Below are 60,948 nucleotides of genomic sequence, written 5' to 3'. Positions count from 1 at the left end.
TTAAAAGCTTGCCTAACTGAAATCATTGAGGAAACAAAACACAAACAATCCTTCCAGAAATATGTGCAGATGCAAAGCAAGAAGAGGACTACACAGGGATCTGTTTTTTGCCTGGCCTCTGCCACTGATTCACTTCAATAATTTCTCCAAGTCATTTACTGTGCATCAATGTACTTATTGATGGAGGAAACCCAGTGTTTATTTCCTTTCACAGACTTGTCCTGAGTCTGACTAACCACCACTTGTGCAAATCTTTGGATGAAAGGAATCATTGGAGTTCTAAGCTCTTAATATATATTACTTATTGTACTTTAAAACAGTCATCACACTAGGTAGAAATTAACATTCCAAAGCCCGTAGGGTGGATACCTTTTCCTACATATATATATAAAAGTCATCAAGTGACCTGCCTCAGAGGAAGGACACTGAATACAGGTGAGTCTGAATTCACTCACAGAATATTTATTTAGAACCAGAAGCCTTGATTTGTTTTGATTTAGCATTTCACCAATATTGTGATTGCTATGCTGTTTCTACCTAATGCCTGTGAGGTTTTTGTGATGGGAGTGAAAAAAATTCCTGCATGTGGAAAGAGCTACATCCTGTAGCTTTCAGTAGGGACCCAGATGGATTTGCCATTGAATTCATAGGTGTTGGGTCAAGCTGTATTAATCTGGGCTTGTGAATACTTAGTGTTAGTGTTAGAGCTCAAACGGAGCTACCGAGTGTACCCTGACCTGACCGTGGGCATTGCCAGCCTGAATAAGCTCAGTCGGGACAAGGGAGTCTTTCCAATGGTACTGGTGGATTATTTGTGTTTCTGTAACCACACAATCTGGTTTGTAGTAGAAAGGCAGGCTAGAGAAAAGGTCACATGCTATTAAAACTGATAAAGCATTTTCAAGTGTTAGCAGGACTAGTGTTAATTGCCTACAAGACTAATGGTGTGTTTTGTGTTTGAAATCTTCCTGGGAAAAAAAAAATTGTAAACCATACAAGCTGCTCAGTTTAAATGTGTTCATCAGCAAGGTAAATACAGCCAAATTTTTCCATTTGATAGCTATCATCTGACAACATTTTGGAATTTTATTAACAGGCACAACATATGCATTTATTAGTAAAGTGGTTATCTGCCAATACCACACAGAGAAGTATTATTTCATCAAATAAATCTTGGAGTTGCCTTGCATGCTCTTAGCATGGAATTAAGGGTCATAGTTCTTGATTTTTGAAAACAAGTTTTTCCAAAAGCCAAGGAAAAATCCTTTTTGAACAGAGGCAAGGATTGTGTGCACTTTGTAGCACGTTAGACTTCAAACACCTATAAAATTTAAGCAAAGGTAGACACACTATGGGCCTTTGGGAGGGACCCTGTGAGCAAGCAGTGAGAACCGACAGAGGCTGAAAAGGTCCCTGCTGGCCCAAGCTGCCATCAGGGACCTCCCTGATCCCAATCTCCCCAAGGGGAGAAAGTACCTCTGCTGCCCAACCCCTCTTTGGCTAATGCCATCCCTGTCAGGATGGAAGCTTTTGGCATACCGACTTGACTTTGCTACAGTACTGTTGAAAATCAGCAGTAATTTCTTCATGTTTTGCAAACCACTGTGTTTCCAGGTCTCCTGGGACAGCTGAGGAGAGCCATCACCATGATCCCTGCACTGCTGTTGCTGGGTCTTTCAGCCCTTGTTGGTGAGATGGGTTTGGGTTGCTGTCAAAAGCACACTGGAAATTCTTTGCAGAAGGACCATGGAGAGGAGGTTTGCAGCCAGGCCTGAGGCTCCCTTCCTGCATGGCTCTGTAAGATCCCGTGTGGCTGAAGGTCCTCAGCTGCTGTATGAGGCTGCTTGCTGCCCACACAGGTCTTTTAAACCAGCACATCTGGAGGATGGGACTGAAACCAAGAGAGTCACAGACATGTCTCCTCTTGATTTTCCCAGCTAACCTTATCTGATTTCCCTGCCTGCTCAGAAATGGTCTCACAAGTGGCAAGCAGTTTGATGGAGGCTGTTTGTTCCTCAGTTTCTGAGGAAAGAGGGTAATTTTTCCAGACTGAGGCAAGCATTCTCCTGAATTAATTCCTCACCAAATTAAGGAGGGACACAGGAGACAATCCCTGCCAGGGCGCTCAGACACCGCCAGCCATCATCTGAGTGGCTTCGAACACCGCAGGGCATTGAATGGGAAGAGCCCTCTGAAATAAATGCAGAGGCTGTGGTTCTCCTTTCCCACACCAGCCTTTAGACCTAACAGGGCAGGTGCACATTCATCTAAATGGTCATTAGATTCATTTGCTTCAATATTCAATTAGAAAAGAACAAATTTTTGTTCTCTACCTTTCTTTGATAACATTACTGATGGAGAGCAGCAGCAACCGTACAAGCAGGGGCAACACAAGGGGATGTGGATTGCAGGTCTGGACAAATCTCTCATGCTTGACTTGTATGCACTTGCAGCACTTGTATAGCACTGCTCTGAGATCTTACGTGTTCAAACACCTCCCTTTAATATTTCAGCTCCATCCGTGAGTTACAGTTGCTATGGTGATATAAGTGCTCTTCAACTCCCCACGATGTCCTGCACACCTGTAAGAGCCTCTGATTGTGGTATGTATCATTCATTACTCGATTTGTCATCCTGTTTGTACCTGACAGAGAGATGCCTAACCTTCTATTATTGCCAAATTAAATGTGGTGCAGCTATGCAGTTAGGCAAAAGGGAGAAAGCGACAATTCCTCTCCCAAAATAGCATGTTCTGTGAAGCCTCCAGACCTGGTGGGAAGTGAAAGGATGAACTTCATGTCCCATAAGCAGGATCCTCAGCCTCAAAGAAAAGGGAAATAGTACTACCCGTTTTCAGTCAAAAGAGCTTCTCCATCAGCCAGGACTTTAGCATCAGCCTCCTCACAAAGCCCCAGGGCTTGTCTGCTCCAAGGGTAAGATGTACAGAGCCAGGTCCTGAGTGCTGGCATGTTGGCTGAGCTGGCCAGTGCTGACATGCCAGAGACACACTTTACAGGGGGAAAGTCCCAGGTGTGTAGCCATCCTACCTCTGGTTGACTCATTTTTGGTAAATCCTTCACATTTCTCTCTTTCTTGCTTGGTGTTATTGCCCTGTGTCACCACACAGCTGACTGTGTCACATTCATACTGCTGATATCTCCAGGGATTTTGCCATGTTCCTCGGATGTAGGCTCTTCCAGGGCAGACATCTGACTGCGGGTGTTCAAGCACAGATCTGAACCTGCTTGCTTGTTTCCAAAGTGTTCCAAATTTGCTTTAAAAAAGCCCCCACTCCATAAATAGAACACAGCTGTTACTGCTGTGTGGCCAGTCAGTAGCAACATATGGCTCAATTTTTTCAAATCCATTTTGAAACTTCACTTTTCTGACTCGGGAGGTGCAGCAGAAGAAGAGGACCACGCATGTGTGGCCACAATAGGGCTGTGCTTGTTCCTCAAACCCCGCTGCCCAACTGGATGTAGATGCAATTTCTTAAAAACTTAAGTTACTCCTTTGTCACACTTGCTCAAGGGGGAAGCAAGGGGTCTGGACAGGGGTGTGTGTAAATCTGCCTTTTCCTACGCCGCAGGATATGCCATGATACGGAGGACTGCTGAGGCAGACCTTGTACGCCTGAGGAGATACGAGATGCCAATTAGGAGAGTAGCCAGAAACCTGTGCTTGGACCCAGCGCTCATCGGTGCCATCATGTCCCAGGAGAGCCGTGTGGGCCTGCTCCTGGACAACGGCTGGGACCGGGGACAGCAGAAGTACGGCCTGATGCAGGTACAGCAGGGTGATAAGCAGGAGTAACAGCACAGTAATGCAGTGCACACCCCAGGGCTTTACCTTAGCAAATGGCTGCTCTGTGTTTGAAAGAGCTCTTTATTGCAATCCCTCTACATCAAAGGCTGTGCTTAAGTGCTGTCCTGAGTAAGGTCACTTCAATGTGAAGCCTGGGAGTGCAATGAAGAGGGGGTGGCATTCAGAGGGAAACCCATTTTCTTGCTTGTCTTTCCTAGATCAGCAGGCAGCAACTGCAACCTTTTGCGGTGTGGGATAGTGAAGAGCACATAAATCAGTGCTCAAATATCCTGGTTCTTTCCATTAATGAAGTACGGGCAAGACATCCTACCTGGACCTGGGACCAGCAGCTGAGAGGTAAGGGATGGGCTTTGTACTAGGAAGGGACAGACTGACTGATGGGAATGTTGTGTGCTTGTTAATGTTGCTTTTAAGGGGAAAAGGAGCATCAGCCTGGCAGATTTTACAGCATCTCTTACCAAAAAACCCCAAACAAACAAAAGAAACCCCCGAAGCCCCAAAATAACAACCAGAACCAGAGCTTTCTAGTTTAACAGAAGCAGTAACAGACCAGCAGACAGGCAATGAGAAATGGCTGTTAGGTGGATAAACAAGATGAAGCAACTAAACAAAAGTCACTGAGGAAATGGAGGCACGACAACACAACAGGGTTATTGTGGCAACCTGTTATGTCCAGGAAGCTTGCAGTTCAGGTTTCCTTGTAGTCTGTGCTATCTGTGGTGATGGTTTGTTCACCCGATGCTATTTCTTACTCTCCCTTCCTTTCTCTGATACTGCCCTTCCTTTGCTCTGCTTACACCCTTTTCTGGTAACAGTGTTCCATTTCCACCTGCATTTGGAGAGAGTTATGGGCTCCTTCATTGCAGCAGTAAAGATTTTACAAAATCAGTCACTTTTCAACAATAATGCACAATTGGCACTTCATCAAGCAGCTGTGTGTATTTGGTGAGGTGCATGGCCCTTTTTGCTACAAATTTTTGCTCTTAAATCTCTATTTCTTACTTAAAGCCGATAACAACTCCTTCTTAACTCTTTTCAGGGGGACTCTGCACCTACCGTGCAAAAATGGGCAACCTCCAGGTCTACGAGGCAGACCCATGCAACAGAGACTACAACTACGCCAACAGTGTGATTAGACGAGCCCAGTACTTTAAGAGAAATGGGTTCTAGGTCATAAACCTGCCCCGCCACTGAGCCCCCCTCTGCAGACTGGCCCAGCAGTGATTGTAGTACCCAGAGCAGCTCCCCAGGTCTCCTGGCAGGACTGATGCTGGTGGCATTGCCAATGACACCTTGCTTGCTCCAGCAAATCCCACCCCCTCACTCACTGATGGGCAAGCTCAGCACTGCCTTCCACGAGACTCCCAGGGATGAGATACCCCAAGCTCAGGGCCCTTGAAAGGCAGATGGGGACACACCAGCAATGTTTAAATTTTGAATGAGGAAGGTGATTCTTCCAGTTCAAAGCTGAATCCCGGGGCTGTTTGTGCATCCCCCAGACATGCACACAAGCAGCTCCCCCTGGGCATCAGCTGTGCTCTTCCCACCTGCATCCACCTCCTTCCCTCTCCATGGCCAATGAGGGGGATGAATACCCTAAGTTTTCCTTCCCTTGGTGCTGCTGACTAAGGAGCAATGAAGAGACTTCTCAGCAAGCCTTTGGTCTCTGCAGTAGCTGAGTGTTCCTGTAGCCAGCCTTGAGGCGGACACTACTAAAACGTGCTTTGCTTGGTCCCCTGAGTCCATGGCCATGGTGCAACTGGGGACCTCTTCAGGGCCTCTATACTGAAAGTCCTGCAAGTGCCACAGCAAAATGCCTTTCCATCAGAGACCAGCCCCTGGAGCAGGAGTCAGCCCCATATGTACCCACCCCAGCAGCTGTATCACAGCAATAGTTTTGGTAAAAAACCCCACAACCTTTCCTGCTTTAGCTTTGGCACATTTATGCTGAGTTTCCTCCAAATTTAAAAGCATTTCAGCATCTGTCCCTCTGCCAGGAATCCCAGTTTCTAATAGAAGTGAATGAGCTCTGGGCCTAAAAGGTTTGTTTGAAAGTGGAGGAGTGCCAATTTATTAATTAGAGAATAATAATCTCTCAGTGCCAATTTATTAATTAGAGAATAATAATCAGAATAAGATAGAAATAAAGATAAATGTTAAATCTCGATGTTTATTTTTTTCAATTTCATGGGGCTCAGTGGGTAGCAATCTACAACTTGAGTAAATAACCCCATTCAGTACTCTTGGAATGGGTCTAAAGCTCAATTTGAGAACAGGGAGAGGATAATGGTGCTACAGACTGAATAGGTCAGAAGAGCTGGGCCTGAGCACAGCTGCTGACCCAAACTTGTGAACATGGGAATAGGGATGTTCACATTTAGCCTTTCAAATTACCTTTTTGGAGGTGTCAGGGCACTTTTCTTCCAGCTGCCACCATTGCTGATGCAGAAGTGGTGTGCCTGGCAGTCCATGCCTGGCAGCAAGGGGCAGTGCTGTGCGTGTGCCTGAGCTGCCAGGCAGGGTCAACACAGGCAGAATGAGAGCTGGTTTGGAGACAGCTTTTGCAAGCAGAGCAATTTTAATGCTGTGCCCCTTGTCTTGCCAGTCACTCATCTGCTTGCCCTCATAGCAAGGACTCTGCATGATTAACATACATTACAAGCAAACTAATTTTATCACCTCTGGAGACCAGAGGGAACTCTAGCTTGTCTCAAATCTCACTGATTTTTTGGGTTTTTTTTTTAAGACTACTATAAACAGTTCATTGTTAAGTAACCACAGATATTGAACTATATTTTATTTAGTCATTAGAGAATTCTGCACTATATTAACATAATTTTACTAAAATCATTACTTTGTAATACAAACTTATGAAATGTATCACATGACTGTCTACTTGACAACATGTAAAATTCATAGGATGAAGTCTTTGGTGCACTACGTTATGTAAACCTCTGTGTTACATAAACCTCTTATGTAAAGCCTATGAATGAATTTTTGGTAGATCAGTATAAACTTCAAATGGGGCAGGGAATCTCATTGCTGCCTATGTGTGCAAAGCTGGGGTTTGAGTTCTGAGGGTGAACAAGAGTGGAGCCCTCTTTAGCTGCCTTCATGTCAGCCTCAGTCGCTGCCAGTGAGCTCCTTGTCACCACTACTGATGCTGCCAACCCTGCAGATCTCTGAGCTCCTCAGGAGTCCAATTTGTGCAAGTGCTACCTATGAAGCTGCTGTTTCATGTTGTGGTAGCAATACCCAAGGGCCTGCAGACCTGTCTGCTGAGTTGTGCAGCATCACCACAAAGGATTATTTGTATTTTTAAGTCTATTTAAAATTTAAAGTTATGGAATTTGTATATTTTGTTCCAAATATTGTTTTAGGGTATCAGCACTTTGCAGTGAATACATAAAATCCCTGCAGAGAGTGAGTTAAAGCATGATAAATTGGTAGGAAGGAGTAACTAATTAAGGAAAGTTTAACAGTAGCATGCTGCCTTAAGATTTGAGCAAAAGGTTTCCTGAAAAATAATGAGTTCAGATTGTTGTTCCCCTCTGATCTTTTTCTGGTCACCTTTGTCCATGTTACTGGAAGTTCCTGTTCTTCCTGATGTAGACAAGGAAGCTGCAGTCACGCTCTTGGTCACCCTTTTGACCCATGACCTATTAAAAAAAACCCAAAACCAACAGACACCTTGCAAAGCAAATGATCTAATACCAAATAACATATCAGAAAAAGCAGAAGCAAGGGCAAGGAAAGAGGAAAACCAAATCAGACGGAAAAGAAAGGTCCAGGGAGCCAAAGATCAAGACACCTGCCCAAAACATTGAGGAAGATGCTAGAGTAAAGGATTGAATTTTTTCATCAAGAGATCCCGTGGGACAACAAAACAGCAAGAAACAGTCAGGAGGGTTCTGGCAGCCTGGCTTGGCAGGGAAAAACCACCTCAGACCAATTAAAATCTTTATCTAACTGGGTAAGTCGCCAAGAGAGAAGCCATGGTTGTGCTACATCATGAGGTCAATAAGGCTTTCAGCAGAAATATGAAGTGCCCTTTTACATGAAGGGCCTTAAAGTAAGTAGAAAAAGCTCTGCTTATCAGAAGCTTCTGGCCAAACTGCTGAGACTTTTCAAGTGGAGCTACACAAGTCTGTCTTATACCAGTTTCTCTGAAATTTGCAGTCAGGAAACGAATGGAGCATGTGAGCTATCAAACTGTGGGCTACATGGAAAGGGAACATGAGCACTTCCAGTGTGGTTAGAAACTGTGAAAACCAGCTAGGAACCACAGCACTGAAATCAATTTAACACAGGTGCAAAACACTTGATGAGGTCAAGCAGGGGTGTAGTGGGTGGGCAACTATCCCACAGAAAGGGCTGGGGATTCTAGTGGGAAGCAAAGAAGTTGGTACCAGTAGAGGAGAGAGGAGAAATCAAAAAGAAGGAATATCCCATTTGGGGGTTATCTTTGTTATAGCACTGTGTGTGAAGCACCTGGGGTAACTCTTCTCTCAGCTGTTCAGCTGTCAGTGAGGCTTGGCAACAGTGTTTGGCCTGTCACACAAACAAAAATGTGCTCAGGACAATCACAATCCTGATGGAAAGTACAGCCTGTAGAAATAAGGAATTAGATATTTTTCCCCCCGAAAAGAGAAAAAGCATACATTTATGATTTCTAATATGCAAAAGAAGTGAAGGGCAATGACCTGCCAAAGGCATCCTTCCCTTCCCCTTGAGGGTAAGACAAATAGCGGTGAGTTTGGCAGCAGATTTGTGTTGGATACTTCAAAAAACTTTCAGGCTAATGAAGCAATACAACAATTCCTCGGTGTTTTAAACAACATCCAAGACCAACATGTAAAAGTAGCTGTACATCATATATAATGACAAAATTGTTTGAGTTTGAAAGGACCTTAAAGACCACCAAGTTCCAACTCCCCTGCCTTAGTTAGGGACACTTTCCACTAGACCAGGCTACTCAGGGCTCCATCCAACCTGACCTTGAACACTTCCAAAGATGGGGCTTCCACAACTTCTCTGGACAACTTATTCCAGTGCCTCACCACACTCATAGTAAAGAATTTCTTCCTAATATCTAATCTAAACCTGCTCTCTTTGCAGTCATGCTTTGTAGAGAGGGGAAATGCAGTAAGTGTTGTTTAAGGATCTTTCCAGGCTAACACTGCTGAATCAGAATCAGCAGTTGGGAAAAGGAAAACAAATTACAGACAGAGAAGAAAACTTTCTCTGTTGGGGTCCTGTGATTTGGTTTTACAACTGATGTCAGTACTGGGAAATCTATTTAAATGTGCTTCCTACAATAAAGAGCGAGAGGTGGAGGCTTTCTCTCGCATCAACTTGTTAAGCTGCAGGTGGCATGGGCTGATCCCTCCATGGCTCAGGCGGGGATCTGCCTGGAGTTTGGAGCTGCAATGACTGGCATTCATAGAAACCAGGCAGAAGGACTAATTAAACTACCTCTTCCAGCAGTAACTGAAGCAGTGGGAAAACACTGTCCAAACCAAGTCCCTGTTGGGTCAGAGCCCTAAGCCACGTGGGAGAACAGATTGTTCCAATGGCTGATTCCAAATGCTGCAGCTGAGTCTGTCTGAGCCACATGTCCATGTCTCTCTCTTTGAGATATGCAGAAAACAAAGGGAAACACCAGCACATCAATGCAGAGCTGAATAACTGTGTTTGTTCTGCTTTGTTACTCATTGCAAAACTGGGCTGGGATTTCCTAGCCAGCAACCTGTACCCAGGACAGGGCCTCTTATATTGCCCAGGATGGGCACCAGCCTGTGGACCCAGGGACCCCTATGGAGCCAGTGTTGCAGCTGGGGATAACTGTTTCTAATGCTTGCCTCAGTCTATTTAATTGCCTGCCTTGAAATGGAATACTCCCATATTGGATGCACATGGCATGCTTTTTCCCATTTCAGGGTTAAAAGAGATCACGCTGTAGGATTGCAACCTCAAAGCAGTTTCCCACTAACATCCCTCAAACAAAACCCTTGTGCCTCTCTCTAGCATTTGTTTCTGTGGGTTCCTCAACCAGCTCGCCCTAGAGGCAGGGATTTATTGCAACTACAAAATTCTGCTTCTGATCCAGCTGGTATGCAGGCTCCCACTCAAGCCACCATCCTGCATTTACTGCTCCTCTGGCCTCACTGACCAATCTCACGGAACTCAAGAAGGACAGTACAGTCCTACTACAGCATTTTTATCAGTAGCGGCTGGGATTTCCACCCACAGGGTTTTAGCATGCTCCTCTTTTCCTGTCATATTTTTACGCTGTAACATTTTTATTCTTCACATACAGCATCACTCCTCCACCTCTACATCCTACTCAGTCGTTCCTGTGAGGCTGGCAGTGCTGCATCTCATTGGTTTTCTAGCCTCCACCAAGCCTCTGAGACACCTTCTGCCTCAGGGTTATCATTTGGTCCAGGCATTTGGGTTCTGCCTTGATTTTGAAGTCTGTAGCAACTGTACAAAAACCCTTCTAAGTTTGCCTTTGCTTCATTGCTTAATGCTGCACATGCCAAATCCTTGCCACTGCATTTTGTCTTTCTCATATATTGTGATTGTGCTGTTTATTTCCCTCATGTTTTTTTCAGAGGTAAACCGAACATCAGCCTTGTCCACCATGCAGATCACATGAGTTGAAACTGGATATTCCTCTGTATTTTTCAGCTTTCCCCTTCTTCTAGTGGAAATGCTCATCTAAAAGCTCTTCAATTTCCAGTGATACAGGTTGTCTATGCTACAGCCCAGGTGCAGCCTGCCCCTTCTATGCTGCACCTCTCATCCATGTTTTGCCAGTTCCTCACATGTCTCAACCATCTACAAGTCCCTGCATTTCCCCATGAGGCCATCTTGCAGCCTCAGGACAAGGGACCTTCTCCCTGCATCCAGAGCACTGTGCCCTCCTGCCATGGGCTGGGCAACCTCCCACAGCTTAAACGGGCTTGATTGCTTTGGGAAGCTTGGATCAGCCTAGTTTCTCCCCTGAAAGCATAACTAGGATCACTCATTTCTTACCAACCCCTTATTAAGCTAATTAGCAATTAGGAGAAACGTTCAAGAGCATGAAAAAACCCCCACAGTGAGGATCTGGCTGACCTGAGACCCTACTGCTGCAGCCCTCAGCCTTCCACAAACACCCAATTTCCAAGAACTGGAAAGGTTTTTTGCTCCAAATCAGGCAAGGAGAAATTTGACTAATTGCTGTCATTTAAATCAGGTTTTATTTTATGAACTCCCTGCTTATTCAGCCACCCCTTAGCTGATTCAGATCAAGAAACAAAGGGGCTTGAGTGAGTGCATGATTACAGAAATCAGGATTATAGATTCCTGCCATAATAATAAAAATCCTGGGAGCATATTTTTTGTACCTTTCCTCTAGAAATGAAGACAAACTCTGAAAAGACACAGCTGCATGCCTGAGACATAAAGGCCATATAGAGGACCAAATTATCCCACAGATGTTTTCCCTGAACCATTTAATTGCCAGAGGCAATTCTTCCTTCCTGCCAGACACAGGACAGAAGAGTGAAGAGTAGCTGGTACTACATCTGGTCCAGTGGCCTGCAGCCTGGCTTCTGGGTAAACCAAATTGTTCCTCCCCTGTGACCCTTGTGATCAATGAAGAGCTGCTTGCTAATCAGTCGTGGATACTGATATTGAATGGATCATTGTGGCCCTTGCTGTATGTACTATAGGTGGATGTCCTACACTTACACATGCACAAAATATTTCAGTAGCAGGGCTGTCAGTTTGCCCTGTATGGAGGCTGAAGAGCTAGCTGAGTTTTATAAAGCAAGTCCCAGGGAATTCAGGTGAAACGGTGCAGGTGTGGCAAAGGAGGTTTGTATAGAGAATATGTGCAGGGAATAAAAGTGTTCAAGGTGGGGGTGCCTCAATTACTGTGATGCAGAAGAAGCAAACTAGTATATCCTTTACGTTTCTGCCTCAGCAATGAGGGAATAGTAGCACAGACCATTTGGAGATTACTGGCTTGTGAATCACCTTTGGTAGTACTTTGAATTTTTTTAATGTCACTTATTTTGAGCCACATCTGCTCCTTCCTTCCTTCCAGATGCGCTTTCCTCTGTTCCAACCTTCTTTACACTCAGTCATAATTGTGAACTTGAAGAGCCCTATGCACGAGCTGCTGTGACTTTTTGCAGCTGGTTCTCATGGGTGGTATCAACAGTACAGGAAAAACTTACAGAACCGAATCTCTCAGTGCAATGACAAGGGACGAATTCTCCAGCTAAAAATGTGAAAGAGCTGCTGAAAGTGCAAAACAGCGCTTCACACCCACAAAATCTACCGTGGGGGAGAAGCGGGTCAGGATAGATTCTGCCGCGGGGAGTTCTGCCATCCAGCGGCTGTTTTCCTTACTGCTGCACAGCTACAGTAGCTTTGAAATAAATCCACACCGCCCGCTAATTTAGGGTTGTTGACCTTTGCTGTCTCTGCAAGACGGGATAACAACAGAGGCCTGGCATAGTCTCTGCATATCCGAATTCTCAGCAGTTGCAGCTCTGCTCATGTAATTGTTCCTGGATCTTTGCCTGCAAAAATTTGATTAAAACCAGAAGCACAGGTTCCCATTTTCCCATCGTCAGCATGTTTTTGCTTCCAAGAACTGAAGGGGAGCAGTTGTTTTCAGACAAGGCTCCTCCTAGTTCCAAACTGTTAGCAATGGGACTTTAAATTAAATTAAAAGGTATTTTATTTTTAAAAATCATAATTGCGTTTGTGCTGTAGAACAGAAGCCCTGTTGTGTTTGGGAGGATGCACAAGTTGTTAGGTGTTTCTGTTTCTTGTAAGACCAGCGGGGGTGGGAAGTGCACTGAGCCAGCTGTTGCAGAACACTGCCAGCAGATAGAAAGCCCATTTGTCTCCAGGAAGTGCATTGAGAAGGTGGGGAGACATCTGGCAGCAAACATGTCATGTCTGTGATCTTCGTCTAATATTCTTGTAAATGATTCACTGTACCAAAGGCTGTTTTCCATTAAGTGTTAGCACTGCTTCTCTCAGTTGATGTTTGCATGTTTTCCCTCCTGCAATGGTGTGTTGAGACAACAGATAAATGCAGATAAATTGCAAGTCAAACAATCTGCAAGTCAGATAAATTGTAATGGGTGTAACTGAAGGATGTTTCTCTTCGATTTTCTTGTAGCTATGGAAAAGCCAGCTGGAGCCAGTAAACACTGTAGGATTTCCTTTGACTCTCATCAGATTTTTTTTTTTTTTTTAAATTTTGGAATAGGAATCCTGCCTTTTTGAGATGCCTTTCTCCATTGGCCAAGCAGGCAGTCCAAGTAACAAACTTAGACTAAGACAGCTAAGTTTTAGGCAATTAGGGGAGATTGATTGTTCACAAAGCACCAGTTCACCTCACAAGGTACACGTGAGCTAGCATTACCAAGAGGTAATCCCCTCCAGAGCAGGCCATACATACCATGACTGCATCTGCTGGCACAAACACCTGCACTAGTATCAAAAGGATGCCATGGTTTTCAGTCATGGATCTGGAAGCATTTTAACAGCATGAGTCACACATTACACTGGCCTGACATCTGGTTGTAAATACTGCCCTGTGCTGGTTTCAGCTGAAACCAGCACATGCTCTTAGGCTGTTCAGAGCGTTATGGGAATACACGGAATGTTGACACAACTGGAGCTTTGGAGGCAACTGTGAAACCAGAAGGTCTGAGCTGTGTAGGTAGGCACTAATTCAGTTGTTCATTCCCCCCTTGCACCCACGCAGAAGCTCATGCCTGTTATGGATCCTGGTCTCTGATTGTCGGTCATTGCCAAGCAAGCAGATTTTTTCCACAATCAACAAAGATCCTACTTGGGCACATAAGTGTATGTTGGGAATAGGGTTGCCTTTGAGATGACATTTAAGACCATCACAGACAAAATGAAAGACTGTTGGTTGTATCCAGCTCCTGAACCTGCTTTTCTCTCTCCATAAGAGAGTTTCCCTCAAAACATGAACTCCTAAACATTTCTCCACTATAGTCCTAAATTAAAAAGGACTAATTCTGGGACTAATCCAGAGGCTTAGATTTAAAACACTCTCAATCTGCATGCTAGAGAACTGCCCTCTGAATCTGAAAAAAAAAGTTTTTTATATCATTTGTGTATTGATTTCTAAGGCACCCTTCAGTAAAATTAGTCAATTCTACCTTTGTTTCACTCTAAACAGATTCAGAAGGATTCAAAATGTCAGCTCAGCTGTAATGACCTTCAGAAAAACTGGGTTTGGATTCTAAAAATGAAAGGCAAAGTCATGCATGTCATGTTTTAGGAGTTCCTGCCTCAGAGAAGACAGCAGAAAAAGAACATGGAGAAATACCAGGCCAAGATGGCAAAAGCTGGCACTGGTGAGGGTCTTGCTCCAGCTGTGATTGATTGTTGGTATTACCTTTCAAGAGTCACATGCTGGGACAGTGCTAGAGGACGGCCTGGGTGACCATGGGAATGCACTTGGTTTAATGCAGCTATGGTAACCATAAAAACACAAATCTCATCCTTCCTTTGAAGCAGAGTCAGAAGAGTGGCAGGGGCCCTGCTGAAAGGCGACCCTCTAAATCTTTTCAGCCAATTCTTTGGCCAGCCTAAAGCCAACGCTGACCAGGCTGTCAGCTCCCAGCACTAGGGAAGGCCCCTGTCAGTATTAGAGCATGAGCAGAATGCTTTGACACTGTGAGACTGATGATTGCTTCCCAGCACTCCCTTGGGATTGAAGAGATTAATTGTTCCTATTTCACATTTAGATAATGTCTTATTTCAAAAAGCACCTTTTAAAACTGAGCACACTATAGGCTGCAGCTACATACCATCAGGTTAATTACACTGTATGCCCCACAGGGGCCTCGCTAGCGGGGGATCTTGCTTCGTTATTCATGCCCACATTTGTGCCTCACTTGTTTGCCAAATTGTATCCTTGTCTATAAAATCCCTAAACATTTGCTGCAGGCACGAGATCCGCTTTTGTAACAGCTCCAGCCCCCTCAGACTTGTGCCTTACTATCTCATGGATAAGGGGAGAAGGACTGGGGCAGAGATCCAGGGGAGATCCCTATAGGAAACAGATTTTCCCACCCTTGATTCTGGGGAGGAGAGGAGCAGTCACTTTGCACCTGGAAACACTGCGAAGCAGCAGTAATCTTGCTTTCTGCATACTGTCACCTTTACAACAGCTGCTGTGCTGGTTTTTTAAGGCTCTGACAGATAAGGAAGTAGGGCAGGCATTCCTCTTCCTATTCCTTGGTTAGCCTTCTAGCATGTTTTTTTGAAACATGGCAAATACTATGACATTTTTCAGTTGCAAGGAGTCAGGGTGGGCTCTCCCCCTCCTCTCTCCATTCTATTTGTTTTGTGGTTCTATACCCACCTACAAAAAGCAACCTATCCTGGCAACTCTGAAGGAGGAACACACTAATTTTGAACTCATGATCCTCTCTGGAGGAAACATTCCTTATATTCCTGGACACTGGTTACACTGAAGCAGTCGTTATAGTTGGGTTCCTTCACCCCAACTACAATACAAACATGTCTGAGGTTATTGGTGTGGGTGGGTGTGAAGGAATATGCACGCATGGAAGCAGTCATAAAAGTGAAGATGTTACTGTTAGCAAAACACAGCAAGCGGTCAATGATCACCAAGTTTGGATGTAAAGGAGGAAATGTTGATTTCTTCGCTAAGTTAAAACACAGAAGGAACACATCTGACAAAAATAGCTGGAAATGGTATTACAATGGCCAACAACATTGGTGAAAACAGATCTATAAACTAAAGCAGTGCATCTCAGTTGCAATGTTTATTTGCTTATTTACTGATTAAGTAGCACCTCTGTTTATGTGTTTCGTTCACCCTCATTCCAGGTGGGATCTCAGCCTATAATGCAGGAGTTAACACTGTCCAGACCTACAACAAAACGGATATCAGCAAAATACTATGCCAATGATGTGGCTGCAAGAGCCAGGTTTTATAAGAGATCTCTGAGTAATGATTAGATTTAGGCCCTGGTTGCATACTTTGCTTCTAATTAAAAACATTCTCCCCCAGAAACAGTTAGAATGGGGGAGGACAATGGAGCCAGGAACAAGTACAAGCTTGCAATGGGTTTTTATTCAGAGTTTTCATCTGTGCCTGCAGTTTCTCAAGCAGCAGATTAATGCTGCAAGAAAGTTGTAATGCTACTTAACAAGATCTTATCTGCCTTACATTTAATCTGTCAATACACGTCTAACAGCAGTACAAAACAGCAGTGCTGGCTGTCGAGAGAGGCTGAGCTGTCCCTGTCAGAGGCTTTCAAGGCCCACTGGACAAAGCACCGAGCAACCTCATCTGACCTCAGTGCTGGCCCTGTGTTGAGCAGGAGGTTGGACTAGAGACCAAAAAGGCACCTTCCAACATGAATTTCGCAATCATCTTAAGCCAGTCTGTTTGTTCCCTACACAAAAAGGCAACGTCTCTTATCTGTGTTTCATAAAGATCTACATGGAGCATTACAACGCTCCATTAGTGAAAGGATGTGGACACACACTCTGTTTGTGCACCCTGCTGGTTCAGGTTTTAGTGTCGAGAGCAAATCTTTAGAGAATGTATGCTTATACAGAGAAGGTTTGGGATAGTAGACTAACTGCGTGAGAGTGGGGGCCCTTGGGGAAAATACTATTTCAGAAACACCCAAACTTACACATATATGAAAAAGTTTAAAAAAATACAGTTTTCTTTTTCATTGGAACTGTCAGCTTGTCAATTAAGTATCTCTTTAAACATCTCTTGTAGCTGAATCTTACCCAGAAACAACATGTACTATTTATTTTCCTTTCTCTCTATGTGGGAGCCTGCTATTAGCTCTGCTTTGGCTTAGATAGTTTATCAGACACTTTTTAAGCAGTGAACGGTACCAAGCAAGCTTTTTTATTAAGACAGTCCCTCCGGGAGACCCTGCAGCACTTTTGCAAGCGGCAGCGTCAGAGATCCATACGCATACCCATACACAGACGGTGTGGGATGGAGCTGGCAGGGCCCTCTGCTGGAGGCTCACCAGGCTGCAGTGCCGCGGACACGAATCCCGAATGTGCATGGCAAGGCTTAGCCAGCCTGGCTGTGGTGCTCTGGGACACCGATCCTGGCACAAGTCTTATTATTTGCTACCCACCAGCAACAAGATCCATTTGCCTAATTTTTTGTGTCCTAGTACTTGCACCATCTCTTTAAAGAATGCCCTGTGCCTTAGATGCACTACACGTCCTTCAAAAGGGCTCAAATTCCACCTTGTACCTCCCTGTGGGAATATGATCAACACCTCACAAAGACTGCAGTTATAGCACACTGCAGCACAAGATGCTGTGCAGATGCTGGAAGAAAGGAGGGAGGCAAAAAAAGCAACATTAATTTATCTGCTTCACCTTTTCCATGCTATTTTATTTCAGCTCAAATTCTTGTTTCTGCCTTCAGCCTGGCCATAAGGGCCATTACAGTCCTCAATGCCACTACCATGGCCTATCCTTTTCCCTCTGCACAGTGCCTCCAGCTTTTATGTCCCTGTACTGATATACCTATTCCTTTGAACTCCTACCAGTGTTTACTCTTCTCTGCAAGCAGGCAGCAAGGATAAACACTAATTTTCAGGGACTGTATCCCTCTGATCTTTTCACAACATGCAGTCATTAAGATTAACTCCTCTTCAGTGTGTCTAATGTGGGAGAGGCTCACAGCATGTTAAACTACATAGTTTATACTGCCTGGAATGCAACTACTTTATCATTTGATACAGCGGCAGCTTGCAAACTTTGGCTGCAGCTCTTAAAACTGTAAATGAAACTACGCACGCAGTAGTATTTTCTAAGCTTGCAGCCCATAATTCTAACTCACATCAGAGGTATGCTTCAGGGTCCCTACATTTTTAAAGTCTGCAATTTTAGAACAGGAAAAGCATTAACCTTCACAGACTGCAGCCTTTAGGCTATTCTTATTGAACGCTTAGGATCAGCGGATACATATGAAGACAGCAGGTTTCCTGAAAGACAAATTTGACAACTGACCAAGATGTGAATAACTCCTGTTACTCCCAAATGGAGAGCTCACCTACCTTTTAAGCTACAGAAGAAGCCAGATGACAGATTGGTTGCTAACAAATGAATGTGACATCCGGATAACCATGGTAAATCACTCTCTGTGCATAGCTAGTCAGTTCTCATGTGACTACAAAACAGAGGGCTTTTCAATTCCAATTCCCTCCTTTGTGCAGTGAAAGTCCTGCAGTATTGCTGTAAATCTTTACTGTTAGCTGTGAAATGTCCTCACCATCATTAGCTAGATCTATTCTACTCACTTCTCTGCTTATTTGACTCTATAAATAAAGTTCTCTAACAGCCATAAACTGCAGCAATCTAGCCACAAAATTAAAACACGAAGACAGAGAGCCTATAATTCATTTAATATCTCATGTACCTATTAACAACATTGAATTTCATATCTGTACACCTGCAATCCTTCTTTAAGCATCAGTGTCACCTTTGCCATTCCTACCAGAGTAAGAATTTTTAGAATTTCATACACAAACTCTTAACTGGGGATTTAAAATATTTATTTTATAAAATCTAAATCCAACCAGCACATCTCATGACTTAATTTCTTTCTGCTCCACAGGTTTCAGGCGCTTTTTAATGACAAGCTCTCCCCTGGTTGTCAGAAAGGTGCTGGACACTTCCTCTTCTGTTGGCAGCCCGTGGGGTAGTTTCAGTGGTTGTACTCTACAGGCAAAAGAGTCTGCTTAGTGAAGTCCTGTGACTAGAAGAGAGTTACATTAAATGTTCTAAATTTACCAACAAATAAACAAACAGTTAACAAACCTTATTAGATGTTTAATAACTTTCAGTCTGGAATTCACGGAAGGGATATTTTTGTGCAGTCTTGGCTGATGTGCCTACGTAAGGGAAAAAACAGATTTTACAAATGTGTTGCCAAAACCCAAATCTTTGTTCGCTGAATTTTGCACGCTACCAGTAAAAAAATAAATCACATTTGAAAATCTAAGATTTAGAGAAGTGTCATGCATCAAGAACACACAAAAACATATGCAATCAAAACCTGACTACAGTAAAATTACAATTTCAGCTTTATTCCTATTCCATTATAAATGTATTTTTCTTCCAACTGTTAATAATAGTGTAAATGAACAAGAGTTTAGGAACAAAACTGCTTCCTTCAGTTATATCTTACATTGCTCAAGCACACATTTTTTTTCTCTGTAATGTAACACTGACTAGACAAATCTTTCCAGAATGCGCAGTTGGCCTGAAAAACTTGGATAAACAGATCTTTGACACAAACTTTTAGAGTCTTGAATTTGGAAGCCTTTTCATTGATAAATGAGTTTTATTTGCCTTCCTACAATATCTGAATAATATGACCCACAGAGAACTGAATTCATAGTATTTACAAACCTATTTCTATTATTTTAGAAGAATTCTCAGGGTAAAGTTCTCCTCAGGCAATGCAGCACAATACCACACAGAGATATTCTGAATTCCCGCTCAAAGCACATTTTTCACAAACATTCCCCTCAGCTCCTAAACACATCATCAGCTTCTCAGATTGCCTTACGGCTGCTATAAATGTAATTCTGGTTTGTGACTGCAAAACTGAGGTCCTTAAAAAGCCCACCACCTTAGTGCTACATTTCTGACATACACGACAAGCATAAAGAACAACAATCATACTTTATCCAGTCCCAGATCACGTATTATCTTCTTTTCCCAATATGGGCGACCGATGACACTTTTTATTCTAGTAATAACGTGGATTTTGTGGGGCTCCTCAGGGTCACCTCCATACTTTTCATGATCTCCAGGCCGTGGCTGAAATACCTAGAATAAAAAGTTCACAAAATCAGAGGTTTTTTCCCTAAATATCTATTCTATAGTTAACTACTGTCTAAAACATACTTCAACTTTGGTAAAAATTCTTACATATATTTTTCTTTTCAGGTGGTCAAAGCACCAACAAAGTGATCTCAAATTTAGCTTTTATAATATGAAGTCAAACACACTTTCATAATGGTTTGCTGATAAATACAGTAACACTTGAGCTTGGCCCCACAAATGCACAGAAATACAAGGACAACACCCTATACCAGCACAACACCTAATTCACGTTAATTTTATCAGGGAGCCTGTGCTCAGCCTCTAGATGGCAAGTTTTTCCACAGGCTTTAAGAATGCTTTTAAGGAAAAGAGTCAACCGATACCAGATGGTATCTTACAAAAATAAACTAGAACTGTAAATGGAAAAATGTAAAGTGCAAGTCAAGCACATACCGAGTCTGGAATTCTCGACCTGGTAAAGAGACAACGAACCCACGCCGGGGACGCCATCCCTTCCATCCTCCTCCCCAGCATCTGCAAAGAGAGGAGGGCATAAGTCATCTGCGCTCTCCTTACAGCTCTGAATAGTCGTAAACACACGACGATACAGCTATGAGTCCCAGCCCCACCTGGATCCCCACCTTCCCAGCGGCTGCGGAGCCCCGAACAGGATCCCCAACTGGATCAAATCCCACGAGACACCACTTGGATCCATCCCCTCGCCGGAACGCCATCCGGATCCCCACTTTCCCGGAGGCTGCAAGCCCCAGCCCCAGCGGGATCTCTCCACGGATCCCCACCTGGGTTTCCCCTCCCCCCGGACCCCCACTTGGATTCCCCCCACACACGCCATCCCCACGCCCCGATCCTCACCTTCCCAGCGCCTGCGAGCCCCAGGCCCGCCCGGCCTGCCCCGGCCGCCATCTCGGCGCGCACCCTTCGTTCCGGCCGGACAGCGGTGTCGCGGCACTTCAGTTCCGAGGGGGCGGAAGGACAGCGGTGTGACACGCCCCCTCTGTTCCCCGCCCAGTTTCTGTTTCCCGTCCCGCTGCCCGTCGCCATCCCGGTCCGTGTCCCGGTCCGTGTCCCGATCCGTGTCCCGATCCGTGTCCCGGTCCGTGTCCCGGTCCGTGTCCCGTCCCTGCCCATGTCGCGGGCGCGGAGCGATGGCACTGCCGCGCTGGAGCGGGCCGGGGCGGAGACGGTGAAGCGGGCGGTGCAGCTGGACGAGGCGTCTCGGTTCCAGGAGTCGCTGGTGTGTTACCAGGAGGGCATCGACCTCCTGCTGCAGGTGGTGAAAGGTACCGGGCTGGGCACCGCCGTCGGGGCTCGGGGTGGCCCTGGGGACACGCGAGCCGCGTTGGACCCTGGCGGCCCGCGGGAGGGAGGGGGAGCTGGTGGTCTCCTCCCGGGAGAGCCGGACCAGGCAGGGCTGGGGAGGGCCGGCCCCTGTGTTTAACTGGCCCATGACTTTTTTGATTCACAGCCACGGCAGATGAGGCGAAAAAGCACCGCTACCGGCAGAAGATATCCGAGTACATGACCAGAGCCGAAGACATTAAAAAACACATTGAGAAAGAGAAACAAGGTATAAATACCTGCATGGGGGATACCAAGAGGAGGGAGTCAGGCCCTTTCCGGTGGTGCCAATCACCAGGACACGAGGCAAGGAGTGGAAACTGATGCACAAGGAATTCCACCTGAATATGAGGAAGAACTTCCTTACTGTGGGGCTGACGGAGCACTGCAACAGATGGTCCAGAGAGGGTGTGGAGTCTCCCTCTTGGAGATACCCAAGAACCGTCTGGACACACTGTGCCCTGTGCTCTGGGATGACCCTGCTTGAGCAGGAGGTTGGACCAGATGTTCCACTGTGGTCCCCTGCAGACTGACCCGTTCTGTGATTCCATGAGCTGTGGTGTACTCCATGTACCCATTTGCTTTTAATTGTCTGTTGGTATGTGAATGTTTGATGGGCGAGGTGGTTTAACACGGAAATTATGTCCTGACCTTTACTTAAAAAGAGACTTACTTTCCTTTCAGATGGCAAATACCATAAACAGATCAGGATAGAAGAAAACGCAACAGGTTTTGGCTATGAAAAGCTTTTCCGTGAGTACCTCACTGAGATTGTTTCTGAAGTTTGGGTGGAGGACCCGTACATTCGGCAGGTTCATCAGGTAGATACTCGGTGTAACTGATACAGATGTAGCCACTACAGAAATGCTGAGCTACTAAATTAAAAAAAACTTTTTCAGTTGTATAACTTTCTACGATTCTGCGAGATGCTAGTTAAGGGGCCGTGCAAGGTGAAAACAATCCACCTCCTCACTTCCTATGATGTGGTAAGTGTCTAGATTTTGGGTTCTATTTCCCTATACTCAGGTGATGTCACATGCAAAACAAAATATAAAAATACAGACTTATTCCTACTTACCAGAACTTGTTAGGCTCAGGCTCTGATGCTTTCAGCAGAAAACACAGATTAAGAGAAAAATAAAAATGTGATAGTTGAACATAAGTAATTTTTTCAGTTCAGAGTTTTCTCATAACTCTAACAAATTCTGGGTAAGCAGAATCTTAAACTGAAATTTCTGTGAAAGTTTTGTTGTGGAAAATGTCATAAAGACCAAAGCATCTGTTGAGACAAGGGTTTTTTTGCTCTTCCAACAGCTGTATTTGTCATTTTAGAGGCTTTCAGAAGAGAGCTGAAATCTCTCAAGCTATCACTGCACTTATTTAAACTATTACTGCACTTATTTTGGCTCAAATACTACATATCTAGTTTCAAAGCACTGAGAGTGAGCTCCTCCTCCACATCCCTTAGCAAATATACCTGGTGTCTGTCTGCTTTTTATCCTGCCTTTGAAACTGTAAATTTGCCTTCACCCAAGTTACTTTCTTTTGGTTTACTTTGATACTAAAAAGGTTTTGTTTGTGGGTTTAAGAAGAGGTGACCAGAAGTAGAACATACAGTTAAAAAAACCCCAAACCCCATCACGTTATTTTCACTTTTGATAGGGTAGTGGGAGGAGTCAGCAGTTGAGTGTCTTGGAAGAAATAAAACAGTCATTGAGTAATTATGGAGTAACACTGAATATTGACTTTTCATCTTCAATACACGATCGAGAAATCAGGTGAGTGATATAAAAAATGAGCAAATTCCAGTTATTTGAAGACATACTATTTAACCCTAACTTTTGAGATAATTACAGCTGTGGTTAACAAAGTAAAAGGCAGTGGCCCTCACTGGATGAAATCAGCCCTCGATAGTTCCACATTTTCTAATTGTGAATATATTAGTTGTCTCTGTACAGAATGGTGTCTTCTGTGGTTCACACAGGTATTGGTGACACTAGGAAATAATTGTGATTGAAACAAGGTGCTTGTGCATCACGTGGATGTAACCTTTTTATCCAGTGTACTCACAGCCTTCAAATTTGTGCATTTTTAAAACAGATTCAACAATGGGTGGATGATTAAGATTGGAAGGGGTCTTGATTATTTTAAGAAACCAAAGGTAAGGATGCTTTGACTTTTTAAATTAACTTAAAATGAGCTCTTCTACAATATATGCTCACCATGTAAATTCTGTTCATTTCTGCAGGGTCATTTCAGCATTGGATACTGTGACTTTGACTTGAGACCTTGTCATGAAACAACAGTGGATGTCTTTCATACTAAATACACAAAGAAAACATGATCAGAAATGACTGCTTTTAATAAGTGTTTTCATAAGCATAAAAATGTAAAGACTGGAAGGTGTTGCTTGAGTCCAACTGGTTGCCCACAGAAGCAACTCTTTGGAGTACTTAGTGGAGCACAGCTTTTATAATCTATAGGTTTAAGAATATTTGAGACTTTTCAGTCTGAGACAACACAACTACATGATTCCTTCACTGTACTTCTGTAATCTTAATTATTGCAATCCATGTCTAAATTTTATCTTGATTTCATAACAGACCTTCAGTATTGTCTTTCAAAGGTCTCTTTACCGCCATTTTTATTTTTACTGTTGATTTTGTCTTGAGCCAGTTTTGGATTTTATATCTTTAACTGACTACCTCACAATCATTGGAAGCTGGGCTGCCACATGGCCTCTTTTATAAGCAGTCTTATTTATTTCCTTTAATTCCTGTATTCTAGTCATGACTACTGTTTTGCTGGGTTTTGGTCAATCCTGTAATACTTTATTTCCCAGACTTTACCAGTAATCCCAAATTTAACATTCCGTTTTCCAAGGTCTTTGCCTACAAACGTGGCAGCGTTCAGTACACAGTCATTTTAGGGTTGTCTTATGTGTCTCTGCATAATGGATTTTGGACTGGGAAGGCTGTAAACACCTGTATTCTCTTCCCTGTCACTCCTGTGTGTTCTTTGATTCTGTGACACATGGTCATATACCTGGTATCTGTCCTTTGCATTACGTGTGGCAAGGATGTGTGATCCTCTCTCAGTCTTACTCTCTGACTTTAAAGTCCAATGACTGCCTTTTCATGCTACTCTCAACTGCAGTAAGCTAATTCCCTACTACTAGGTAGTCCCCTAAAAAGAATAAATTTAAGTTTTTTCAGAAGCTGGATACCCTGAGTAGCTCAGCTGGTCAGAGTATGGTGTGAGTAATGCCAAGGTCATGTGTTTGATCCCTGTAAGGGCCATTCACTTGAGAGCTGGACTTGATCCTTGTGGATCCCTTGCAACTCAGAAAACTCTGTGATTCTAAGCAATATGCTATTTAGAATAAAGACAGAGTCTTCCCTTATCATTCCTTCACCCTTTGGAAACCAGAAGGTATTACCAGAGGAGCTGCTTTTTTTCTTTTATACAAGAGTTCTTTGTTAGCAAGGATCTGCCTAAGTCATACACTCTGACATGAAAAACAGGCAGTGGCCTCTTTTTCAGGTCCCATCAAAATCTTTTCAGCCTCAGGACTGACATGTGCCTTACACTTTCTGCCTTGTAATACAGTAGGCCTCTATATTCTAGTAGCATGTTTATTGCTAGAACTTTTTCTGTCTCCTGTATTTCTTTTTCCTGATGGTTGGTGTTTTCCATTATCTTCTTTTTTTTCTTAATGTGCTATATTATTTAATTTCCTGTCATCTAATGCTGCTATTCTTTTCCTCTTGCCTTTTAACAACAAATCTGTTCCACAGCAATCAATAAGAAATGGAGCTGGTCTTTGCCTTGTTTTCTGGGTCAGTTTGCCAGTGGTCTGCCTTCTTTATCCTTTCTATAATAATGTTTCAGCTTTGCAGTGTTGCATCAGCAGAATGAATAATACATATGCCACAGAGCTGTGTGCTACTAGTCATTGCCCCAGACATTCCATAGGAGCTCCCTTGCTTGCTGCTGTGATACCAAGTTTTTAGTCACTGTTGTGAATTTTATTCAGTTGTGTATAATATATGCCTATTTTTAATGGGAATAAAGGTTATTTTTTATTATTTGTAGCTTCAGTATTCTGTTTGATTTCTTCACTGCATTGGGAAATTCAAGGAAGCTGTGTAATGCCTCATACATCCAGCCATGTTCTGGAGAAGGCTCACTGTAAATACAGTAATTTCCCAAATGTGAAGCTTTGTGTCTTTTAACCTAGTCCAGCAATTTCAAACATAGAGAATCACAGAATTAACTAGGCTGGAGAAGACCTTTGAGATCATCGAGTCCAACCTATGACCTAGCATCACCTTGTCAACTAGACTATCCAGTCTTCTTAAACACCTCCAGGGATGGGGACTCCACCACCTCCCTGGGCAGCCCTTCCAATGCCCAATCACTCTTTCTGTGAAGAATTGTCTCCTGATGTTCAGCCTAAACTTCCACTGGTGCTGCTTGAGGCTGTGTCCTCTTATCCTGCTGCTGGTTGCCTGGGAGAAGAGCCAAACCCCTACCTGGCTACAACCTCCTTTCCGGTATCAATAAACAGCCTGTGTTCTGACCTAATCAAAATTGCATTACACTTATTCTTCAACAACAGGGAAATACATCCTGAGCCTTTCTTTCATAATTTTACTATATATTGAGCTATTATTTTTATTTAGCATTGAAACTGTCACTTCCAGTTCATTATTGCCTTTTAATGGAAAATTTCTGCTAGATGGTAACAGAAGGAACCTCTTTCTCCTAAATATGTATTTGCATTTCCAAAAGTTCAGCTTCGATACCAGTACCCATGGCAGCAGGGACTCTCAGCTTTGTGCCAGGCAGTGCAAGAACAAAGGAGGCACATACAGCCTCTGTCCCAGTTAGCGTCTCCTGCCCTCATCACATAAATCCCAACATTAAACTACCTTCTCTGCTACAGGGCCAATTTGGGATGCCCTCACCATTTTCCTGATTCAAGCAGCAATGATGTCTTGTCAGCAGTGGTTTCAATCCTACACTTTGGGAACATAAGGTGCAGGTAGTGTGAAATTTAATTGTAATATTTAAAAAAAGCACAAGATTGAACAGTTTGTTTTCTACAAGCTGAATTTTTCTCTTACTAGTGAATGTTTTAATTTTGTTTTCAGTACATTAAGTAAAAAAGCAGAAGTTTAACTTCCATTTTCAAAATGCAAGTCACATTAACATTATCATATTCTCACACAGTAGACTCCACCTGCTGTGCAACTCATCATCTTGTGGACACACTCTTAGCAATGTTGTCACAAGTGTAGTGGTTTCGTTTGGGCAAAACTTACTGCCAGTAAGACTCTTGACCAGTTCACTGTACAGTCCTGGTGGCAGCCACTGCTCTGGCAGATCAATGTTACAGACTTCAATCCTTCCATGCTTTACATCCATATTTACTTTAACGTCAAGAACAGAATCTTTATAGGCCATGTTAAGACAAGTGCTAACGCTGAACTTTGGTGTCTTTCCATACACCCATTCCCAGGTTTGTAGTTCTTTAGTTTTGTTACTAATTCCAGGAAGCAGAGTCTCATCAGCTGGATTTATTAAGGTGATATGGTGATCTATTTGGTGTTGCGTAGCATATTCTTTAGCAATGGCATCCAGGAGCATCTCAGAAGTTAAACTAGGATCCTCTTCAAAGAGATTTTTCACTGAGGCAGGCACGCTAGGAGTGGCATTACTCTTTAGCCCTTTATAAGGACTTTTTAGCACAGAAGATAAAACAAACTTATCTGCATTACAGAGTAAGGTACAGTGGTGATAAGCACTTGTCCTTCCCAGCTTTGCAGCAGTGCCTGAGATTTTGTACTGCCTGTCTAGCAAGATGTCGTATCTGTCAGTGACACGTACATCTAACTGGGGTCGCAAGGCTTTCAGTGCCTTCACAACAAGCTTCAGGTTTTCCATTCGTTCATATTTTTTTCGGGTTGTGAAGAAAGTCAAGTTGATATTACCTAAGTCATGGTAAACTGTCCCTCCTCCACTTCTCCTCCTAGCTAGTTTTATATTTTTTTGCCTCAATAGCCTGAGGTTGCATTCCTGCCAGGGATTCTGATGTCTCCCTATTACCACAGCAGGGGAATTTCTCCAAAGGAAAAGGACCTGTTGCTTCTCTAAATCCATGTGGTCATGGATCCAGTCTTCCACAGCTAGATTTTGGTAAACATCATTAGAAACAGACTGGATAATGAGGCCTCCACTAGCTGTGCTCCAGAAGCAAGCTTTTGGAGTTCTGAGGATGCACGACAGCCAAAGGCAGTTCTTTATTGACTGGAGTACCATGTTTTTAATAACTGGACAGCGGATGGAAGGAATGCCTGCTCTGCTAATACTGAATGCGGCAGGAGCGCAGCCGGCTCTTGTGACTGAACTGCAATGCCAGTGGCAGCCATGAGACAGTCATGCACTTCCCACAGAAGCACGCGAGTTCCAAGGCATGGCGCTCCTCCGGTGATGCCGCTCAGACCCTGGCGGGAGCCTCCCAGAACATCCGGGGGTGTCAGGGCAGCTGCTCCTCGCGGCCCCTGGTGCCTGAAAGACCAAAGGAAGAAACGGAATGTGTATTTTCCCCTCACTCAACGCAGCCTTGCTAATGCGGTTTCGCTTTGCGTAGTCCAGCTTTGTTAGGGTTTTCTGCCTTTTTTTCCATGGGGTTCCTGGCGCGGTGTCCCCGCAGCCCCTGGCGCCGCGTCCCCGCCCGCACAGCCCCGCCGGGCGCCCTGCGCTACTCACGGCGGGCAGCGGAGCGGTCCCGGCGCCCGTGACCCTGCGGGCTCCTTGGAACCGGCGGCCTCGGGAGCACCTTCCGCTTCCCGGGTGAGAGGAGCTGGGGGCGGGCGCTGCGCCTGCCCTGTAGCCGGGGAGGAGTCGGGGCGCCGGGCTGGGAGCAAGGCGTGGTGCTCGGGGAGCGCCGGGGTTTCGCCTGTCCCGGCGCAGCCACGGCGCTGGGTGGGGGAGCGAGCTGGGAAGAAGCGAGAATGGCCGGGTTACAGACTCACAGCATGGGTCAGGTTGGAAGGGACCACACTGGGTCTTCTGGTCCAGCCTCCTGCTCAAGCAGGGTCGTCCCAGAGCACGCGGCACAAAGTTGTGTCCAGGATGTTCTTGAATATCCCCAGTGAGGGAGACTCCACACACTCTCTGGACAATCTGTTCCAGTGCTCAGTCACCTTAGCAAAGAAGTTCGTCCTCATCTTCAGGCAGAACTTCCCGTGCATCAGTTTCTGGCTATTGTTTCTTGTCCTATTGCTTGGCACCTCCGGGAAGAGCCTGGCTTCATCCTCTTCACACCTTCACTTCAGATACTTAGGGGCATTGCCCACAATATTTACAGCGTCTTGGCAACAAGAGGCCAGTGCACAATGCATAAAATGGATGATTTTTCTTGCAAGACCCAGATGTGCAGTTCCTCTCTGCAGGATATTGTGGATGCTAGAAGCTTTTATGAGTTCACAAGACGACTGAAAGGGTTAACACAAATGCACAGAGACTTTTGAAATAAACAGAAACTCTCTATAATGCTCGTGAAGATATAGAAGCTAAATGTTGATAGCATAATTCGTTAACAAGCTGGAAGGTGATCAAGACTAGATGTATTGCCGGCAGCAGATTGTCTTCAGATTTGCATTTAAGCCATTCTTAAAGTCGAGCAGACCTCAGCTACAATTCTTCTTCAAAAGCCGTTGTCTGTGCTTAAGCTCACACCATGAGACAATGTTCAGTGCTAGCTGAAGTTTTTTATCCACAGTATTATCCCTATGGACAAATATGTGGTGTATTTCTCTCGTTCATGGATGTGTATTTCTAAAAGGTACATTGCATGTCTTTGTCTTCCATTCTGCCTTAAAAGAACTGTGTGGCTGTAGTAGGGCAAGTAAAAAGTAAGAAACCATCATAACATGTGTGCTGGTGGTGATTAGTGAGAGAAAAGGCTCTAAAAGGAACTTGATGTGATGTGTGTGCCAGCAACTGGAATGTTGTACTGTCATATTAAAAAAAAAAAAAAGTTGGTAATTTTTTTAAGCAATTTGAAATGGGCATAACTTTTCACTGAATTAGACTGGTGATAATTTTTCACTGGGGTGAACTATTCTGTAATGTACAAGGTAAAGAGCATTTGGACTTTGTCCATAAAAATGTGCTGGAAATCAACGTTGAAGGCAGTTGACAAAATACAAAAGTGAACCCGTGCAGTCTAGCACTGGTCAGAAGTATGGAAATGCACCTTGTGAGACATCTGATGTTAGTAAAACCCAAAGAAAATGTGGGACCATTTGTTTCCATTCTGTCACTTGATTCTTGAACATTTGCAGTGTGTCATTTTGCCACGGGGTGTCCCTAAAAACCTACTGTGAGCTGTTGCACTCTGTTTTTCTAGTCAAAAACTGTTTTCATAGTTAGAACCATCATTTGCCAAAAAATGTAAAGTGCAGAATACTAGGTGGACATAAAAATGTCATGGGTCTGTTTCTGATAAGCTGAAATACACATGCAACAATAAATGCTTTCCTATTGTTGAGGACAAATCCAGCAAGATAATTAGAAATATTCTGACAATAAAAGTATGAATTTGTAAATGCACAGCATGATTTATTTATCTCTTCTGGATTGGACGTTTAAAAATTGTTTATGTTCCTCCTACTATTGTATAAATCACGTATCTGTAAAATACAGCAATTATTATTTTCACTTTTGAAAACAATCCTGTGTATGAATTTAATTTCTTCTTTGATCAACAAAGCATTGTTTGGTATACAAAAAGCAATGCAACTGCTCTGCACAACATTAACCAGCATTAAGATATAAAAGATAACTCATCATATGTCCCTTAGAGGATACCTTAGACATACCAGAACAAAACCAATTTAAAATGTATAATGCCACTCCTAAAATGAATTTTTACACAGAGTAATTCTGTTAAAGTTAGGAAAACATGAAATGCCCTTTTCACATCTCTTTTGGAGATAAACATGATAATGCAGAGTCTTCTCTTCCACCTTGCCAAAATCTGAAAGAAAGATCTACAAGAAATCCAGGATGGGGAGAGGGAAAAGAAAACAACTTGTTTGTCTTGCTCTGTTTCTGGAAGTTAAAATCTTCCAATTTGTTTTCTGGCTTTAGGTGGGGATTGTATTTCAGAGGTGTTATTCACTCCTCATGTCTGAAAAGGCGAGCTGTATCCATGAGTGCTTAATAGTGGCTGCTTGCCGAAAGACCCCATTATTCACCCTGCACTGTCTCCAGAATATAAAACCTGTGCTAGTGGCTAGCAGGGAAGAGAGGACATTTTGTCTAGTTTCTCACCTTGACTTTGGGAATACCTAAAGCAGCCTCTTTCAAAGGCTGTTTATATCCTTGCCATGAAGAGGCAGTAGGAGTCACTGGGATCACAAGGCCTCCTTACCCTTTTTGCATCACTTTCTTCAAAGGCACCAGTCTGCTTGTTCCTGTCTGTGCTGTTCCAGGATGAAGATATGTGCTGCCAGAGGTACTGTAAATAAGAACTCTTATCTTGGGATATAAGAAAACATAAGAAGTAATTTCTCTCAAATGATTTTGTTGGTGGAATAAAGAAAAGCATAATTAGCCTCGTAATACTCTGAGGTTTTAACTTCACAGTGTTTGTAAACCAGTAATAATGTTAGTCCTGGCATTAAAAATCAGGAATATGTTCAGACTGGGGTTTATTATATATGCAAAGCTAATGTTTGACACTGTGAAGAAAGAAGTGTAGTGCTAAGGGTAATATTTATTCTGGATGATACAACTGGCACATAGTCTTACAAATAGATACAGAAATTAGATGGGCCTTGGATAGAAGATAAGGTTTAATTAAAGGAAGCTATTTTCACAAGATTAAGTCAGTCTTATTTAACACTTGTTTTGTTCTTGTCAGGCCAGAGAGATTGTGTGGCAATTGCTGGAGTTTTCATCTGTAAAAGTGTCTCCTTGGATATTAGTTTCTGGAAGAGATGAACCTAATTAGAGTAGAGGTGTTCAGCTGAGCTGCCTGAGTTCACTGTCAGTCCCGGCTGATCAGCTGTGGCAGTTTCAGAATACCCATCTCTCTCCTGGGGCTGGACTGACAAGACTTGGCTGCTTGGCTCTCTGAAATCTTCTGACCTGTAAGCATTGCTCATGCTGCCTTTCCCTGCCTTTTGCTGAGGCTTTTGCATTAATCACAGGCAAGGCCTATGCTCCATGTGTGGGCCTGGGAAGTTTGGGTTAAAGGTGCTTTAAAAGAATTTTTTAAAAGATTTTCACTCAAAACAGCAATGGGCGGTGTCTGAGTGTGCCAATTTATGATCCATCCCCCTGTTTCCATCCCCAAATAACTATGAAGAATTTAACTGTTATTTGAGGAAGTAACCTTTTTTCTGTCAAGATGTGGAGAGATTGTTGTGTCACTTGAGGAGAAGCTTGGCTTAACTGCCTCCCCCAACAAAAAAGCTCTTCAAAAAGATATGGTAGTAACCGGTCACTCAGTATTCATTTGTACTTAAAACCAAAAAGAAATATGAGCACCTTTCCTTGACTTTAGTAATGTTTATTGAGAAACTGTGCTCTACATAATAAACCTGATACTGAAAGTTGAATTTTCATAGATAAGAGTTATTCAAAAACCTCCCAAGATGAAATCAAGTAGAGAAATAATTAAAATTTCTATTAAAGTAGTGGTCATAAATATTTATATCAGAATTAATGGGGAAAGGGGTTTACTGATAATTTTGTACAAGATTTTACAATGCATCTTTTTAGAAATGTTTTTTAGGAATATTTCTAACCTTTCATTTTATAGAATTTCAGTCATATACATCTGTAGGAACTACAGATATTATGATCATTTTGGAAAGCAAGAGTAAAGAAAATAAAAGTGCAGAGACTGCATGCTTGCTAGAAAGCTATTTAGGTAAGCGGTTGTGCTGTACTGAGCCAGAAGTCAGTATGTCCATTACAGCTCCTTGGCTTCTGTCCTACAGAACTCCTGGCTCAAGGAAATCATAGAGTCACAGAATAGCTTGGGTTGGAAGGGACCTTGAAGACCACCTAGTTCCAACTCCCCTTTCATGGGCAGGACACCTTCCATTAGACCATGCTGCTCAGAGCTCCATCCAGACTGATGCTGAACACTTCCAGGTGTGGGGACTCCACAGCCTTTTTAGGCAACCTGTTCCAGTGCTTCATCACCCTCCTAAGAAGAAGTTAATTCTTCTTGAAAATAAATCATTCTTCCCTATTATCTAATTTAAACCTTCCCTCCTTCAGCTTGAGGTCATTCCCCCTTGTCCTATCATTACATGCCCTGGTGAAAAGTCTCTCTCCAGCCTTCTTGTAAGCTCCCTTTAGATACTGGAAAGTCTCCCTGGAGCCTTCTCTTCTCCAGGCTGAACAACCCCATCTCTCTCAGCCTGTCTTCATAGGAGACGTGCTCCAGCCATCTGATCAGTTCAGTGTCCCTCCTCTGGACTCCTCCAAAGAGGTCAGTGTCTTTCTCTAGCTCCAGACCTGGATGCAGCACTCCAGGTGGGGTCTCATGAGGGCAGAGTAGAGAGGGGAAAATCACCTCCTTTGCCCTGCTGGGCACACTTCTTTTGCTGCAGCCCAGGATGTGGCTGGCCTTCTGGCCTACAAGGGCACATTGCCAGCTCATGTTGAGCTTCTTGTCCACCAGTATCCTTAAGTCCTTCTCCCCAGGGCTGCTCTCCATCCATTCTCCTCCCAGCTTTGTGTCCATGTCACTGACAGATGTTAAACTGCACCAGCCCAGTATCAACCCCTGAAGAACACCACTGGTCTCCACCTGGACATTGAGTCATTGGCCACTTTGAGTGCAACCATCCATCTAATTTTTATCCACAGAATGGTCCATCTTGAAGTCCATATCTCTCCTGATTAGAGACAAGGACGTTGTGCCAGACTGTGTCAAATGCCTTGCACAAGCCCAGGTAGATGACAGCAGTTGCTTTTCCCTCACCACTTACTTTACATCACTGCTGTAACCCCCTTGTAGAAGGCCACCAAATTTGTTGGGTATGATTCGCCATGGTGAAATCATGTTGACTGCCACTAATTACCTCCTTATTTTCCATGTGCCGTAGTATAGTTTCCTGGGGGATCTGTGTCATGGTCTTGACAGATACCAAGGCAAGAGTTACTGGCCTGTATTTCCCTGTGTCTTCCATATTTCGTTTCAAATCAGTAGGAACTTCACCAAATTGCCACAACTTCTCAAATATGATGGATAGTGGCTTAGCCACTTCATCCACCAGTTCCCTCAGGAATGGGCCTGGCCTGGAGGAAAGGACAATACTGTGAGAATGTAATGGTTATATGAATAGCTTTTCCTTCGGGCGAGAGCTGGAGTAGGGGTTTCTAGGAGCTCTTCACAACCATCCAGAATAACCAGATACCTGGAAGAAGACGAACCACCTCCCGGCTTGGCATGCGGAGAGGGGCGTTTGGGAGGGCGCGGCAGCTCGCCGGCCGCTGCCAGGTTCCCAGGGAACGCGGCGGGACGGATGGAGGGAAGGAAGGAGGGAGGAAAGGGGGCGGGTGTTGGGGCGACAGCGGTGATGCCCGGGGCGGCAGCAGACGCCAGTGCTCCTCCTGGCCCCGGTAATGGCCATGAGCGGCTCCCCGAGGCGCCGGAGGGGGGAGCGGAGAGTCGCGCCGAGGTAGCGACCGGCGGGACTCGGTGCGCGCCCCGGGCGGCGGGGTGTGCGGGGGGACCGGGGAGTGCGGGGTGTGCGGGGGGACCGGGGAGTGCGGGGGGCGTGCGGGGGGCCCGGGGAGTGCGGGGGGCCCGGGGAGTGCGGGGGGCCCGGGGAGTGCGGGGGGCGTGCGGGGGGACCGGGGAGTGCGGGGGGCCCGGGGAGTGCGGGGGGCGTGCGGGGGGACCGGGGAGTGCGGGGCGTGCGGGGGGACAGGGGGGACCGGGGCGTGCGGGTACTCTGGGGAGCAAGGAGGAAAGGAACATCTGAAGTGGTTCATCACTGAACTACTTGGGAACGCAAACACGTTTTGGGGGGCTTAATCAGTCCAAAACGTTTGCTAACTCTGAGTGCTCCTGGTCCTGCAGGAAGGGCTGCTGCAGGTGTCTCTAGTGCTGCATGAAGCCGCCAGCGAGGGGTTCTGATGGGAAGCTGAATCCCAGTTGCGATGGGGTTGTGTTTTTGCAGTTTAGAGGATGGTGGTGAAATGTGTCACAGCAGTAAATTCTTACCACTTTATGGCAAGTATAGTGTAAGTATATATTTTAGGATATATAATATTATCATGTTTTCCAAAAAGTGCTCTTTCACTAGTTGGTAAAAGTAGTATTGTGAGTGAGCAAATACTGTGTGTAAATTCTATGTGGAGATTTGAGTGCTCAGTGCTCAGTGAGGTACTGAAGGTGCGAGCTGCTTGATTGCTCTGATCTGTTCCCTTCCCTAGGACTAGGGCAATGCATATAACTGCAGAACCTGAGAGTGCCTCTTTCAGAGAGAACAGAGTATTACGATGGGATTCACCAATATTATTATTCACAATAATATAATTGACATGTCAACAGTGATGATTGTAATAGATATCTAGGCTGTCTTTATCATCAGAGGTACACCTAGGACATGACTAATTTTAGTATGAATGCAAAAAATTGATTGTAGGAATCACTTTATAGAGATTACTCTTTGTAAAGACCCAAAATTAAATTAGTTTACTCTTAAACAAATGGGATTAGATGTGCAGTTTTGAATTTCAGAGTTGCAGTTTATCTTCAGAATCCATTTTAGGCCCTACATGACTTTCTGGATTTCAACAATACTTACTTGCACATTACTTTATTGCCATGGCAAAAATTCACCTTTCGTGGACCTTAAACAAACATGGTGGCCTACTTCTGCTTCCTTTCATATTTAAAAATTCATTAGATATTCCAGGACAAATCTACTTAATTGTCCTCCTTAGTTTTGAACAGATATATTTCCAGTTAATTAGCATTTAGTTTTTATGTCCTTTTCTTTCTTGTTATATCCGTATTAGAAGGACATTCAGACATATTCTGCAATATAACTAAAAAGAGAAAATACAGACATTCAGAAGTTACTTTAAAGTATTATGTGGACATTTATTTTAATTTGATATCTGCTTCATCTTCATTTTGAAGAGTATATTTATCTGTTTTACATTGAAGTATCAATAATTACAAAAGTTTTATTTCAGTGAAGGTATTCTCTCATTTATGCTAATGCAGGTTATTTTACAAACAATCTGAGATAAAGCAGGGGAGGTCACCTTCAAGGCTTGATGCCTTTATTAAGTCACTGGAAAAGGACTACTATAAATGTGAGACTGAGAATTTGTTGCAGGTATTAGGAAACACATTTTTAAGTCCTAAGTGAACCTCTACTTGTGGCAGCATGTAAAAAAATAATTACCCATCCAGGTGAGCTTGGGAAATCACTTTGGAAGAGGAGGAGTGTACTTTTTAGAATGTCAGTTTATCTCATGTTAAACTACTAAAGCTATAACTACCAGGAAGAAAAACAAATTGATTGTAAACAGAAACCACATATAATTAGCAAGTGTTTTAAGTTCTATTGCTCTACTTTTATCTTTATATCTCCATATTCTTTAAGGGAGTGATTTCTGATCCAGGAGTCTTGAAAATGCCGAGAGAACGTGAAGAACTTGAGTCAACACTGAAAATATATGAGTGTCATGTGGCAGAAATTCAGGGTAACTTCAAAGTTTTAACAGCTGAAAGCAACAAAACTGTCAATCTTTATGAACAGGTAATTTTATTTATATTTGTATGATTAATAGAAATAACAAGGTAATGTGCAAGAAAAAATATTTTTGGCTTTGTATGAAAAAAGAAAGAATGCAAAGTATTTGTTAAAAAATAGAAAAAAAAGTTTTGGAAATTCTGTTATTTGAATCTGTCAGTTCAATGCAAGTTTGTAAGTGCCGTCCTGAGTTAAAAATCCTTTCCTGAATCAAAGAATGTGTGCACAAATGATTACTACATCTTTGATATTATGCAGTTTCTGGGATGTTCTGCATTACCAGCCATAGGCCATGGTAATATATTGATTATCTATTCCATGTTTCTGTTATGCTGCTTTTTTAAAAAACAGGCGCAGGAGAAGAGTTCCCAGCTTCATCAGGAAGTTACAAAATGCCCCAGGACTCCCAAAAGCACTGTGATAGCTCAAGCTGTATTAAGACACATGGAGATAGAAAGGGATACAGCACTGTCAGATTTCTGAAGGATGCCTACAGAATGTGATAGCCTCAGGGAGCAGGTACAGGTTTGATTCTGTTCCATCCCACCTCAGCCCCACCCCACAGGTTATTTAAACATGAAAACTACTTAGCAGTGTAATTAAAGTTGCTACAGATTTCTGTTTTGGTCCTGGGAATTAATTGCTTTACAAGTCTGTGGTGAATTGAGACTTGTTCTATATGTGATTTTGTTGTTGCTCTTACTTGATAGAGATTTCCCAAGATACTGCATTTAATGAAAAGGCTCATTTGGAACAGAGAATTGAAGAGCTTGAAACTACTGTTCATAATGTAAGGGAAAATAATTATTTATGGAATTTTAAATATAATACAGGTGATGTTCATGGTTAATCCTGCAGGACCAACCTGACTGCTATCAGGAAACAACAGGCTGAGAGCAGTGGATGTTATTTACCAAGACTATTTCCCCTCTACTCTGCTCTGGTAAGACACCACCTGGAGGACTGTGTCCAGCTCTGGGGTCTCCAACATAATAAGGACATGGACCTGTTGGAGTAAGTCCAGAGGAGGCCACAAAGATGGTCAGAGCAGACTGGAGCACCTCTCCTATGAAGACAGGCTGAGAGAGTTGGGATTGTTCAGCCTGGAGAAGGGAAGACTTGGAGGAGATATTTTAGCACCTTCCAGTACCTAAAGGGGATCAACAAGAGAGCTGGGGAGGGACTTCTCACAGGAACATGTAGTGACAGGACAAGGGGGAATGGTTTTAAACTGGAAGACGATAGGTTTAGAGTAGGTACAAGTTAGAAATTCTTCACTGTGAGGGTGATAAGGCCCTGGAACAGATTGCCCAGAGAAGCTGTGGATGTCCCATCCCTGGAAGTGTTCAAAGACCAGTCTGGATGGAGCACTCAGCAATCTGGTGTAATGAAAGTTGTCCCTGCCCATTGCAGGGGGTGTGGAACAAGATGGTCTTTGAAGTTCCTTCCAACTAAAACCATTCTGTGATTCTGTGATTTTAAGACTGTACCAAGCTTTCAACACTGTTACCCACAGTGTTCATATATCCAGGTTATGATAGGCTTGTTCCACCTGGAGTAGGAGTGGCTTAAGAGGGACATAAGTCCTGCCTGCCAGTACTCATCAAGAAATCATAAACAGGCTTTTTACTGCAGTGCTCAGTGGAAAGATGAGCAACAATGGGCATGCATTGAAACCAGAATGGTTCAGGCTGAATACAAGGAAATACTTGCTTCTCATGAGGGCAGCTGAGCAGTCCCCAGCCTTGGAGATTTTCAAGACTGGACTGGAAAAAGCCCTGAGCAGCCTGACCTCAGAGCTGGCCCTGCTTTGAGCAGGGGTTTAGGCTAGAGACCTGGAGTCCATTCAAATGTGAATTGTCTTATGACTGTGTATTACTAAGACCAGGTGCTTCAAAGCTAAAAGTAATTGCTCAGTTCTGGCAAGTTGTATTTAATATGGTTTAAGTACTTGTGTGTGCAACTGTTTGCTTACATATGGCACTAAAATAGAAAATGAAAACATTAATAAAATGAATATAAATCTTAAATTTACTAACAGTCTTGGTAGAACTTGATGTTTAAATAAGTTAACATTGATTTCTATAGTATATCTTTCTTCTAGATCTTGTGGTTACAAATTCTGGTTTATCTTCTTTTTCCCCCTCAGCCTTCTAAAATCCTACCAAGCTTATAAATATAATACCACAGTTTATAATATTAAACTGAGTGCATCTGATATGAAGAATACACTCTAGGCTGAAATAGCTCTGAGTAGTAAGTGATTTTTAATCACATGCCTATGTACGACATGTAGTGAGTATTGGGAGCCCTGTTTTAGGTACATCATCTTATTTCTTCAGTTCTTTTGGTACCCTTTGAGGGCGATACATCAACATGAAATTTATGGCACTTGTATTGAAAAAGGTCCTGTATCCCAGAGGCTTACTGACTTGCTCCTTAGAGGCCTGACCTTTGATTATAGTAACACAGAAATAAGTACTGAAAGATTTGGTAAGTGAGGAGGGGGATGAGGTGAGAATTTTTGTACTTTAAAAGAGGTGTTTCAAATAATTTAGAAAGGACAGTCTTTCAAATGTTAAGTGTAAGCATTTTAATAAAAAGATAGAGGTTTCTTTAAACTGAATATTTCAAACCAGCTTTGCTGGAGCTTGTGCAGGAGGCTTTGGATCTGTTCTTTGTTCTAGCTACAGACCTGAAGGCCTCATGATGGTAACTTGGTTACATAATGCTTTATGCAAGTGTTCTACAGTGATTTCTTTACCCAGTTATTGGCATAGGTGTGTAACTTAATAGAGGCCTAAAGCCATTATTGGTCATGTTGTATCCCAAACTGTGATTTCTTCCTTCATACACTCACAATAATGTTTTCTTTTATGTTATTTTGCACTAAAAACGTTTAATGTTGATCAATGACAAACATTTTTTCCCTCAGGCATGATTACCAACAAAAAATTTACATGAATAAATGAAAATATTCCCAGAGGTCTGAAAGATGGGAAATTGATTTACCTTCAAAAGAAGTGAAAGTCACATTTCAGCTCTTTGCCAAGTATCTTCAGTAGACTGAGTCAGGCCTTGAGTAAATCAGATGCTTGGACATTTCTTCTTCAGCAAAAGAGTTGTGCTAAAAACAGAGTAAAAATTGAAATAATATAAATTCTATAAATCAGCTCTTTTTTTCCCCTCAGCTGTTAATGTTTGATTATGTTTATAGTTAGATAGTGAACAGTTAGAACAGATGTGCAAAGCAGCACTAATGAAAGACACCATTCTCTGCAAACTAAGATGAAAAGACTGACAAGAAAAGCAGTGGGTTCTGAAACTGAGCTGAGTTGACAGGAAGCTGAATATGTTTCTCTTAGTTAAGTAAAAGTGTGTAATTGCATTAATTTGACTAGTAACATCAGCCGGTGTCCACTGGTTTACCTAACTGTTATATAGCACAAAGGGAAAGGAATTTATGAAAGCTGCTTATGAGCCATCCTCCTTTTTGGAATGAAATTGTTTTCCTCATTGCTTATTTATATGTAAATGTTCTTGTCTTGTTGATATGATGATATGGTGGAAACCATCTTCAGTGAAAAAGTAAAATTCACTTAATTTAGAATTAGGAGCTTGCTATTAGAAACTACGGGGATTGATGAGTTTTGGTAAACTGCATATGAACAATTTTCTTTCCATTTATTAAAATTGTTTTTTTATATAGAAACAGGCAAACATGCGTAAACCAGTGAGTGTCGTGTTCTTAGTTTTAAAGATCCATTTCTTAAGTCTTGAAGCCTTTTCATGAGAGGAAATAAAACTGAATCTTTGCATAGGGCTTATGGTCTGCTGCTCAGCTGGAATTCCTAACCATGTTCAGAAGCATGGTAGGACTAGACTCAGTCAAAGCCTTTAGGGAATAAAACATAGATCAGCAAGTGCTGCTTTATAATAAATTGTCACATTCATGAATACTGTTGAATTGTTGAAAACTAGTTGCTGCTACTGAAAGGTCTTTTTCTTTACACCCCCAAACCAGACTGGTAATTCTTTCCAGTTTCTTGAACAGTGTTTGTCATTAGTATTACTACATTTGAACAGATAATTTGGTTATAACTTGAAACAGGTCAGGCATTCCAATGGATGTCCCAGGGGATGATTTTTATTTTAATTATTTTTGTGACTGTTTTATAATCACCTGTTGCAAAGAATTCTTCTTACTTTTCTGTAATCCTTTACAGGATTATTCAGAATTTAATGTACTGAGATTAAAGTTAACATTAATAAAATATCCCAAATAGTCTAAAATAGGCAGAAAAATTTCAATTTTCCTATCTTTTGCAATTTTAATGACCTTTCCAAAAGAAAAAAAAAATAATATACCAATGTCTGAACTCTCCTGTTTAATGCTTCTGCTTTTGCAGTTTATTGAATGAAAAGACATAACTGAGTCTTTCAGGGACTCAGTGAAGCCTTGTGAAGAAAAATCTTGAAATGCAACTTAGTCAAGAGAAAATTATGCTTTTAGATGAAAAAGCTGGTGAGTGGCAGATCCAATTTTTATAATGGAATTCAATAGGCTAATTTTAATATTCTGCAGTTGTCTTCTTTTTTTTTTTAATGGGTTGGAAGAAAAGATGTTGAATGCAAATAAATATACTTCTGAAAGTTTTAACATTTTGAGTGCAAAACTTTCTTTCTCTTTCATTATTGAAAGGTTTTTGCATTTTAAAATTATGTGACAGAGCTCTGGCAAATATAAGTTTCAGTGACAACACGTGCTGTCAGCTGAACAGCGTGTGCTAGTACCAGTGTGCAGTGTCTGAGCACATCAGTTGTATTTGTGATTCACTAAGGCAGTGGTAGCACCTCCCAGCACTGTAAAATACTGATGGTGGAAATGAGGAAAACATACTTTATAGTGTATTGTAGTATGTATCCTGTACTGTATGTTGCACCTTTTTTATATTATGGGAGTAAAGGAGATGAATAGAAGGATTTTTATTCCCGTAGTGCCAAGGAAGGTGTTCTTCCAAAACTACAGCTGTAGAATGGTGATACTTTCCCTAATGCAGAGCAAGATACCGCTTGCCTTCTTTACAGCAAGGGCACACTGGTGGCTCATGTTCAACATGGTGCCCATCAGGACCCCCAGCCTTCCTGCCAAGCTGCTCTCCAGCTGGGTGGCCCCCGATGTGACTGGTGACAGGAGTTGTTCCTCCCTAGCTTCAGGAATTCTGTTTATTGAACTTCATGAGGTTGTTCTCAGCCCATTTCTGCAGCTGGTGAAGATCCCTGCGGATGGCAGCATGACTCTCTGGTATATCAGCTACTCCTCCCAGTTTATTACCTCCTGGGTAATATCAGGAAAACAGTCTCTTACTTCATCTGTAATTACGTGCTGCAGTCTACATGTTGCTTCTGTCCATAGTAATTCTGTTTAAACTTTTGTTATAATACTGGAGAAAGTTATTTTCAATGATCTAAGTATTTGCTCTTGAAAAATAGATTTGTTCTGAGACATGTAATTTAAGGCTCTGATCTAAAGAAGAATTCATTTCTGTAAGTATAATTTATAGATTATTATTGTATTTTGAAAAGGTGCACGCTTCAGTGCTTTCTTGAAGGGGAACTTCTGCCTTTTTCTTTTATGCTTTAGAAGTGTATTAAAAGAATTTTAATTTCAAATGGGTTGAATTAATAAAAAGTGAGACCGTTCTGATTGCATCCAGAAAACTTTTCAAGACAAAGTCTTTTACAACAAGAAGACATCTGTGCTTTGAAAGAAGCAATTGCACAACTTAATAAGGAGAAGTCATCTTTGCAAGACTGTGTGGAAGAAGGGAGAGAGAGCATTGCTACTTCTGAGGAAAGCCTGGCAATTAAAGTATGTTCTAATATTTAAATAGTCACAAAAGGTAAATAGGGGGATCTGTTGGGCCATCACACCTACCTTACATTGGTGTCTACAATAGTGCTGTGTGCTGGTCTAGTTCTGCTCCAGTTTAAGGACAGCAATGAAACTCATGTTGACTCCAACAGTGGTAGGTTTGACCTGTGCTGATCATCTCAATTTTGTATTTTGTATCAGTTATACTTACCGAGAGAGGAGACTTTACCTACTCTCCTGAAGTGGAGAAAATTAGCCGAAAATATATTTTGTTTGTCGTAAAAGTTAGCCTCAGTTCTTCCTTGGGGTCCTGTGATGTGAAAGATGTAGGATTCTGAATAATATTGCCTTGCTTGTCATTGAAAAAACATCTGAAATATGTTCTTTTCATCTTAAGGTTTATTGCACAGTGTGATTTCAATCTATATAATGGAGCTGCTCAGTTATTAGTTATGAAACTGGATTTTTCACTTCAGCCTAAGTGACATGGATGTTGATTTAGGATAAACTAAACAAGATCTTTTTAAGCTGCTGTGGATTAATGCAAGAATTTGCATTGATTTTTAACAAAATCTTAAAGAAAAATGATTGCAGCACATCTTTCCGTAAGCACTGACTTTGCATTTTTTAACAGTAAATTGTAAAATTGTGTCTGTTTTAGAGAAGAGATGGCTGTCTCTTACCTCTTGTGTCTCTAGTAAAAGACATTTTCTAAGCCTATGCTTCTCTTAGTATCTGTGTCCAAAGACAAGGGAGGAAAAGTAATATACTTTGTGATAGAGTTCTTTTTTATCAATTAAAAACTACCAGACTAGTAGTTTATTCATTGTGGAAGAGCTGTGTTAACTTACCTAATAGGCAGAAGACATCATTTAGGTTTGTGACTTTGAGCCAAATGCTATATTTGGATAAACAAAGGATATAAAAATTTAATTAAATTTATTATATTCTGCAAGAAGATAACATTTGTTCCTTTATTTGCTAAATTAAAAAAAAAGAGAAGAACTTTCAGCTCTAAACAGTATATGATGAAACTTGGAAAATCACAATCCATTTTGCATTAAATAGGAATTTATTCAGCTAGCTGAATAAAGAGTATTATCATATTCTTTCAATTTTTTCACATTTATACTCAGCAGTGGTGAGAGATATATTTTAATTTTGCATTTCTTTTAAAGGAGAAATATTTCAGATTTCAAGATCCTGATTTCAGAGTTGGAGCATTCCACAAAGTAGAGGACAAAAATTCAAGATCATTATAAAATTTTGATTGATTTATAGCTTTAAATAAAAAATGGAATCATAGGGTGTGCTAATATGTTACAGCTTTGTTTCATGACTTGAAAAACACTGGAAAAGCTATAATTTATATTTGGTTGGGCAGTATTGTCATACCTGAGCAATTTTTTATTTGCTGCTTAGAAAATCTGCTGAAGAAGTCTCCGTGAGAAGGGTATCACCAGTTTGCACCAGCAGCTGCAAGAAACCAACAAAGGACTCAGACTAACAAGAACGGAGAATCATTAGCTCAGGAGAACAACAGATTACAAGAGCATCTTTCTAATATTAAGCAAGAAATTCAGGTATATTTGTAGAGGGAACCCTTGACTAGAAAGAAAAGATGGTGTCTTTTACAAATAGCACTGAGAATTGGTGGGTCCTTACCTGAAATAATTCCAGGACTAGTTTTTAGGTTCATGTTTCAAACCCAGATTTTCCCCTTATTGCTCAGATCACTTGTATAAAGAGGACCAGCTATTCTTATGCAGTGGTTTCGATATTTGTCTTGAGGAACAGCTAATTAGTGGGTTTTTTTCCCTGATCTTGAAGTAAAAACAATGAGGCAGCTATAATTATCACTTACATGGAAAAGTACTATAAAGGAAGCAGCAAGTATTTCTTACAGCGTGCTGTGACTGGCCTAGAGTACATAAAAGCTTATGACTTTGACTTGCTAATAATTCAACACAGTACACATTTTAATGAGGTTCTAAACTTTATTAGAAGTATTGTATTTATGTTTCTTCAAGAGCGGCTTTTGGATAAAAGATACTTGAAATAGTGGCTTATAATACAGCCTTACATTATCTACTGTGTTATTTATCTCAGTCCAGTTCCTAGTGAAAGTAGTTAAAATATTTCAAGTGTCATCTCATGCACACACAATACTCCTGCACTGATATGTTTTCCAAGCAGCTAGAAATTTAGCTTAATATCTGTAGGAGTTCCTCACTGTAATGTTATGGATTTTCTTCTTTTTCTTCAGCTTCTTGCCTTAATTTAGATTTCCTGGTACTTGATCTGTGTACTTATTCTACTGCTTGCTTGACTTTATCTTCCTTTAGAAGTGCCGCTCAGTTTTAAAGGAGCAAATTAACTGCACCTGATGTTAGGTATGTAAAAATTTTAAGTCTTTAAGGCTCCCTTTTAAGTGATGAAAAGTTCTCCAGGACATTCATCCTATCCCAGTTTTTAAAGTAATTAATTTTACCTCTCACCCTTTATTATGGAGGTAGTATAGCTAATGGCTTTTGATCAGGTGCTTAATTCTTAGGTGAGACCACAATTTAGGTGAGACCACTTGCATTCTAAATAACTTTTCTCCCAAACATATTAATTGTTTCTCTTAAGTGCCCTCCCAGAAAAGGTGAGGTTGGTAGTGGCTTTGACTGCCAGAGGTTCACCAGGGAACCACTTCTTCACCTTCTCCTGGAATCACGGTTGATAAGGATGATGTCATCTGGTACAAAATGCAGCTTACTCTTGCTCCCAGGTACTTTTGAAAGCTTCACAATGTTCTTTGCAATACCTAGACACTTGCATAAGCAGTTGGAAACAAAAAATCTTGGTCCTACAGGATAAAATACTTCTTAGTAGGATTGCCTCTAGAGTATGTATTGGTTCCTCTAAGCTCTTCCATTAATTGAGGTGATACTCCAATTATTTAAAGTATTATATAAATTATATTTATATAATATTATATATTATATAAATTTATATATTATATTTAAATTATATATAATTTCTTTTCTTGGATCCACTGGAAAAGTTCACAAATTTCCAGAACACCTTTCTCAGTAACTCAAAGCCTTTTTGCAACAGGAATAGGGGTTTCTCCATAGTCTTCCCCCACACCACCACACCTTCCCCCAGTTCTTGCAGCTGAGTTCTCCTAGTAATTTTGCACAGAATTTTCTGAACTGTGCAGTTCAAGACAGCCTTTCTGCAGTTTTTTTTCCTTCTTCTGTTCTCTTTCTCAAGCAATAGTTGTCAGAAATTCTGTCTGTTCTCCAAATACTTGTGGCTTTATTTCTCCTGATTGGGAGTTAAAGACTTAATTAATTAGGATATAAGCAATTCATTAATAATTAAGTTACTTAATTTTTTATCAGTCTTCTGCTTTTTAAAATGTAGGCTTTTGAAAACTGTAATGTAAAAAAAGATGGAACTGACTGAGCTCTTCTTGTTAAATGGGATAGGCTGTTTTGTTTTGACAATCTAGCTGCTAAATAAACCATCTGTATTTTTCTTCTTAACTGCTACATTCCTTTATGGATGTTTTTCTTCATTCTAAGAAGATTTAGCATTATTTATAAGTTAAAAAAATATTTTTCATGAATGAAAAATTTGGTTTATAGAAATACACATAATTTGAATTTTACATAGCCTTTAAAAAACTAGTTAATATAGCCCTAGACCTTAGATACACACTAACTGGTTTTTTTTAAGGTACAAGCAGTATACTTAAACCTTATGGAAAAAACCTTTCTTCATAGGTACTATATAAAAAATTTGCAAAGTACCAAATTGAGCTTGATGATATGAAATTGAAAGCCCAGGATTCAAAACAATTATTTTCAGGCTGAAGCATGTGCTGAAGTCAGAAGTGAGTATACAAATTAAAACTGTTGGTTTTTAACTAAAAATGAAATTTTAATGATATCTCCATGGAAGAATTTGCTTCCTAGCCAAAACTTGTTTGCATTCTATTAATTTGGTTTTAGTTGTTTGAACACACTTTCATAGCTGTTTCTGCAGTGCAAAATTAATGTAGTATATTTCATTGTGGTTATATATATACACACGTGTGTGTTTATTAAACTTAAAGAACCAGATGGAATCATACAGAGACGTGGAACTCTTTTGTCTTCATTACTTTACGGGATTAAAGTAAAAAGACATATTACTGCATTATATTTCTGTACCTTGCATGTCTAATGTATCCTAGCAATTCTGAACAGGTATCTTTTGCCCATTAAAATGTAGTCATCTTGAACAAAATTCTGGTTCTTGAGAAGTCTCTCAATGTTTTGGCTAAATGGCAAAATTTTCAGTGGAAAGTGAATATCCAATACTGTATCTGTAGATCTATAAATATCCCTATTTTGTGGAGCTTACTGTAAATTATTAAATAAACAAGCTTTACGTGTTGGGAGAGAGAACTGTGAGCTCTTGGAGAATTATCACAAAGCCCGTGAACAAGGAGAAAGTTGGGAAGCAAAATGCCATGAAGCAGAAACAGGCTTTTCCTGTTACACTGGCACTGGTCCGTGCAGAGTCTGAGAGCCACAGTTGGAAAGGGAAAATAGAGTCCATTGAAACACAGATGGAGCAAGTGAGTCGAAATCGTTCTTTCCGTAGTTCACCCTTGAAATGGTCTAGTAGTATTTTAAAATTATGTTTAATTCCACTTCTGTTTAAGAGAGATTTTCCACCATGAACTGTATGATTGTGACTTTATATAATAATATGATTAAAATTCCAGAAAAAAAATCTTTAAAAAAATAATAGCAAATTTCAAGAAAAACAAAAAAATTAAATGCTCTCATGTTTGGAATGAATGAAGGCATAAAGTCACACACAACTCCACAGCATACCTGAAACATGTCAAGTGCTTTGTCACCTGTCATGTTCCTGTCCCTGCTCTTCTTGCATTGAGCTTCTCAACCTTCTTTCCACTGCTTTAGATGTCCCAAAGAGCCTCTGAAAATCTGAAGAACTTAAAGGAAAATTCACGGCTTGGCTTTGGAAATATGTTGTGAGTATATAAACATGGTTTTGGGGTTCTCCAGTTTTTGTTACAGATCATCTCTGCTTCCTGAATAACACATAAGCTGCTGAGGGCTACTCAAGAACATCAGATACTCTAGAGGAACAAAACTGTTGCTGTTCAGAAAGTGGATGAAAATGCAGCAGTAACTAAACAGCACATGAGGATGGTGTGGCAGATTTTCACATTCCTTGAAGATATAATAAAACTGGTACACGGTCCTAGTTTGTGCAACAAGCCTGAAACCAGCAGATGTTTCATCTTTCTAATTCCTCCCCACATGCCTGCTATTAAGTATAGGAATAAACAGGTCTCTTCATGAACACTATGTCAACATATTGGGTCCAAATTCCAGATGCCATATTCCGGTTCATACAGTTACATGCAAGGCATGTATCTAGAACACAGAAGTTTATATTCAAAAATCTTAATGTGCTCAGCAGTGCTCTGTATTCCTTGTGCTTTTTTTCAGGTGAGACGGAGCTAGAATTAATGTGATGTGCTCCCATATAATAATCCCTTTGGATGTTGTTTCTAGCAAATCCTTCAAGCAAATCACAGTGCCTCACCTCTCACTTGCTCTATTAACCTTCCACACTCATTCTGCCACCTTCTGAAACTTAAGGAGTTGAAAGTGACTGACCAGGAATGTAAATATCACTGGGCACAGTACAGGCATTTTTTAAAAAGGAAAAACCTAGGTTATGTTAATTTTAAATGTACAAAATTCTTAATGCTTTTAGTCAGACCTGCTGCTGCTGCCTTGTGCACTCCTCTTTAATGTGATTCTCTCATCTCTTACTCATACCCGAATTCACACGTGACAACAGTATAAATATGACTGACAGAATATCAGCATTCATCTACATACAAAACCAAATTTTATTGCTAAAATAAGAGGATCTCATCTGAAAATAAAATGTGGTCCATGGCAGAATTTTCAACCTTATTAATTCTGCAGGAGTAGAATTCTAGGAAGAGAGTATAAAATGTCAGTAGCTAATTTTGCTGTCAGAAGCAAGAACTCTTCTAGTTTTTTTATACAGGAGTTATTTAAAGAAATAACTTTAAAGTTTATTGTAGAATAAATTACTGTGGCCTCTTAAAATTTGCCACAATTACACAGAGATATTTTGTAGGATTTTGGAAGCGGTTTTAATTCTTTTTTTTAGTAGAGTTTGATATTGCTTTACTGTAGCTTTTAACAACAGAAGCAGCATACAAATGTTCTATTTCTGCCTTAAGCAACTCTCTTGTGAAAATGGGTGGAGAGCCTCAAAACATACGTTGGAAGAGAGGCTCTGTATTTGCAAATGTCACATCTACACAAGAAATTTGCATTAAGCTAGATGCAATCAAAGAACAATTAAATTAGCATTTCATTTCCACAGCAGAGAAGGTAGAAAGGGTATGTGAAATATATTAGAAAAATAAGTTTATGTTAATGTTATGCTTAAGGGATTCAAATGTACTTTAGGATCATGAATGATCACTTTTTCAATTTTTCAAATGTTTAATTTGTCATTTCTCAGGGGCCTACTCCTCAAAGGGCTTGTGTTGTACACTCTTTGAAAAGGAGTCTGCTTCACTCCTTTGCAGGGCTTTACTATGAATACTCAAAAGTCAGGGCTTAAAATTACTATTGGTTTCACGAAAGATATCTTGGATTTTACAGCTAGTTTCTAGGTAAGCAGAATAGCTGGAGCTGTTTATTAGCAATGAAACTTGACATGGACTTTAAAATGATTGACTGTTTTAGGAAGTATCAATATCTTCAATCTTTTCTTAATTTCCCTTTAAAGTCAGGTTTTGTTGACCTTGATTTTTACAAAAACTACAAAATTAATGTGTGATACACTAATTTTTAAAAACTCAGCTTGGATAAACTTTGAAAAGTTGTTTATACCCACTCAGATTATTCAGGTATTTTCAGTGTGATTCTATCACTGACCTGTCCATCCTCTGCTCCAACTGAGATGATTTCTTGTTCTTTACAAGAATAAGACTGCTTCCAGCAGTCTCTTTTAACCTTTCTACCTTTTGCAAACACAGTGGGTAAAGCTGCTGTTTGCCATTTGGTTATCACTTCCAGCCAAATGTGTGTGATGTCTTTTGTATCCTTGTGAAATCCTCTATGATTCTTTTGATAGGGAAGGGTTCCAGCATATGACATTTATCTGAAACTTTTATGAGATCTAATACGGCAGACTCCCTGGATCCTTCTGTGAAGGGGATTGCTGGGACTGTGGAGAACAGCAACAGTTTCAGGAAAGAAAACTGCAGAAATGCAGTTGGACAGTTGGAGAAAAGTCAGAAGTTGGGAAATTTTCAATCATTTTTCAACCACTAGTTGAAATATATCTTTTCAACCACTAGTCTTTCATCAGCCATGTATAACCTTCAGATAAGGCTCTTACTTTACACAATATTCCAGTGCAGAATCTACATTACTAGATTGCAGCATATTTATATTCAGAAGTGGAAAGTAAACCTGATTCTGAATAATATTGTTCTTTCAATGTTTCTAATACTGTTTATTTTCCTACGTCTTCTTTGTCTACAGTTTTCAGTATTCTTTTGTTCTGAAATACAAATGTAGAATATCAAAACTGTTTCTCTGCAAAGGAACTAGATTTTTGAGTGACAGTTCATAGAAAATGGGATGTTTCAGAATGAAGAAACCTTTCAGTTACATTTGGTAAAAGAAAAAAAAAATTTACTTTTGCTTTGATAAATGTCTTTTTCTTTTTCTTTTTTTTCCCGCTCTGTTGGCCTATCATCTGAGTTCTTCCAGTATCTTTCCCCTTTGAACATACAAGTGGTTATCTTCTGAAATTTCTGAGGAATGTGCTGGAGAGGTGGAGTGTTTGTTAAGATGTCTCAGTTCATAGATTTCCCATGACCTTTGGCTAAGCATTATTGTGCTTAATGTAAACTAGGCTTGAGTAAAACACAGATAAAAGTGTTGCAGCACCCCAAACAGACTCACTTAGACAGACTATAATGCATACATGAAAAGATGAAGGGAAAATAGCATCCAGTTTACTTATGCTAAGATTAAAAGAGGCAGCTTTCTTTGTCTGTGTAGCTGACCCAATACTGATTTTCCTGATTCTCAGCCTCTGGAATTATTTTTTTTTTATATGTGTGTGTAGCTATGGCTCAGGTATGTCCATCGTTCCCTTTGCAGTGGAATATACTAGGTTTTATGGGTATTCTTTTTTAAGTTCCTCCAAGATATATAGATATTTAATATTTTTTTTTTTTTTAATTTTTCTTTTTCCCCCGGTTTATTCTTGATGCTCCTGTAAGTAAAATAAGTGTAATCTCACTCTTCTGATGATGCTGGTACCAGTTTGTAGTACCACATGTTATTTCCTGCATCCAAACAGTTAAAAAATAGTTTTTTGCCTCAAAAAAAAAGTGAAACTTCCTTCCTCTTCTGTAGTGAGTCTGTCTACAGAATCCAGTGATCCATATATATCATAGTATTTTGTCATTTGTATCAAGTACATTTATATTAAGATATAAATTGATGATTTTATAAATCTGACAGAGGATTTTGATTGGGAAGATATGGAACTAATCACCCACCTTGGAGAGAAAGCAAATTTTATCATTGATCCCAGACTTCCTTTTCTATTTTTATCTTTTTTTTTAAAGGTTACCTCAATAGAATGCCAGTAAGCTTAATAAACATACATCTGAAACCTTAAAATCTTTATTTATCTGCAGAGTAAGTGTGAGTAATACCATTCTGAAACAGAGCTGCTAAGAGAACAGCTGGGAAATGAAAGAGCATCTATGAAAAACCTGGAATCTGTGCTTGTGTCCAATTGTGAGAAAGCATTTCGGTCACAGAGAGCAAAGCAAGAGAAAGACTCTGAAATTCAATTTCTCAAGGAACAGCTTGCTTTGGTAGAAAATAATCTGTGCGTAAATGACCAGGAGAGTATTGCCGTTTCTATCATTCTTTCCACGTGTATTTAAACAGAGGTGGTTTTATATCTAGCTGCGTTTTCAAATGGCCAGTGTAGCTTGACTACCTTAACAGCAGAAGATACCAAAACCTGCTTTTGATTCCTCGGTTATACCCTAACAGACTTTTCTGCATAATGTTATATTTTGCTCCAAAAAAATGTTCTTAATCTCAATTGCATGGTATAGCTTCCCTTTTAATTTTGAATAATTGCATGTGGCTACATGCTTGGAGAATTACAGTTGCTATCTAATTAATGTGTATGGACTTCACAGTGCTGTGCAGAATCAAGATTTTACCTCAGAAACAGAGCAGCTCAGTTAGAGTCAGAACTGGATATCACCAAAACACAGCTGGGGACTGAGCTCTTTGACAAGCAAGTATATGTTTTTGTATTGTGCTTCCTGCAGCTAATTGGGGTGAAATGCAATATAGTACTGAGACTTAGACTAATTAGTCAGATAAACAACAAAGTTTGGCTTTGCACTGCTGTACGTCTCTTGTATGTTCAGAGACTATTCATGTCACTAAATTTAATCTGTTCAGCTGTTACACATGCTGTCTAAATTAATTCTGTAGGTTGACTATATAGCCAACAGAATTAGACAGTGAGATAAACTACCCTCTGGAATTGCCTGGTTTAGGATGAGATGGGTCACTTTCCTGAAGATGCTCATCTCTCTTCACTCATTTATATTGATGCCTGTCTTGATCTATAGTGAAAATCCAGGTGAGTAGTCATTTATACAAGTGCTTTACAGCCTACTAGTTCTCTGCACCCTCTGGAATGATTTTCGCCTGTACCAACCCCCATTCTCCCAAGTACTACTTGAAGTGCTGTGGATGGTTCCCAAATGGCAGTATGACAAGTTGCTTGTTTTTGTTTTTGTTTTTTTTTTTTTAACTTTGCAAGAAGAGACTTTACCAACATGTAGGAACTATTTCATATGATTTGGCCACAGCACCAGAGAAGGGTCCCTGTCCTGCTTCATGAATTAATTTATCTACATAGTCTTGGTGTCTTATATAGTTTCCTTATCTTTGAAACAACAATACTTCTCTATTTCATGCATGTATTGAGGATAATATCTTACAGTTTGGGATATTATTTTGGATGTGTAAAAGAGTGAGCTAAAAGAAGCAGAGTGATGTGATTATAGCACAGGTCTGAGAATGAGGTGTCTCATTTAACTAGTAAATTGTTGATATTCTGTTCTCTCATAAGTAAGGACGAAGGGTCTGGAGAGGGTATCTCTGCTTTCATGGAAAGAAATTAAAGCTCCAAACCAGCTTCTTAGAGCCAATCTATTCTTCTGGCACTGGTAAGTGAAAACCAGAAAATTTGCCACATAAGAAAAATATTATCATTAAAGTCAGTATCATGTTAGTACATAATGAGAGCAACAGCTGTGAGTAGTGACTGGTTTGTTTTGTTGTTAGTTTAAAGGAGTGGGTATATGGTATCCTTGTTATAACACTCACTGGATTAGTCGTACTGATTTACTGCCTTGGTGCAGAACGAAATAATGCCTGAAATTAGGAGGTGGAAGTGCCAACACTGTCAGAGCTTGAACAGGCACCAAAACAGTGATACCAGGAGGCTTGATCCATCTGTCTGGCTTTTTCTTTACCAGCCAGGAAAAGCACCTCCCCATCCCTCAGACTGCAGAAAGAGTTTGGACTCCTGTGGAAACAACACAGACTAGATTCTTGTTATGTAAACAACTGACAGACTGAAACCAGGATCCCAGAGGAGTACGTACCTTCAAAACTTTCCAATGTATTATCCAATCCCACATACTTCATTCCCATACAGCCAGATGCAGGAGTTATGGATTGATCCAATATCCAGGCCCCATCTCTTGCAGTCAAAATGACAGGTACTTCCATTTTGCAACTTTGGGGATTCCAGCATCTCTTAAATATCCAGCAGTTTCAGGGCACTTCAGTAGACTCTAGTCCACTGGCCTTGCCAACTCAAACAGCATAGGAATACCACAAGCAGCACTGCTCTTACTTTTGAATAACCTTAAAATTAGGCTCTTCCTCCCTGGAGATGTTTACAGTTTTTAGTTTTAAACCTGCAGTAACCATGGCTATCTTCTGTCTTTCAGGGAAAATTGAGACAATGGATATGCAGTATCTCAGTAAGGGAATAACACAAAAAGACTCGCTCATTTGTCTTTCAGAGAAGCATATGATGAAAACTACATTTCCTTTTAAAATAAAATTTAGACGCTGAAAATCTTAAATAGAAAAAAAAGGGGCTTGTAGTGACTGTGAGATAGTTTTGATGGTTTTTGAAAAGTGCTTAGTCTCACAGTAAAGTAATATTTATTTCGGGAACTTCAGGAGCTTCAATGCCAGAGTTGTACAAATTCACATCACTTAAGCTCTACATTAAAAACATCATCACCTCAACATTCCCATCACTGATCTCCTGATGGGTCTCTGGACTAGTCCCTGGAAGGCTAAGTGGTTCCACAACATTTAACTTCCAAACACTGGATCGGAAATAAAAACAAAAGCATGAACTCTGACATTTCTTGTCGAAATATCAACTGAATTCCATGGAATTATATTCATAGAGGAAAAGTTACAAGAAGATTCAGGACCACAATATTTTGATGATACTCCTTTAATTTTGTTTTATTGAACTGTATCAAACTATATAGTCAACAGCAACTACTTGTACTGGGATGCTGTAGTTAAAAATTCTTAAAACAGTAATGGAAATAATGCTACAGAAAATATCAGCTTGTCACTGTTTTGCACTAAGTGTAAATGTAAATATTTTCATCTTTCTTACAGAAAAGCTCTTAACTATCCAGTCTTTCTTCCAGTTTTCAGGATAGGTTTTACTCTATACATGTCCACATTTTTACAAGAACATCAACACATTCTGTAAGTCTTCAAGTACTCGTAATCCTGAGGAGGGGCAAGCCCAGCTTTCTTTTTAACAATTAATGGAATGGAGCTTCCACAGTATGGAGCTACTCCTGACAATTTCAATCTCAGCTTAGTTTCCTATTTGGTAGCTGCATGCTTGTTGCATCACATGTTTTTGATAGATTGATGGCAGCATGCATTAAAAAATATTGCCAGTTGAGGGGAAAAAATTCTCAGTTCATGACTTGTTTTTGAGATTATTATGTACTTCCAAGTTTAATTTGTTAACTGAGATTATTACCTTTGGCACTTGATTAATCTTTGCAGTCAAAGGCTCCTCTAACTATTAAAAATAGGTCCCAATAATATGAGACAAGTTTCCTCGGGTCAGTGAGCTGGTTCTGGTGCCCCTAGCAAGAAAACACAGCTGTGCTAGACAGTTATTTTGTAGCTATTGCCAATCCTTGATAGCAAGTACAGGGAGTCTTCAGTCCTCTGATAGAACTGAGTCTACTCCTCCTTCATCCGAGTACAGTGTAGCTCTTAAATTTGTTGAAAGAAACATTGTGTCATTTGGAATGGTTTCATTCGCCTTTAATTACCATAACACTTCCTTCTATTTTTGACACTTACAAAGAAAAGAGGAAAATCCATGTAGTCACCGCATCGATACTAACAATTAAGGTGCTTTTTCTATTTGCATTACTTCCTTTTCAGGGTGATAAAATTCCATTCTAAGTAGTAAACTTCTGCCTAAATAACAAATGAAGACTAATCTTCTACAAACTAGATTAGGAATTCAATTCCTATCTTGCTTGATGTTCCTTTTCTTCTTTTTTCTTTTTTTTTTTTTCTGGTTTTGTGGGGGATTTTTGCTTGGTGTTTTGTTGTTTTGGTTTGATTTGGTTTTTTTATCCTGGTTGGCCTTATGTGGCTTTTGCACATTCCTAGGGTACAATGAATTTAAGGACTAAAATTGAAGTAAGTGAGCCAGGTTCATTTAAAATTTTCAGACTGTTTCAAGTTAAGTTTTTCCTCAATTAAATCAATGTAGCTTTTGCATGGAAATGAACTCATTTTTTCTTCTGCTTGGTTATTTTCCATTTTTGAGAATTCAAGATATACAATTCATATATAATAACTAATATAATTCATAACTTCTTTTCCTCATCCAACTCTTTGTTATACTTTTTTTTTTGCTAGGTGGGCAGACTTACTTACAGAATCCCAGAATGGTTTGGGTTGGAAGGGACATTAAAGACCATCTAGTTCTAACCTTCCAGTACACCAGGTTGCTCAATTCCCTTGAACACTACTTAGTTACTTGTTTATGCTAAATGGTTTGGGATTGTTTTCATTTAAAAAAAAAAATGTGCAAGAACAACTGAAACATTGGAAGTTTGTGCTACATTTTAAAAGCTTAAACAGAAAGAATTTGTCAGGTTTGTGTAATGTAGTGATACAGTAATGAATAAAATAGCCTGTTAGAAAAGGCTCTCCTAAAACAGAGCAGAGATCTGAATCTGGAAGTGTCTGCTTTGTATAAGTAATTTACATTTGAGTTGCCTATTTGCTTTAATGTCCACAATACTAAAGTTCTTGATAAATTTTATGTCAAGAACTTAGAGTGTCTGTTGGGAAAAAGATGGAATAGTAGAAATGTCCGAAGTATCTATGCATGATGATTTTCTTCTCAGCGAGCTCTGGAAAGATTTAGAAAATTCATTGAGTCCAGAACGAAATAAAAACCAATGTAAAATATTGCCTGAGAGTAAAAACAAGAATATTAATGCAAATATTTGGGTGTAATAATCAGCAGAATCACAGAATTAAGACTTTTAAAATGCATATTTGGGGAATTGATGAAATATGATCTAGGTGTAAGTTCCTGTTAAGTACTTCAGGAGGGTCCTCCTGGAGGGGAAATCTCATTTTTCAACTGCTTTGAGACAAGTTATCAGGCATTGAAAAAGGTATTGTAGAAACAACTGCTAGAAACTGGAGAGGCTTCTTCCACAGCTAATGTGTGACTCTACATGAAGTATAATGAGACAGCAGTGCTGGAATTACTATTAATGCCCTTACTTTTCTCTGGGGTTCTGCTGCTATTTCAGCAGAAAGTCTGATGGGAGATGAGGCAGACAGTCACCTTTTCATTCTATAAAGGATGTGATATCAGCAGTAAATTGGACAGTAACTTTTTCTTATTATTCCTTCTTTCTCTGTATCTTTATTGAACCAGACTCCTTGCTCCAGTAAAGTGAAAAGGATGTGTCCTGCAGTTTGTATTTCAGACCTGGTGGGAAATACCTTGTCTGTCTGATTTTTTAAGTGATAGGAGTCCAAAGCTTACCTTACACATCAAATGTGTTATAACATTTTTACACAATAAAATCTAATCTGTCAAATGATCTGGATTGACTATTAAAGAGACTAGGAAGTGCTTTCAGAATTCACACCTCTATTTATCCTTTTTTCTATCTTCATAAAAGAATTGTTTAGGTCTCTGGTTTATTTTTGCAAGCAAAAGCATGTTGGTCACAATAATGAGTTAAGCATAAACTTGCACATATATTCCTTTATATTAATTTTTTTTATAAGATGACTGCTCAACATTAACATTCATGTTTGAGTAATAATTAAAGACAACAGAACCCATACAAATGCACCTAATACCATGAAAAAGCAACTGTGTTGCTTTTTAGGAACAGGTAACTTTAACAAGCCTGTAAAAATAGTTTCTGAATAATGTTTAAAAAAAAAAGTATAAATATGTATGTGCTACATACATTTTAGGATTATCTTCCACAAGAGTAACAATATTTTTCAGTACAGGTGAACTGATTTTAATTTGGAGGTCCTGGTTCTTCATTCCTTATTTGGCACAGCCATGGAAGTCATTCCAGCCATCCCCAATGTTAATGGGACTGCTTGCAAGTAATAAAGACTGTAGGAGCAGACATAATGATATTAACCATTGCCACATTATGCAGTTATTAAAAGGCATATTGTACAATTTTCCCAGATGAGAGAAGATGATCATTTCATTATTCTGGAAGATGAGAAAGAGATTTGTTGTTTTGCAATCATATTGTCATATTGATTTTTTTTTCTAGAAGATGATCATAAAACAGTTTGAGAAATGTGATCTTGGTCTATAAAACTAATATGCTATCATCTAGAAGATGAGAAGCAGATATTAGATAAACTTAGTACAGATAAAAGGAGTTCTTTTTGGGAGTGGATATGCTGTGCAGAGGCCCATGTCCTAAGATGTAATTCTTTAGTTGCAATGATGATGCTTTTCCATGTAACATAATGAAGAAGTCAGTAAAGAGGTGCTCACCTACAAAGTAAAACCAGAAGATTCTTAAGCAATTTGGACTTTAAAATTCTTCTCTTATGCAGAGGAATAAGGGAATATGACATTATAAGTATCAAGATGTAATAAACCTGCTTTTTCTTGAGTACTCTGGTAAAGCAATCACCTTTTTATTAGTGTTAGCCTTTCCTTAAAAATTTTTTTAGAAATTAAAACTTTTAGTTTTTGCAGGAAAATTGCAAGGGAGTTACAAGGTCATGGATGGAGCCAAAGGAACTTTTGTCAATGGTGATGAGATACAGACTTCAAGTGACTTCTGACAGAAATTAATTGCTGCATAATTTTTGATGGTTAAGGAAAAGAAACCATGCAAGTGAGTATATTCAGAGAGCAGGATCACTGCATTGGGAATCCCCCTATGTGTGACCTAAGTCAGAAACTGAAAGAAAGAAAAAAATGAAGTAATTAATTGAATTTGCAGAAGTTTGCAAACAATATATTTTATTTGACAAATTTGCTTATTCGCAATGTCTGTAGTAATAGCCCAAGAGGAGTGGAATGGTGTTTGTTAGTTGGGAATTGTATGTACTGCCCAGTAGTATATTCTAAAAACCTTCAGACCATGACTGAATATTAAACTTTGTTCTTATGTAAAGGGCAATAATGAGTTCAGAGTATTTACAGTTCTTTACTTTTGGTTGTAAACTCTCTAATCTGTAATACATCTTAATTTTTTCAGTACCCAGGAATTACTGTCATATATGCCCAGCCTGAAATGTGTTACACACTTTGTGATAGTATCTGTTTGCTCATGTTGTGGGTTACTTGTGATTTTCTTGTCATTGCTGTTACAATATTTTTATTGGAAAGAAACCTGCACCAAAAAAATCTATTTATCATTTGTTTGCATTTGTGACAGTTATTTGCAACCATGAACAATGTTATACTTAATTTTTAGATATATATTTAAATTGCCTTTTACCACAATATTTTTACATAGGTAAACTTGAAAATACAATTCATGGTTTTATACAAAATAAGAGTATTTTAAACTCAGCTATACTGTTATGACCTAAAATCATGTGGTTTGCATAACAAAGAAACTTACAGTATTTGTAAAAGTATTCATGCTAATTTTTAGCCACTGGTTATAGAGTTGTTCCCAACTAAGTTTGTTTACCTGTGGCAATGGAAACTGTCCCCATTACTCAGTAGAAGGTATTTTACTTGAGCATAACTGGTTTACAGGGTTTGTAGAAGAAAGAGTTCAGTACCTCTGGTGCCCTTCTCCTTCGTATCTCTTCTGCATACTAGAAGCAGCAGGATGTATGGATACAGAGTAGTATCTCCATTACAATATAGTCCCACCTTCCAATGGGGAAGAATTCATTGTGTGTTTCTGGGTAGAAATGTTCCCCTGCTTCTTGTAAAATCTATGCAAGCAACCTTTCAGCAGCATTTGGAGCCTTGTATCTATGTGATTTATCCTGGTTTTTCCACTCAAAGAAAAGCAGATTTAGAATGAATCAGATTCATAGAATCATAGAATGGTTTGAAAGGGTTGGAAAGGACCTTAAAAACATCCAGTTCCAACCCATGTGGTACGGAGGACACCTTCCACTAGACCAAGTTGATTGAAGCTCCATCCAGCCTGGCCTGGAACACATCAGGGATGGGACATCTACAGCTTCTCTGGGCAATCTGGTCTGGTGCAACACTCTCTGAGTAAAGGATTTCTTCCTAACACCTAATCTGAACCTGCCCTCCTTCAGTTTAAAACCATTGCCCCTTGTCCTGTCCCTATCTGCCTGTGTAAAAAGTCCCTCTCCCTCGTTTTATAAGCCCCCTTCAGGCACTGGAAGGATGCAATTAGATCATCCCTAAGCCTTCTCTTTTCCAGGTTGAAAAGTCACAGTTCTCTCAGCCTTTCCTTATAGGAGAGGTGCTCCATCCCTCTGATCAACTTGGTGGCCTCCTCTGGAATTGCTTCAACTGGTCCCTGTCCTTCCTGTGCTCAGGACCCCAGAGCTGGATGCAGCGCTCCTGTTGGGGTCTCACCAGAACAGAGGGACAGAATCCCGTCTGTCGACCTGCTGTCCACACTGCTTTCAATACAGCCCAGGATACAACTGGCTTTCTGGGTTGTGAGTGCACATTGCTGGGTAATATCCTGCTTTTCATCCACAAGACACCCCAAGTCCTTCTTTGCAGGGCTGCTCTCAATTATTTCTCCCTGTCCACTCATAATCTGGGATTTCCCTGACCCAGGTACAGCACCTTGCACTTGGATTTGTTGAACATCATGAGGTTCTCCCGGGCCCACTTCTCAAGCTTGTCCAGGTCCCTCTGCACGGCATCCTGTCCTTCTGTTGTGTCACCTGCACCGCTCAGCTTTGTGCCATCTGCAAGCTTGCTGAGGGTGCACTCTATCCCACTGACGGTGTCTTTGATGAAGATATTGAAGAGCACCAGTCCCAAGGCAGAGCCTTGGGGGACACCACTCATCACCCATCTCCACCTGGACATAGAGACATGGACCACAACTCTGTCTGCATCCATCCAGCCAATTCCTTATCCACTGAACAGTCCACTGATCAAATCCACATCTCTCCGATAAGAAGGTAAGGATGTTATGTGGGACAGTACCAAAGGCTTTACAGAAGTCTAGAGAAATGACATCTGTTGGTCTCCCCTTGTTGACCACTGCTGTCATTCCATTGTTTCTTTTTCTTTTCAGTCACTAATAAAGCTTGAACTTTAGCAACACTAATAGAAGATTCTGCTGTCAGTGTTAAAGCAGGTGGTTTTAGTCTTTGTGCAGAAAAAAATCTTCATGGTGTGGGGTAGTCTATGGTGGCACTACAGCTGAGTTTTTTGTTCTATCCCTTTCATTTCTTCTCAGACCAACTAATCTTGGTTGGTGTCAGTGTAGGCAGTGGAGTATTAGCAAAATGGCTAATCAGCAAAATCAGCATCAGATATAGTTTAGCAGTTCTGTTACTCAGTTGCTTTTCTATATTTATTTAATCTTTGATATTGGCAGTTACAATGGTACAGTAGAATGCATAATAATTTAGTATATATTCCATATTTAACTAGTTAATTTGCATTAGCTTCTCCTTCCACATCATTTTGGAATGGATAGCCTTGCAACAAGAAATGCAAATTGATTTACTGATACAGACTGGAGGGTCTGTGAAGAAGTGTGATCTTCTAATAAAAGAAGCAAAAGAATCTTTTTAATGTATCTTGCACTCTTAATGATCTTTCCTCTGAGCCACTGAACTTTCACACTAATTCCCAGCAGAGGGAGTAAGTGAAATGAAGATGAATGAATCATACATAGCTTGTGGTATTAACATGCACAGTTATCTGAACACGTGGAAAGATATTTCAGTTAGTTTTACATTTTGGACACTTTCCAAACAGAAGAAAAAGCTTGATAAGACGGATAAAATTTGCATGTGACTCCACTTGGATTTACTACATTAAAACATAACCTTATTTCATGGCAAGGGTCAGATTTTTTTAGTAAACTTTGAATAAACAAAATTTGCTTGTAATTAAAACATTATGTATAAAAGCATGGCCTGAAATGATGTTCCCTTCCAATGGATTTTTTTTCACCTGACTCTCTAATATACTGTAATTCGATTTTTCTCTAGGCTGTCCCACATTTTTATTAAAATCCATGCAGAAGTTTAATAATTTATTTCAGCAGTTGCAAAAGTCTAAGCTTAGTTTTAAGTTTCCAATCTTGTGCTTCTCATCTATGTTTTATTTTTGGTGCTTTTATTTCCTGAGGTGGGAGAAGAACAAACATTTTTTATCTTGAATGCAGCCTACACCCAAGCAATTATATAGAGTACACAAAGCAGAAAACGTCTTTGTTGTCAGAGCTGCAGTGCAACCAAGCAAGTGAACAATGTACTTCTC

At 40.7% G+C, this 60,948-nt stretch overlaps 5 protein-coding genes across 5 annotated transcripts; 3 read left to right on the top strand and 2 right to left on the bottom strand.

Moving 5' to 3' along the window:
* Positions 1-1,646: 1,646 nt before the first annotated feature.
* On the top strand, positions 1,647-4,995 carry LOC309570587 (lysozyme g-like; the record flags this gene model as incomplete). Its single annotated transcript, XM_082277497.1, has 5 exons — positions 1,647-1,689; positions 2,514-2,603; positions 3,590-3,786; positions 4,023-4,161; positions 4,865-4,995. 5 exons carry the CDS (start codon positions 1,647-1,649, stop codon positions 4,993-4,995), a joined length of 600 nt encoding a protein of 199 aa, XP_082133623.1.
* A 13,297-nt stretch (positions 4,996-18,292) lies between these two features.
* On the bottom strand, positions 18,293-20,689 carry MRPL30 (mitochondrial ribosomal protein L30). Its single transcript, XM_082278546.1, has 5 exons — positions 20,602-20,689; positions 20,182-20,262; positions 19,585-19,731; positions 18,715-18,788; positions 18,293-18,615 (listed from the first exon to the last, which is right to left on the bottom strand). The coding sequence occupies exons 1-5, from the start codon at positions 20,650-20,652 to the stop codon at positions 18,483-18,485; spliced, it is 486 nt and encodes a 161-aa protein (XP_082134672.1). The 5' UTR covers positions 20,653-20,689; the 3' UTR covers positions 18,293-18,482.
* Positions 20,690-20,796: 107 nt separating this feature from the next.
* MITD1 (microtubule interacting and trafficking domain containing 1) lies at positions 20,797-25,135 on the top strand. Its single transcript, XM_082278097.1, has 7 exons — positions 20,797-21,029; positions 21,215-21,316; positions 21,772-21,908; positions 21,987-22,073; positions 22,750-22,865; positions 23,188-23,248; positions 23,336-25,135. Exons 1-7 carry the CDS (start codon positions 20,876-20,878, stop codon positions 23,429-23,431), a joined length of 753 nt encoding a protein of 250 aa, XP_082134223.1. The 5' UTR covers positions 20,797-20,875; the 3' UTR covers positions 23,432-25,135.
* Positions 25,136-26,218: 1,083 nt separating this feature from the next.
* Positions 26,219-27,939, bottom strand: LIPT1 (lipoyltransferase 1). Its single transcript, XM_082278487.1, has 2 exons — positions 27,862-27,939; positions 26,219-27,660 (listed from the first exon to the last, which is right to left on the bottom strand). The coding sequence occupies exon 2, from the start codon at positions 27,409-27,411 to the stop codon at positions 26,293-26,295; it is 1,119 nt and encodes a 372-aa protein (XP_082134613.1). The 5' UTR covers positions 27,412-27,660; positions 27,862-27,939; the 3' UTR covers positions 26,219-26,292.
* A 6,348-nt stretch (positions 27,940-34,287) lies between these two features.
* TSGA10 (testis specific 10) lies at positions 34,288-57,332 on the top strand (the record flags this gene model as incomplete). The annotated part of the gene is given in 23 exon segments (XM_082277838.1): positions 34,288-34,371; positions 35,748-35,903; positions 36,249-36,377; positions 36,381-36,422; positions 36,610-36,687; positions 39,115-39,166; positions 39,169-39,233; positions 39,237-39,263; positions 39,267-39,297; positions 40,342-40,349; positions 40,353-40,422; positions 41,615-41,769; positions 42,951-42,955; positions 42,957-43,004; positions 43,195-43,207; positions 43,210-43,264; positions 43,267-43,355; positions 45,549-45,614; positions 45,620-45,658; positions 46,213-46,318; positions 50,577-50,758; positions 51,077-51,181; positions 57,219-57,332. Coding segments are annotated over 23 exon segments (1,719 nt in total).
* Between the last annotated feature and the right edge of the window lie 3,616 nt (positions 57,333-60,948).

This window comes from Coloeus monedula (assembly GCF_965178545.1).
Source record: "Coloeus monedula genome assembly, chromosome: 3".
Lineage (NCBI taxonomy): Eukaryota > Metazoa > Chordata > Aves > Passeriformes > Corvidae > Coloeus > Coloeus monedula.
The sequence above is the reverse complement of the archived record's forward strand: the minus strand, read 5'-3'. Positions and strand labels throughout refer to the sequence as shown.

What these genes read in the sequence shown, in the direction of transcription:
- MRPL30 (XM_082278546.1), bottom strand. Translation starts at nt 20,652, where the DNA reads ATGGCGGCCGGGGCAGGCCGGGCGGGCCTGGGGCTCGCAGGCGCTGGG. An exon ending in GGCTCGCAGGCGCTGGGAAG is followed by an intron (nt 20,263 to 20,601) that starts GTGAGGATCGGG and finishes CTCTCTTTGCAG; the next exon opens with ATGCTGGGGAGGAGGATGGA. An exon ending in GTTATTAAACATCTAATAAG is followed by an intron (nt 18,616 to 18,714) that starts GTTTGTTAACTG and finishes TTTTGCCTGTAG; the next exon opens with AGTACAACCACTGAAACTAC.
- LIPT1 (XM_082278487.1), bottom strand. Translation starts at nt 27,411, where the DNA reads ATGGTACTCCAGTCAATAAAGAACTGCCTTTGGCTGTCGTGCATCCTC.
- MITD1 (XM_082278097.1), top strand. Translation starts at nt 20,876, where the DNA reads ATGTCGCGGGCGCGGAGCGATGGCACTGCCGCGCTGGAGCGGGCCGGG. An exon ending in ATACACGATCGAGAAATCAG is followed by an intron (nt 22,866 to 23,187) that starts GTGAGTGATATA and finishes TTTTTAAAACAG; the next exon opens with ATTCAACAATGGGTGGATGA. An exon ending in ATTATTTTAAGAAACCAAAG is followed by an intron (nt 23,249 to 23,335) that starts GTAAGGATGCTT and finishes TCATTTCTGCAG; the next exon opens with GGTCATTTCAGCATTGGATA.